The sequence below is a fragment of the Capricornis sumatraensis genome, chromosome 8 (assembly GCF_032405125.1).
Source record: "Capricornis sumatraensis isolate serow.1 chromosome 8, serow.2, whole genome shotgun sequence".
NCBI lineage: Eukaryota > Metazoa > Chordata > Mammalia > Artiodactyla > Bovidae > Capricornis > Capricornis sumatraensis.
Window position 1 is genome coordinate 4,665,840 of NC_091076.1, and position 70,390 is coordinate 4,736,229.

At 58.5% G+C, this 70,390-nt stretch overlaps 1 protein-coding gene across 2 annotated transcripts; it reads right to left on the bottom strand.

Moving 5' to 3' along the window:
- Positions 1-22,149: 22,149 nt before the first annotated feature.
- Positions 22,150-52,609, bottom strand: TPCN2 (two pore segment channel 2). Of its 2 annotated transcripts, XM_068976766.1 has the most exons (25): positions 52,489-52,609; positions 48,223-48,287; positions 47,404-47,480; positions 46,855-47,032; positions 45,581-45,697; positions 41,720-41,826; positions 40,599-40,671; positions 38,670-38,769; positions 37,678-37,743; positions 37,340-37,404; positions 36,715-36,815; positions 36,068-36,149; positions 35,814-35,900; positions 31,439-31,558; positions 31,293-31,352; positions 30,418-30,546; positions 29,625-29,674; positions 28,364-28,463; positions 26,514-26,585; positions 25,342-25,415; positions 24,777-24,858; positions 24,606-24,688; positions 24,178-24,259; positions 23,755-23,849; positions 22,150-22,937 (listed from the first exon to the last, which is right to left on the bottom strand). In XM_068976766.1, the coding sequence occupies exons 1-25, from the start codon at positions 52,598-52,600 to the stop codon at positions 22,859-22,861; spliced, it is 2,256 nt and encodes a 751-aa protein (XP_068832867.1). In that variant the 5' UTR covers positions 52,601-52,609; the 3' UTR covers positions 22,150-22,858. The 2 variants fall into 2 exon arrangements, with proteins under 2 accessions (XP_068832867.1, XP_068832868.1); XM_068976767.1 differs by lacking the exon at positions 22,150-22,937 and having other exon boundaries at positions 23,754-23,849; positions 24,123-24,259.
- Between the last annotated feature and the right edge of the window lie 17,781 nt (positions 52,610-70,390).

The following is a 70,390-nucleotide window of genomic DNA, read 5'->3' on the forward strand; positions in this document are numbered from 1 at the left end:
AGAGCCAGATATCCTGGCGTGTGAAGTCAAGTGGACCTTAGGAAGCATCACTACGAACAAAGCTAGTGGAGCTGATGGAATTCCAGCTGAGCTATTTCAAATCCTAAAAGATGATGCTGTGAAAGTGTTCCACTCAATATGCCAGCAAATTTGGAAAACTCAGCAGTGGCCACAGGACTGGAAAAAGTCAGTTTTCATTCCAATCCCAAAGAAAGCTCATCTCACATGCTAGCAAGGTAATGCTCAAAATCCTTCAAGGTAGGCATCAGCAATATGTGAACTGAGAAATTCCAGATGTACAAGCTGGATTTAGAAAAGGCAGAGGAACCAGAAATCAAATTGCCAATATCCATTGGATCATAGAGATAGCAAGGGAATTCCAGAAAAACATCTACTTCTGCTTCATGAACTACATTTGCTTTTGACAGTGTGGATCACAATAAACTGTAGAAACTTCTTAAAGAGATAGGAATAACAGACCACCTTACCTGCTTCCTGAGGAACCTGTATGCAGGACAAGAAGCAACAGTTTCAGAGCGACAGGCTGGGTCAAAATTGGGAAAACGGTACATCAAGGCTGTATATTGTCACCCTGCTAATTTAACTTATATGCAGAGTACACCATGCAAAATGCTGGACTGGATGAAGCACAAGCTGGAATCAAGATTGCCAAGAGAAATAGCAATAACCTCAGATATGCAGATGACACCACCCTTATGGTAGAAAGCGAAGAGAAACTAAAGAGCCTCTTGATGTGGGTGAAAGCAGACAATGAAAAAGCTGGCTTAAAACTCAACATTCAGAAAACTAAGATCATGGTATCTGGTCCCATCATTTCATGGCAAATAGATGGGAAAAAAATGGAAACAGTGGCAGATTTTATTTTCTTGGGCTCCAAAATCACTACAGGTGGTGACTGCAGCCATGAAATTAAAAGACACTTGCTCCTGGGAAGAAAAGCTATGACCAACCTAGACAGAAAAAAAGCAGAGCCATTACTTTACCAATAAAGGTCCATCTAGTCAAAGCTGTGGCTTTTCCAGTAGTCATGTATGGATATGAAAGTTGGACCACAAAGCAGGCTGAGTGCCAAAGAATTTATGCTTTCAAATTACGGTGTTGGAAAAGACTGTTGGGAGTCCCTTGGAGAGCAAGGAGGTCAAGCCAGTCAATCCTAAAGGAAATCAACCCTTAATATTCATTGGAAGGACTGATGTTGAAGTTCCAATATTTTGGCCATGTGATGCAAAGAGCTGACTCATTGGAATAGACCCTGATGCTGGGAAAGATTGAAGGCAGGAGGAGAAGGGGACGACAGAGAACGAGATGGTTGGATGGCATCACTGACTCAATGGACATAAATTTGAGCAAACTCCAGGAGTTGGTGACGGACAGGGAAGCCTGATGTCCTGCAGTCCCATGGGGTCGAAAAGAGTTGGACACGACTTAGCAGCTGAACAACAAGAACAAATAGTGATCAGTATGTGAGTCCCTGTGGATCCATGGGTGATCGAGAGCCGCTTGGGGATGGGGACAGAGCTCCTAGGTAGGTGCAGAGCTGGGAGGGCAGCAGGGCGCCCCTCTCTCAGAAGTGAGATGAAGCTGCAGCCTGAAAAGTGGGCTAGAGGGAACGTGTCAGGCACGTCCTGGTGCGGCAGCGACAAGGAACACCATCCGGGGCTCAAAACAGCAGAAAACCAATGCTCTCCCAGCCTGGAGGCCGGAGCCTGAGATCAGGGTGTAGACGGGTCTGGCTCCCTCCAAAGGCTCTGGAGGGGCATCCTTCCTGCCTCTCCTAGCTTCTGGGGGCTCCGGGCCCCCTGGGCTGTGGCCTCGTCTGTCCAGCTTCGGCCGCGTCTTCTCAGGACCTCCTCAATCTACGCTCTCTCCTCGTCTGTCTCTTATAAGGATGCCTGTGATCCCCTGACTTGGCTACCTCTGCAGAGACCCCTTATAGACCCAAATAGTGTCACATTCACAGGTGCATGGGTCGGGGCAGAGGGAGCATGACCAGGTGTGACTGTCCCGCAGCGCTGAGGAGTGGGGGCCGCAGGAAGCCCACCCCACGGATGCGACCTGAAGTAGAGGAGACAAAGCTCCCCAGAGGAGCATCCAGGCAGGGGCCACGCCGGACGTGTTCACCGCAGGTCCCAGGTGGGCACGGCGCTGACGTATCATCGTTCAGTCGCTGAGTCGCGTCCGACTCTTTGTGACCCCATGGGCTGCGGCACACCAGGCTTCCCGGTCCTCCACTATCTCCCAGGATTTGCTCAAACTCATGTCCACTGAGTCAGTGATGCTAGCGAACCATTTCATCCTCTGTCGCCCTCTTCTCCTGCTGCCCTCAATCTTTCCCAGCATCAGGGTCTTTTCAAATGAGTCAGCTCTTCGCATCAGGTAGCCAGAGTATTGGAGCTTCAGCTTCAGCATCAGTCCTTCCAATGAATATTCAGGACTGATTTCCTTTAGGATTGACTGGTTGGATCTCCTTGCTATCCGAGGGACTCTAAAGAGTCTTATCCAACGCCACAGTTCAAAAGTATCAATTCTTCGATGCTCAGCCTTCTTTATGGTCCAACTCTCATATCTGTACATGACTCCTGGAAAAACCATGGCTTTGACTAGACAGACCTTTGTTGGCAAAATAATGTCTCTGTGGTGCTGACGTGGGGCTGAGCACACCCCAGGCCTAGCGCACATTTGCAGCGTCAATGGCAGAGCCTTCCTTGAAGTCCCAGCACAAACACAGTGTCTCAGGCCCTGGGGCACATGCTGTGGGGGGGCCCGAGGACCCTCCCTGAATGAGCTCTGGGCATAGCGGGGCAGGGTCTTCCCAAGCAGCGTGGCCTGGGATGTCTTCTCCCTCCCTCACTGGGTCTCGGCTTCCCCAACTCCAGGGGTCCGAGACAGAGGCCCCCAAAGCCCATTCCTGCTGCAAGTCCTCCAATTTCAAGGACATGTGGGGCTCGCTTTGCCTAGACACCCACTCGCTAGAGACGTCACCCACCGGCTCATGGAACAGAGAGCTCGTGCTCTGGGCGTGAGCCCCCAGGCGTTCCAGGGGCCCTGCCCAGCCCCAGCCCACCCCCGTGCCCCTGAACCCGTCCACAGGGTCCTGGTCCTGCTGCTGCCTGAAGGCTGTGATCCTTGAAAGCCCCATCACCACGGGCCCCTGTCCCCTCTGCCTTTCTGAGGCCGGGCTCCCCGTGGCCAGACACTGTCTCTGTCACCGTGGGCAAGGGCTGGCTGGGGAGCTGGCCTCCGAGGAGCCCCAGGTTGGACAGCGGTGAGAAGGAGGCCTGAGTCCCCGGGCGGGGGTGGGGCAGGAGGCCGGAGCAGGCTCCGAGAATCGCCCGGAGGCGGCTTCCCACAGAAGCTTCCCCGGGCGGCCGGGCCAGTGGGCCCTGGGGGATCAGCCAGTTCGGTTTGGCTTTAAGGATCCGGATGGACTGGAAACGCGCAGCTCTGCACTGGGCGTTCCAAGCCAGGCCTGGAAACGCTTCAAAGGCCCGGGAGCAGGGTCAGGCAGCTGGGTCACAAGGGAGCGGTCACTCCTGCTGCCCGCCAGCCAGCAGCTCCCGGGCCCTGCCCTCAGAGTGGGGGCCTCCGAGTGCCAGCCAGGCGCGGGCCCCTCTCTCTCCACGTCAGATATTAATCAAACGCATCCTGATCATGATCAATGGAGGCAGCTTGGCAGCGCAGGCCTGGCCGGGCTCCAGGCCCACCTCCAGCCACAGGAAAGCCGAGGATGGCAGAAGTGATCTTTGGCAAGGCCACCACATTGTCCTGGGCTGTGGGAAAGCACTCCCTGCGCAAACGCTTCCTTAAAGCCAGCCACAAGGAAACGTTCGCGATGGCCTTGGTGATGACTGTCCCCTGGGCCGAACGGGACGCAAGTAAATTAAGCCCTCATCCACAGCTCTGATGCCCAGAGCTCACGAGTCACCAAGTGGAGCCCCGCGGCCTCCAGAGCAGGTGGCCAGGCCTTTCTTTCGGTCTATTTTACTCGAGCACATTTCCAAATTGCCACCTCTCAGGGAAGCCCGGCCCCCTCCTACCCCAAGGGCCCTGAAGCCCCCTGAGGGCTCCCTGGCTGGCAGGGCTGGGCAGGGGCTGCAGGCGGGGTGGGGGGGTGAGTCTCGGGGTCACCACGCAGGAATGTGGAGCCTGGCGCACGTCCGAACTCGCCAGATGGTCCTGCGTCCAGGGACCCAAGGCGGGGAGCCAAGGAGGAGCCCTGGGGCGAGGTCCGCCCTCCTGGCCCCCTGCACAAAGCCATTTGTCAAAGGTGCTTCCCAAATGTCTCTGGAAGGGGCTGCCCTCCGAGAGGCTGGCTTGGGCCTGAGCCAGGCGGAGCCGTCGGGGGCTCTTGGCAAAAGCGACAGCCTTCTTGAGATCAAAAGCCCCCCTCTTGCTCATCCCCGTTTCTCTAGGCCAGGTGAGTCCACGGCAGGGCACCAGGGGCCAGGTGAGGCCAGGGATGTCTGACCCCGATGACCACACAGGGGTCCCATGAAACCCCCTGTCACACAGGATCCACAGGGGGGTCCCTGCAAACAAGAGTTCCCCTAGAGCGGCTCCGCTGGGATCATTAGCTCATCCTATCCCTGTTTTCAGATATGGTCATATTCTAAGAGTCGGGGGGACGTGAATGAACCCCGCAGAGCTTCTGGTGGCCACGTGCTGGTCACAAGAGGGCTCAGCCTGGGGGGCTGCAGGAATCAGTACGGTGCCTGATGTTCCAACACCAGCCGCTGTTTGACAGAGCCCCAGGGTGAGGGGCTGGGACGCCAGCAAGAAGGGAGGCTCTGCCAGCCGACGTGGCGTCGACACCAGAAGGAAAGACAATTGTGTGAATGCAAAGGGGTCCTGGGAACCCGACACAACGTGAGCTCTGCTCCACGGAGCCCCGTTTCTGAACGAGGGGGCTGGGTGCAGACAGATGCCTGGGCCTCATCGTGCAGGGGTTACTTCCGCTGGTTATTCCAAGGGTGTGGGCACCACACGGCCCAGCGTTCCCGCAGCCCAACGTCCAAGGAAAGACTCTGTGATGTCGTTGATGCCAGAAACTCTGCCTTTCCCCCTCCCCTCATCTCCTGAGCCAGCCGTCCAGGACAGCCCATCTCCTGAGGTGCTGAGTGTTACCATAGTCGCCCAGGTTCAAGCTGTTGGCACTCACCACTCGTAATGCGGACAAAACCCACGTTGGACCAAGACATTCAGGGATCCGGGGGGACAAGTGCCAGGCATCGGTGACGGGGCTCCTGCTGCTGGTCTCTGCTCTGCCATCCCTGCAGGCTGGCCAAGAGGGTACGGCTGTAACCCCATCTGGCAGGTAAGACGGGGTTTGCGCGGCCACCCATGGCAGGACTGGGCCCCTCAACCATTCCCAAGGATGCCGTTCCTGGTCTGATGTGATTTCTTCTCCATCTTCTCTGTTTCCTTCAGAGGGTCAAGCCCGACGTCGATGGGGGAGGAAAACAGCAGACCCACTATACAGACCAAGACACTGAGGCCAAGCAGCTCAGAGATGCACCGACCTAATGGCAGGGCCGGCGCTGGACCCACACAGAGCACCGAGCTCCTGCCCTGATTCCGGCAGCCCCCCCAGGCTGTGGCGTCTTGTGACCAGCACGCGGCCACCAGAAGCTCTGCGGTATTCATTCACGTCCCCCGACTCTCAGAATACGGCCGTATCTGGAAACAGGGATAAGATGGGGTCCCTGAGTCTGGTGAGTCCTGAAGCCGACGACTAGCATCCTTACAAGAAAAGAGGACACAGACGGACGGCCACGTGAAGATGAGGCAGTTTCGCGGGATGTGGCTACGAGCCAAGGATTGCGGGGGAAGTTGGGGGAGAAGCTGGAAGAGGCAGGAAGGATCCTCCCCCTGAACATCCAGAGGGAATGTGGCCTTGAGCTAGGACTTCGGGCTCCAGGCTGTGGAGGGATAAACCTCTGTCGTTTAAAGCCGCCCTCTTGTGGCTCTCTATCACAGCCCCCCCCACACACACCGCAGGAAGTTAGTGAAGCACCCCAGCGTCCCGTGTTCCAAGCAGAAGGGCCAGGCAGGTCAGCTCCCACCCTGCACATGACCCTTGACGGGGGACGTGGGTGGGATTTGTTCTGAAAAAAGAGGAGCAGGTGTCAGAACTCGGCACTGAGGAGCATGGGTCCTGGGTGCCCTCTGTTGGGTGGGGGGTGTGACCACCCAGCCCAGGCAGGATCGGGGTCCAGCGGGGTCAGCAGAGGAAGGGCCCTGGTCATCGGCCAGGGCTGCGTGTCTGGTGCTCAGGTCTAGGGTCTCCTCTTAACTGGGAGGTTTGCTGTCCGCTGGGCCCAGTCTCACCTGGTTGGTGGAGGGACTCGAGTCTGGCTATTCTGAGCCTGGAGGTGCCAGGCTACACAGGCGATCCAGAGACCCCTGGGGACCGTCTCTGGCTCCACTCTTGTTCCTGCCCCTGGAGCGAGAGAGGGGGCTCTGCGGGGCAGAGGCCTGGCTCAGCAGTGCCCAGAAGTCACCCAGGGTGCAGCCAGGAACCCCTGCTCCTCCCATCAGAGGCCCGAAGGGGCCCTTCGCCAGCCTGCACCAGCCTCCCGCCCTCCTCGGGGTCCAGCCTGGAGCCCCGCCGTCCCCGGCTGAGGTCCCCCACAGACCGGGGCAGAGCTCCAGTGGCCCGTGGTCCCGAAGTCTCTGCCCTTCGGTTATGCAGCAAAGCTATGTGCCCAGTGGAAAGCAAATCCATCCAGGCCCAAGCACCCCCAAACACATTCCTTGCATCTCAAAACGCTGCCAAAGGCCTCTGATGAGTGAGCCTGCTCCCGGAGCCGGAACACCCTGTCCTCTGAAACCTTCGTAGAGGCCCCAGCATCGGCCAGTCCCCTACCCGCTGCCAGCCCCTCGGGCGTGAAAGGGAATAGGCCTGTTTTCCCCAAGCCCATTGCCCGACGACACCCTCACACTCTTCTGACAGCGACAATGTCCACCTCGCCCTGAGCCAGAATCAGTCTCACTGGGGTGACCTTTAACCCTGGACAATCCCCAAAGTAAGTGGCCAATACTTTGCTTTCTGGAAGCAGCCGGCCAGGCACGCAAAAGAGGGGGGGTGTTAAGGCTGGGGGTGGGGAGGGGTAGTTCTGGAATGTTCTCAGCCCCTGTTTCTTCCTCTATAAGACAGAAATGAGAACACATAAGCACATGGGGGCAAAAAGACACCCCCAGCAAGCGCCAGTCTGCCCTGCTGTGAGCCCAGCCCCCAGGGGTTTATTTCACAGTTTCTCCACAGACATGAGCTTGGACTCTGTCACTGGCCCCCTAACCTCTCCCGGACTTGGGGGGCTGGCCCTGCACGGAGAAGAGGCGGGATGGTCCCCTTGCTTCCTTGTGGCCAGTTGTCCTGGCTGCATCCTGGGTGCCTTCTGGGCACCACTGAGCCGGGCGCCCACCCCGCAGAGCCCCCTCCCCCGCTCCGCAGCAGGTACAAGAGTTGAGCCAGAGACGCTCAGCCCTCCCCGACCGAGGTCTCTGACTCGCCTGTGGCCTGGCACCTCCGGGCCCAGAGTAGTCAGACTGGAATCCCTCTGCCAAGCGGATGTGACCAGACCCAGGGAACAGCTAGCCTCTCCAGTAAGAAGATGAGCAGGCCCCAGGCCCGAGCACCAGGCGCACAGCCCTGGCACACAGCCGGGGGCCCTTCCCCTCCCGGCGCCCCACGACCCAGCCTGACCCTGCCCGAGCACCGGGCGCGCAGCCCTGGCACACAGCCGGGGGCCCTTCCCCTCCCGGCGCCCCCCGACCCTGCCTGACCCTGCCTGGGCTGGGTGGCCGCCCCACCCACGCAACAGAGGGGCACCAGGAAGAACAGCCAGTGCAAAGAGGGAGCTTCATCCTCTCATCTCACCTCACCACCCACCCCCTACCACAGCTCAGGAGCTGGACTGGGCGGACCCAGGTGCGGGGCACAAGGTCAGGCATCCATCCATCCATTCTCTGTCTGTTCCGTCGATAGAGGCTTACTTATGGAGTACCCGCTCTGCGCCGAGCAGTGTTCTGGGGACTCGGCCATGGATACAATAACGTCCTTGCCCTCGTGAAGTTTACATTCCAGTAAGGAAGGCAAGCAACAAACAGACCCCCCCCAAAGATACGCCAGAGGGCGAGAATTGCCACAGAGAGAGTCAGAGTTGGGGGGGGAGGGTGGGGAGCGACAGCGTGTGCAAAGGCCCCGAGACACAATCAAGGCTCCTTGGGGAGGGGCCACACCCAAGGCCAGGGGTCACGGCAGAGCCCACCTGAGGCCCAGGTTCCTGGGGAAATAGGGCCGTGTGAATCGAGCATCCTTGGAAGCGCGAGGTCTCCCCAGCCATGATGGAGGGACCCGCACTGTCCCCGCCCCCAGCACCCAGACTCTCGCTGCAGGCGACGGAGGTGCCCGCCCCAGAGAAACGGGGTTCCAGGTGCCTCCACGGGGGCTGGCAGGTGGGGCCAGCACCAGGTCACTCCAGACCTACCCAGAGGGGTCCCTGCCCCCAGAGCGGCCTGGGCCATGTCCCAGCCCTCCGAGCACAGTCACTCGTCTCCCCACTTTCAGGCCGAGTTCCCCTGGCCTGCAATTCACCACGTGCTTCCTGTGCACCCAGCGCTGGCCCTGACACATCCCTGCCACCTCGCTGGTCCTCAGACGACTTAAAATAGTGACAAGTGAGCCCTAATGTAGCCAGCGTCCGCCCCAGCAAGTTCCCAGCACAGGCCTTGGGGCCAGGAAGGCTCTAGAGGAGACCCTTTGTAGAGAGGGAGAGGGGAGGTTGGGAGCGGGGAGCCTGCTTTGGGCTGAGCAGGGCCTGGGGCTGGAGTTGGGCTGAGGTGGGCAGGGGTGGTCCAGGCCTGGCCTCCAGGGGCCCCTGTTGCTGGGGCTCTGCTTCCCTCTGCTGGCCAGCTCTGGTACTGCGTGTGTGCCTGGCCACCTCTCCAGGTGTGTCCTACCTGGCCCTCTACCTGGCCCTGCCCCAAACACCCAGGGCCTCACCTGCATGCAAATCACCCGTGGGGCCCCCAGCTCCCTGCCAGAAGGGGCACCAGGAGGAACCTGCATCTCTTGGCACCGGAGCTAGCTCAGCCTTCCGGTGGACGGACAAGGTGCCCACTCCAGGCCCACCTCACACACCAGGAAGCTGAGACCAGAGGAGGGAAGGGGCCTGGGCACAGAGCGGCCTCCGGCAGGGCTGGAGTCAAGCCCCAGCCTGTGTGACCTCCAATCCAGACTGTCTCCTGGGCTTTACTGTGGATCAGCAAACCTCCCCCTCAATCAGTGGGCCCCCTGGGAGGCCCCCCAGGCCCCCGTGGCTTCAGGGACCACACCAGGATGGCTGGTCACCCACGGAGGGCTGGAACGCTCACCTGCACCGTGCAACAGCCTGCCTGACCCATGGACCCGTGCCTTTGGGCCCAGGGCAGGCTGTTCAGGTTGCTCTCAGTACCTGGAAGCCCTGCAAGTCACCCACCCTGTGCATCTTCTCCCCGCTGGCATCCGTACCCAGGCTCCCCGCAGGCCACCACTTAGAGCAGGGGTCCCAACCCCTGGGATCTAATACCTGACGATCTGAGGGCTGTGTGTGTATATGCGTTTGTTGCTCAGTTGTGCCCAAGTCTTTGTGACCCCCATGGATTGTAGCCCACCAGGCTCCTCTGTCCATGGAATTCCCCAGGCAAGAATAATGGAGTGGGGTGCCATTTGGAGCTGAGGTACTCATAATAGAAATAAAATGGACCAAAATGCAATGCGCCTGAATCCTCCTCAAACCACCCCCATGCCCTAAGTCTGTGGAAAAACTATCTTCCACAAAGCTGGTCCCTGGTGCCAAAAAGGTTGGGATGGCTAACTTAGAAGAGTCTCAGACCCAGGCTGCTTGGGCCTAGAGGTGTCCCAGCAGTGGCTTTGGGTCGCCTCCCTACGGGCAGCAGGGAACAGGGCAGAACCCTACTTGGTGCTTTTGTCTCTTGAGCCCTGGTCCCTGTAGACGGGTCTGGGCTGCCTGGAGCTTGTGATCGGACGTCTCCACGAGCTTCGCGAAAACCAAAATCTGCAGCCACTGTGCGTGCTGTGAGGGGCTGCATGAGTGTCCACAGGCGGCCGTGACAAGGTGCCATGGACGGACTGTTGGCTCGAAACAACAGACTGATTCCCTTCCCGTCTGGAGACCAGAGTCCAGAATCAAGGTGCAGGCAGGGCTGCGCTCCCCGCCGAAGGCTCTAGGGGAGGGTCCTTCCCTCCTGCTCCAGCTTCTGGGGGCTCCAGGCATCCCTGGGCTCAGCGGCAGCACCCCTCAGCCTCCTCTCTGTGTCTCCCATTCTCTCCTCTTGTCAGACACCCCACTCTGTTCAGGATGCACCTTGAATCCAGGGTGACCTCACCTAAAGACCCTTAGCATACTCCCTCCTGCCAAGACCCCATCTCCACATAAGCTCACCATCACAGGCCCCAGGGGTCAGGAGTAGGACTCAAATTTTACGGGATCACCACTGACTCTCCTACAGTGGTGCCGGGGAAGGGAGCACCCCCAGCGGTTCTCAGAGCCAGCAGCAAGAGAAGCTCCCAGAAACTGGTGAGAAACGCAAGTTCCCAGGCTGGTCTCCCCGGGCCTGATGAATCAGAAACTCAGGTGGGGCCCAGTGAGCCATGCTCCATAAGCCCTCCAGGCATCCTAAGGAGCGCTCAAGCTTGGGGACCACCTGAGAGACCCCAGAAGCCTCCCATTCTGCCTCACAGACCCATACACACAAGAGTCTCGCGGGGGGTCCAGTGGCTAAGACTCTGAGCTCCCAGCGCAGGGGGCCCAGGTCTGATCCCAGGTCAGGGAACTAGGTGCCACACACCGCAACTAAGAGTTCACAAGCCACAATTAAAGAGCCTGCGTGCCGAAACAAAGCTGGAAGACCCCACACGACGCGACCAAGACCTGGCTCAGTCAAATAAAATAAATGAATCTTTTTTAAAAACAAAAGTCTCGCTGGGAGTTGCACTTTGTTGAAGACTGTGCGTGCAGCACGTGGGATCGTAATTCACCAGCCAGGGATCTGGTTAGTGTCCTTGTATTGGAGAGTAGAGTCTTACCCACTGGGCCACCAGGGACGTCCCCGTGTTGTTTAGGTTATGGGTTCAGCAGGTGCCCAAGGGCCCTGGCACCACAAGAGCTACAGACCGGAACCCTCTAGTTTGATAGAGCTTTCTGGTTCACTGTGAAGCAGTTTGCACCTACATTTCCAAACCGGGGGCAGAATTAGCGGGGAAGGGTAGGCGTTCAGCCCTTTCTGTGAACAGCCCAAGGACAGCCTCACTGGCCCAAGAATTTCCAGGCTTGCATCTCTGCAGACACACCCGCAGGGGACGCCACAAACGACGTTTCCACCTGCACCCCAGAGCTGGGGCATCCCACGGTCACAGCCCTTTGGACTCAGAAACGATTGACAAAGGAGTCGGGTAAACCAGCTCCCTGGTTCTTACTCTCCCTTATCCTCCTGAAACCAGAAAGTGCCCAGAGGGGGAAGAGTTGGATTCACAGCCCTCCCCCATCTGCCAACACCACTTCCTGTCCCGGGGCTCGGGGTCACTGGAGGGCCGTACCCCATGACCGAGGACCATGCACTGAGGCCAAGGCAGCCTGGAGGCACCCCCAGCCTCCAGTCGGGTTTGGGGGGGCAGGAACACCTGAGGCTTTCCAGGGCCAGGTGTGGGTGAAGGGGGAATGCGCGGGGACCCTGGGGTGAAACTGCTTGAAGATCTGTCCGAAGGGACCAGGGGAGGAAGAGGGTCTCCGGCAGCGAGCATCGTGTCAGAGGACAAGCAGGGCGCCTGTCACAGGAGCCAGTGCCCTCTCCGTGATGCCATGGGGCAGGAGAGAGGAGGGCACACCAGCCCATGCCATCCTGCCCTCGCTCACAAGGTCCTCTGTGCCCGCCCCCGCTGAATGGTGGGACACCCAGGAGGACTTCGGAGCCTGACCTTCAGAGCCAGAGTCTTACCTTCCATCCATTCTAAACAGGGGGCCTGTGACATCTTGGAGAGGCTCAATTGTCCATGGGCCTGGGTGGGCCCCTTAACCCCGCCCGTGTCCAGGACTGGACCCTGTCTTTCTCCTAAGCGAAAAAAGGAGCTCGTGAAAGCTCACGGGGATAGGGAGGTGGCAGATGAAACCTCCAGAGAGGGGAGCCCCTGGCCTCGGTGACCAAGCCCAGGAGCCTGGACTCTGTCCCCAGCAGTGGAGGGGAGGCTCCGAAGAATCCAAGTACAGGTGACGCCCCAGGTAAGACCAGGTGCCCAGCACTGGGGCAGGGGGACTCCAGAGGAAAGGTTCAGCCTTTCCAGGTGGGGCACACCTGAACCCCTCCCTGCCTCAGCCGCCCCTGAACTCAGGGTGACAGAGTGCTCACCAAGTGGCCCATCGACAGCTGAGGACACAAGAGAAGTCAGGGATCCACCGAGACCACAGTCTCTACGCTTGAGCCAAGGGCTGGAAACCCGGAGCCAACAACCCGGGAACCCGTGGCTGCAGCCGTGAGGACAGAGGACTGAGGGGGGCTCCGGGCCAGCCCTGGGCCCACCCTCTGCCTTGCCACCGGTGGGTGGGTATGGGTTGTGCCTCAGTTTCCCCACCTGCAAGGGACAGTGAGCCCCGCCTCCAAGGAGCTCAGAGATGGAGCCACGTGCCTGCAGAGTAAGTCCTGCACCAGAGTTGGCACAAGGGCTTCCTCCAGCCACCCGCCCACCTCCTTTCCCAGCGAAGGAAGCAGGGCGCCAGGAAGCCCAGACCAGCGTCAAGGTCACGGCAGGCGGCCAGCAGGGGCGCACACCCAGGCTGAGATTCTGGCTGCCCCGGGCTCCTCTGAATGGCGGCCAAGACAGGAGAAAGTCACAAGCAACCCAGCCTGTGCCCCAGAGCTCGCCTGCCACCTGCGTGCCACCTCCCGCCTCCTGTGGTGACACGCGGAGCCTGCCGCGGCCGTGCCGACCCTCCCGGTCCTGCAGATTGCATCTGACGCTGCAGCATCGGCTCTCTGCATCCCCCCGTGATGTGCAGGCTTCCCAGGTGGCTCGGACGGTAAAGACCCCGCCTGGCAATGCTGGTAGACACAAGAGACACGCGTTCCATCCCTGGGTCGGGAAGATCCCCTGGAGGAGGGCCTGGTAACCCATTCCAGTATTATTGCTGGGAAAGCCCCATGGACAGAGGAGCTGGGGGTGCTGCAGTCTACAAGGTCGAACAAAGTCAGAACACGACTGAAGCAACTTAGCAGGCACGCTGACAGATGGGGGGATGGAGACAGAGACAAGCCCAGTAAAAGAGGCGACACCTTCACCCCCTGTGTGACCAGGAGCAAGTGACTCAGCCTCTCTGGGCCCTCGGGCCACCCCCGCCAGGGGTGCCACAGCCAAGGCCGCCTGAGGATTAAACAAGACAGCACACTGCTGCGTCAAGCGCTCAGAAAAGCACCTGCAGTGAGCAACCCCCAAAACGGCGGCTCTCCTTATTCCTAATGATCATGATCGCTGCTACTGATTCTCGGGAGGGTCCCCTGAGGGACATGCAAGGCTGACACCCACTGTGTGCGCTGCTTCCCAGAACTGATGGGAGGCGACTGCACATCGTCACCCCTCGGGCCCCCACCCCAAGCCCTGAAACTCACGGATGACCAGACCAAGGCTGAGGGTGCTGCTGCGGGTAGGGGCTCACTTCCCAGGAGACGGGTCTGGTCTGAGGCTGGGAGTCGGTGGGTACCCGGCAGCTGCCCCACCCAGCCCAGCCCCGCCCAGCACGCCACTCCCCCGCCCCCGGGCTGGTGAGGGGCCTGGCTCAGCAGCAAGAAGCCTGCTGCCTCCTCCGGCAGAAACCTTTTCCCTTTTCCCACGGGCTGCCAGGAGGCTCAGAGCCGGCCTGAGCATCAGCTGCACACCGACACCACAGGCCCTGAGTGCGGAGGAGATAGTGGAAGCATCCCACTGTGGGCAGGGGGAGCCCTGGGGGAGGGCAGCAAGGGGATCCCAGGACTGCGGAGCTGGGGTGTGAGGCTGGAGCCCAGCTCTCCCCACTTCGCGCCCAGGGGCCCTTGGTGGGGGTGGGACCCTAAGAGTCCAGTCAGCTGCCCACGGCCAGTCGTGTGGTCTGCACACGGGCCTGAGCCAAGGATGGGCAGCCTGGACCCTCCCGACCAGGACATGTGTCCGGTTGAGCTGGAATCTCCCTGAACCCTCTGCCCAGAGAGGATGGATTGGGCAATTCTGACCACCAGGAAGAGGTTCTCTCCGTAACGGCCCCCTCCCAAAAGGTTGCTTTTTAAAAATTCACAGAGACCTCCCTGATGCTGGGAAGGATTGAGAGCAGGAGGGGAAGGGGGCGACAGAGGATGAGATGGTTGGAGGGCATCACCGACTCGATGGACATGAGTCTGAGCAGACTCCAGGAAATAGCGAAGGACCGGGAAGCCTGGCATGCTGCCGTCCATGGGGTGGCCAAGAGTCAGATACAACTTAGCAGCTAAACACCAACCAGTAGTTAAGAATCTGCCTTGCAATGCAGGGGACGTGGGTCCAATCCCTGGTCAGGGAACGAAGGTCTCACATGTCTCAAAGCAACTAAGCCCGCACGCTTCAACTAGTGAATCCATGCTCTCCAACAAAAGATCCCGCGTGACACAACAAAGATCCCGCGTGCCTCAACTAAGGCCAGACACAGCCAAATAAACAAATAACTTTTAATTTAAAAAGCAAAAATTGATCAACAACGGCTCTGCGTGCTTGTTGCTAAAAGAAAGCAAACTGGAGACGAGGAGGAAAGTTCCCTATGTGTGGTCACCGAACCAGCAGCGGCATCACCGGTAACTGTTAGAAGTGCAGGTTCCCAGGCCCCCAGATGGCATGTGGGCGGGGCCCAGGACTGGTGCTAACCAGGCCTCCTCCAGGGGATTCGGAGGCCCCAGGAGGTCAGAGCCAGTGGCCGAGACCCCTGCCTGACGCCCAGCCCTCGGCAGGCACCAGGCTTCAGAAGCGGGTGCCGCTCGGCGTGGCTGCGGGTATCCAAGGCTCCTGTCTCCCCACACGTCTTCGTGCCCGCTAACCGCGATGGAAAAGCAAAGTTGGAGGGCGGGCCTGGCAAGTCTGGCTCACCTGGCGACAGGTGTTGCGGGGCCCAGGCACGGATTAGGCAACTGCTGTGGGATCCGGGGCAGCAGCCGGGACCCGCAGGTGTGGGCTGACTGCCCGGGGTGGCCCCGGTTCTGTTTCCCAGGAGAATAACTCAGCCACATGCTGGGGGGTGGGGGGAGGAGCTGGGTGGTGTGGCCTCTACCAGCCACTTTGATGTGGGGGGTGTCGTGCGCCCCACGCCCCCTTCTTTGGTTTTTAAGAACAGCGAAGGCGCCTGCCTTCCCATTTTTTTGTTTTAAGCGAGGAATCGGTCTAACGTTTTGATAAGAACCACCAATTATCAGAAAGGCAGGAAACCAAACCCTGGCCATTTTGGTGAAAGACAAGATTCGGAGCAGACCACATGAAAGGCCCAAACTCGCCTGCCAGGGCTCGGCTCTGAGGTTCCAGCGACAGGTCGGGCCTGCGCTCAGACCCCGTCCAGCTGCCGGGGCTGGGGGGCGGCCTGTGGGCAGGGCCTGCGAGAGGACCTCGGTGGCCGCTGTTGCTCCCACGAGGACCCTGGGCCTGCGGGGCTGGAGGACACTCACAGATGCTGCCCAGGACCCCGGAGGCAGGCAGATCGCCCAGCTGGCCCCCACGCCCTCGCCACCTCCCTCTGCTGTCATCCAGGGGTCACACCTGTCCCGCACCCACAGCCAAGTGACTGCCACGCCCGTCCTCACTCCTGTGGCACTGGGTGCTGCCCGGCTGGCCACACAATTTCCCCACATAAGTAACTGACCTTCTCCTGACCCCACTTCAGTGCAGGTCAGTCACTCAGTCGTAACTGACTCTTTGTGACCCCATGAATCGCAGCACACCAGGCCTCCCTGTCCATCACCAACTCCCGGGACTTGCTCAAACTCATGTCCATAGAATCGGTGATGCCATCCAGCCATCTCATCCTCTGTCGTCCCCTTCTCCTCCTGCCCCCAATCCCTCCCAGCATCAGGGTCTTTTCCAATGAGTCAGCTCTTCCCGTGAGGTAGCCAAAGTATTGGAGTTTCAGCTTTAGCATCAGTCCTTTCAATGAAGACCCAGGACTGATCTCCTTTAGGATGGATTGGTTGGATCTCGCAGTCCAAGGGACTCTCAAGAGTCTTCTCCAACACCACAGTTCAAAAGCATCAATTCTTCAGCGCTCAGCTTTCTTTATAGAAAAAAAGAAAGCTGACCGCACTGCCCTCCGATGTCACCCCCTTCTCTGCTCCCCTGGGCAGCCAATTCCTGGGGGGAGCCACCCACACCCTGCATCTTTCACTCCCCTCCTCTTTCCATCTTTCTTCATTATATTCTAATATGACATGTGGCTCATATATAAAAGAACACTTGGGGCTTCCCGGGTGGGCCAGGGGTTAAGAAGTCGCCTTGCCGTGCAGGAGATGTGGTTGGATCCCTGGTCAAGGAACTATGAATCAGATCCCACATGCCGCAGACCACGAGCTACAATAACAAGATCCTGCATGCAGCAACTAAGACTCAACATGGCCAAATAGATTAAAAAATTTTTAAAGAATGTTTGCAAATGTGTGTGCATTATAAAGGGCTTCTCAGGTGTCTCAGTGGTAAGAATCCGCCTGCCAAAGCAGGACAGTCAAGAGATGTGGATTTGATCTGTGGTCTGGGGAGGTCCCCTGGAGAAGGGAATGGCCATCCACTCCAGTGTCCTTGCCTGGAGAATTCCATGGACAGAGGAGCCTGGCGGGCTGCACGTAAGTTCAATTACATGCCCATTGCATCCAGATGGGCCTTCTCACCTTGCCCCTGTCTCCCCGGAGCCAACCTCCCAGGGCCTCATATTTCACTTTTAAGTCATCCTAATGCCTACATGTACATGCCCACACTATAGTGTTTAACTGCGGTTTTGAATTTTGTAGATAATATGATGCCACGTGGAGTCTTCTCAACACTGTGCTTCTAAGACTTGGTCTTGAGGTTGTTTGTGGCTGGAGCTCACTGGGTTCGGTGCTGTATAATATTCCGTGGTGCGTACAATTCTGCTGGGGGCGTCTGTGTTGTGTACGGCTCTCTGCTGGACTCCCTTTGCCCTTATGGACACTTTACCACCTGTGTCACGTGGACAGGCTATTTCTCTTGAGTGTGTTCCTAGCAAGAGAATGTTGTTGTTGCTGTTGCGGTGTCAGTCATTCAATCATGTCCAACTCTTTGCGACCCCACGGAGTGCAGCCCACCAAGCTCCTCTGTCCACGGGATTCTCCAGGCAAGAACACTAGAGTGGGTTGCCATGGCCCTTTCCAGGGGATCTTCCTGACTCAGGGATCAAACCCAGGTCTCCAGCATCGCAGGCAGATTCTTTACTGTCTGAGCCACCAGGAAGCAGGGGAATAACGGCTGTCATATTCCACTAAAACGAATAAAGTGAAATGGTTTTCCAAAGAGGCGGCATCCATTTAAAGTTCCTCTGAGTCTATATAAAAGTTCTAATCATTCAACTGGCTAGACCTGTTCGATTTTGACCTTGCAGTGACCGTGAAATGATGGCGGTGGTCTCGCTCTGTGCCTCACTAATCATTCGTGACATCACATTCCTGCCACGCCTCGGAGTTTGTTTTCCTGTGAAAAGCCAGTTCAAGCCCCTTTTTTAAAATTAACTTGTCTGTATTTTCCTTGCTATCTTGTAGGGGCTCTTTATGAGCTCTAGAGACAAGTCTTGGATCAGTCATATCTGTTTCACATGCCTTCTTCTGGTTGTGCCCTGCCTAGTTTGTGGTATCTTTTAAAGAAAGATGTTCTTGATAGGACTGTATTCATTTGATCAATATTTCCTTTGCTGTATTGTCTTCTAAATGTTTAAAAGTTTACCCTTTATATCTAATGCCTTAATCCAGGTGGGATGTATTTTGTGTTAAGTGTGAGACCAGGACATAATTTCACTCTTTTTCCACATAGACTGGAATTTCCAGCATTTCCTGGGTAACCTATCCTGTCCCCGTGATTTTCTGCTGTGCACTGAATTTCTATGAATGTGCAAGGCTGTCTGTGGGCTCTGCATTCCATTCCATCTGTCCATCTGTCCATCTGTCCATCTGTCCCGCACCAGCGTCATGCCGTCCTGACTACCACATCTGTGTATACCGAAGTGCGTGCAGGCTAAGTTGCTTCAGGGATGTCCAGCTCTTTATGACCCCATGGACTGTAGCCCACCAGGCTCCTCTGTCCACAAGATTCTCCAGGCAAGAATACTGGAGTCGGATGCCATTTCCTCCTCCAGGGGATCTTCTCAACCCAGGGATCAAACGTTTTCTACATTGGCAGGAGAGTTCCTTACCACTAGCGCCACCCGAGAAGCCCCAAGAGTAACAAACAGAAGTAACTTAGGTATTTTTGCATGTAAGTTTCATGTCATTTTTCGATCCGTTCTTCCATCAATTAGATTCACAGCAAAAGAAAACCAGCACATTCTCTGTTCAAGCCTACAATCACAGATTTTAAAGAAATGGTATAGTTTTCCTATACAGGCCTTGAACATCTCTTGTTCACTTTAAGGACCTTGAAGATTTTACTCTGATTCAAGTAGTACTTTTTATGGTGTCTTTTAAAATAAACTTAGGACAGATTGGTGCTAGTGTTCAGAAAAACAGTGGACTTCAGTATATTAATCTTACGATAAACCATCTTGCTGAATTCTTACCACGTTTGATAATTTTAGATTTTCTAGCTAGACGATCACCTTATTTGTGAATAAAGTTACATTGCTTGTAGTTCTATTTATTTACTTCTTTAACCATCTGGAAAGCTCTTTCCTGGAGGTTTCTGATCCGGGTGTCCACAGAGCACTAGGTGGGGTAAGGAGGACATCTCTGTGGGGGCAGGGTGGCAGTGGTGATGGAGACTAGTTATTTACGGGGAAATTGATCGAGTGAGTGCATAGATTAAGGGAAATGGGAATCGTTCCGAGAAAAATGCTTAATAGCTGTGGAAGGGGAGAAATCGGAGATGCTGGTTGAAATCAGAGGGATTGGTGTAGTTTAGCGGTCAGTACAACAGAGATGGATAGATAAGAGATAGATTAGATAGAGAGACAGACAGACAGATAAAGATAGGCAGACAGACAGATGAGCGCATCGATTCCCTAGCTCTGTCGCCTGAGGGAGTCTGGGTGCAGCAAAACTTCTACGGCAGTGAGCACATCTCAGAACCACACCTTGGTTCCTAAAGCTTTTTCTCACTTAAAGGAACAGGGGTCCTTGGAGAAATGGCTCGTACCAGGGCTGGGAGACGGAAGGTACAAGATAGGCCTGAAACACCTTTTCATGTCAGAAAGGAAAAGAAATGTCCAAAGGACAGTAGGTACATAGCTAACGGACACAGAAGCTAGGGTGAAGGCCTTCCCCTGCCAAAACGGTGATTTGAGCTTGAAATAAAATCCAGTAACAGACTATAACCCACTGAATAAAAGAAACCACGATCCACACAGATGGAAGCAGGGCGGGAGAAGAAAGCTGAGTGAGAAACAGGATATTCACACGGGGTCAAAGCTCCTCCCCTACTCATTCATCACAAGCGGAGAACGAGTTACTTTATACGAGGCAGCCTAGCATCCACCACCCCAACCAAGTAGGAAGGCTGCCATCGGCCGTGGAAAACAAAAACTGCACACCACCCGCCAGAATGCACTCCTGCGGTATTCCTGCACGGACCGCAGAACCTGCAGTGCGTAAGGAAACCTCACAAAAACCCAGTTTGGGAGCCATGCTATTATCACTGGCTGCTCTTCAAAGCTTTTGAGGTCGGGACTTCCCGGTAAGCCAGTGAATAAGGCTCTGCTCGCCCACTGCAGGGGGCCCGGGTTTGATCCCCGGTCAGGGAACCAAGATGCCACATGCCTCAACGAAGACCGGCACAGCCAAATAAATATTTTTAAAGTGTTGACGTCATCTGTCCTGGGAGATTGTAGACATGACCTCAGCACCTCCAGTGGGAAGCTGGGGTCACAGGAAGTTCTTGAGCTAGATGCCCAGGTGTGAACCTGCTCCTGCCAACCCCAGCCCTCCCCTGCAGATCAGGAAACCAGCTCACAGCCGAGGCTCCAGGCAGCTGGTGGTCCCAAGCTGGGTGGGGCGAGAAGTGAGACACACACACCTCCTCCACCAGATGGGGGCTGCACATGCCAGCTGGACAAGACTCCAGCCCCAGATCAGCCTTCACTTCAGCCCTAGCTCTTTTAGCCAAAGGTTCTGAGGCTGGCATCACTTGACACAGGGAAACAATATGCAGAGGTGCCCCAGCCAGCGGTCACAGGCACCAGCACAGTGGGACCAGCGCCAGCTTCAGTCACTCCCTCCCTGGGCAGAGCCAGCCTCTCTGGACAGCTCTGTCCCCGCGCCCAGCGTAGGTTGTCTGGAGTGATCTGCTGAGTGACAGCCTAACTACAGGGGGCTTCTTTGCACACAGGCCATGGAATGGGGAGGTGGTGGACCCTCAGGGCTGGGACCAGCCTGAGGACAGGGCAGCGAGCACACTGCCCACTAGAACTAGGCCTGGGTGGACAGGCTTGCAACCCGGTGAGGCTGGGCCCCCAGCCTTGTGCCATGAGAGGGCCAAAGAGGAATCAGGTCTCCAGGGGTCTGGGGGAAACAATGAGCTAACCCCTGGGGATCACGTGTGTGTGCATGTTAAGTGAGTTTAGTCGTGTCTGACTCTAGCCTGACTCTAGCCTGGCAGGCACCTCTGTCCGTGGGATTTTCCAGGCAAGAATACTGGAGTGGGTTGCCATTCCCTCCTCCAGGGGATCTTCCCAGCCCAGGAATCAAACCCAGCATTGGCAGGTGTGCCACCTGGTTAAGCCAGGGATCACAGAGTCAAGCTGAGTCATTTGAACCTGCATCCACCACTAGATGGCGCTCAGACCTTGAGCTGGGGTGGAAATACAGTGGGCAAACAAGGCAGCCAACCAAGCTGGGTATGACTTCTAAACCACTGTTCCGCAGAGGTCTCCCCACCCCAAAACCAGCCTTTCAAGAAGGCAGACTGCACGAGGAGCAAGCCTGGGAGAGACCTCACTACCCCCAGAGGTCCCCTAAACCTGAGAAGCATCAGATGAATACCCAAAATTTCAGATAAACTCTGGGGTCAGGAACTACAAGGCAGTTAATACACAAAACACTACCAGGAGTTAGAACACCTCAAGCACTGGGGTTTGCAGACATTTTAGAAGTTCCTTTTATTTAGCTGAACTTTCCTCTCATCCCATTTCCCAAACAAGCTGGGGAAGACTGGGATCACTTCCTGCAGTGGAGTCAGCATCCATGCCCTGGTTTCCCCTCTGGGGCTCATGGCAGACATCACTAATAGATCCTAGCACTCCTTCCCACGAAGATTCCAATCCTTCTCAACAGACCTTCTGGGGGCTACCACCAACAAACCACTCGAGGTGGCCCTTAGAAATATCAATCTGGATCTTCGATGGACCAAATGGCAGAGTGGCCTGCCACACACTGCTCGCTTTCCCCTCCTCCCCACCCCAGGCCCCTGTCACACACAAAGTAGGGCCATCCCTGACTTATATGTGTCTTTATGCAAATTAGAAAGAGGGTCCCTCTTATGGGGTAGACAGCCAAAGCCAGGACACATCTTTGTAGCTGGCTACTCTTGTGCAGTGCACAACCTATACGACCATACCTGGGGTAGCAAAAGCCCTAGCAATAGTTTTCTTAAGCTTTGATTACAGAGGCATCCACTTCAAACAGAGTATCTCAAACACACTGCCCACCTTTCTGCTCTGAGATTTGTTCTAGAAATCTTTGATTTTGATAACTAACTATTTGGGCCACTTTTTTTCTTCCTTCACTTTAAATTCCTGCTCTTATGTTTTAAATCCACCAAAAGTGAGTCCCCTGAAACCCTCAATCCCAATAAAAGCAGAACCCCAGGCCCATGGTCTCTCTCTACCTGTGACCTCGCTATATGGGCCCAGGTGCAGTAGGTAATTTCCAGGTCTTGTAGATAATAAATCTTTATTTTTTTTCAGTTTCCTGACAGCTGTTGCTGAAAGGCTTCTTGCAAACACAGTAAGAACTGCGAGGGCTGGTCTGGCCACAGCACTGGTTTCCAACTGGCTGAGCCCTGCCAGCCCCGCTCCACAGAAGCAGTCCCGTTCCAGTAGGCAACAACCTCACGTTTCCTGAGGCCTACTGATAAGGATGACTGGCATTCTCACCCAGAAGGAAACACACTCGATCACACTCACACGAGCCATAAAACAATAAAACAACAGCCCAGCTTCCTGTGTAAAACCAGGATCCCAAGCTTCATGCCCCGGAAAGCTGCCAGTCGGCCAGTGTGGGCCTTGCGCGGGCCCCCGGTCCCTGAAGGCCACCAGCAGCAAAGGCACCACGGAAACGGCAGGGCGTGAGGCAAAGGCCGCTGCGTCTCCTTTCACACGTCAGTAGTCCCTGTGGAGTCACCCGCTGTATTTAGAAAAGGAAGTTCCTCGGAAGCAGCTTATAAAGGAGAGTGGCGCGAACAGCACCCGAGGGGCTGCGGATTGGTCCTGCTCGGCTGCGAATCAGGGCCTGCGCCTGTCCAGCCTCGGTCCGCGCAGAGGGTCTGCCCAAGGGGAAGGCCCCTCCTCTGGGCCGCGGCCGCCTCCTCCCGGGCCTGAGAGCCTCCCGAGGCCGCCTGGCCGCCGGCCGCTGCAGCCGGGAAGGCGTCCGGACGTCACCTGCACAGCTGCAGGTGCGGGTGGCGGCTCAGCTTCTCCACCAGCTCCTCCTCCGTGGGCTCCTCCAGGACGTCCCTGCGGAACGGGGGAGACGATGGACGGGGCGCCCTGGGCGCCTGCAGGGGAGCAGGTGTGCAGGGACGACGGAGAGGCCTCGTCAGGGCTTCTTGGGACCAGGAGCTGCGCGGAACCACCCGCAGGGGGCTCGGGTCCACCTCTGGGATGTTTACGGGGTGTCCCTCAAAGGCCGGGAGAAGCCCACTCTGTGCGGTTGCGACACACACAGACGTTCAGGGAGGGCGGTGCGGCCGTCGCCTCTCTGAGCCACCAAAGGAACAAGCTCCAGGTTACCATGGGAAAGAGGGGCCGAGGTTTCACTTCACCCACCAACAGGGTCACCTGGAGACTAACGGCACCTGAGGAGGCTTCCCTACGTACGCTCATGGTGAGAGGAACTCAGCTCCACGACAGGAGGAGGTCCCACGGGGAGCACCTGCCCACTGCCTCCCTCCCTCTCGGCCCCGCCTCTCGCCCCATGCCCCGCCCCCGCCCCACCCTCCCTCTTGGCCCCGCCTACCGGCCCAGGCCCCGCCCCGCCCCTAAGCCCCCCCGCCCTAAGCCCCGCCTCCCGCCCCACCCCTCTTGTCAACCCCGCTTCTGTCCTACACCCCGTCCTTTCGCCCCACCTCCTGGTCCTGCCCCACCCCCTCTCAGCCCAGACTCTTGCCTCATGCCCCGCCCTCCCTCTTGGCCCACCTCCCGCCCCACGCCCCACCCTCCCTCTCGCCCCGCCTCCTACACCAGGCCCCACCCTCCCTCTCGCCCCGCCTCCTGCCCCAGGCCCCACCCTCCCTCTCGCCCCGCCTCCCGCCCCATGCCCGCCCCCACGCACCTGAACGGGAGCTCCTCGGTCATCTCAGAGGTGTCCTCCAGCTCCTCCGTGAGGGACTGCAGGTGGCTGCGGCGGTCCCACTTGTGAAGGAAGTTCTAGCAGAAGGGACGAAGGGATGGGTGGCGGGTAGGCCCGGGCCCTGCATGAACCCCGCCCGTGCCAGCCTGGCTGAGAAGCTCCCCCTGGATACAGGGACCCGAGGCCCGACAAGACCCCCGGCGGCTACAGGAGCGGTTCCCTGAGGGCCACCCCACAGGTCAAAGGTCAGGAGCCTTCAGGATGAGCTGCCCCGAGGGAGGGCAGAGCCGCACCCCAGAGCCATGGGAACCCACCACAAGCTCTTCGACCAAGTTCTAGGTGAACCCCACCTCATCAAGTTAGAAACTCCAACTGAGAAGAGCCTGGGCCAGGGGTGTCCACTACCTCCAAAATCAGAGCCAGAAATAGGTTGACCCAAATGACCGACGACACCAGCCACCAGAGCACAAAATACACCTCTGACCACCTGTGGAGAATGAGGAGGAGGCCAGGGGCGCCCTTGAGTCCAGCGCAACCCTCTTCTGGACCCGCCGCTCCCTGCTCCACGTCACTGTTTCTGCCCGAACCCCCAGGCTGACCCAGCCTGGCCTTTAGGGGCAGTCGGCCAGGAAGAGCGGGGCTGGAGCTCAGACCTGGCCCAGCGTGGGGGCCGTCTGAGCTCCCGGAGCTCCGGGCTGGGCCCCTTCACCCCAGGTCACAGGCCCTCCCAGGAGCCACCTGCTGCCCCACACGCCCTGCGACCCCAGGAGGTTAGACACAGACGCGCACCCCGCGCAGAGCCGCGGTCGGGGCGGCCAGGCCGAGTCACTCACGGGCCCGCGTAGCGCCGGAAGGCGTCCAGGAACACCTGCCAGTTGTTCACAATCATCACGTCCCACAGAGTGACCAGGGCGGCCTGCAGGGAGCAGACGGGGCTTCCAGGAGGCCGCGGGGAGCAGGGGCCAGCGGGTGAGGTACCGAGGGGCAGGGGGCACAGGACTCACCGCAAAGTCATCGAAGTTGTTGGGCCAGTACTCCAGCTGCTCAAAGCTCCCGCAGGGCACGGAACCGTTAACAGAGGCTAGGCTGCGGGGAGGGGTGGGAGGGCACAGTCCAGTCAGTGTGGGGGCCGCGGTGGGACACACGCCCGCGTGTCCAGCCCCGGCTCAGCCCCTGCTCTGCATAGACCTAGCGGGCCCTTGAGAAAGGGGGACAAAGAGGACGTGCCCCCCAACGGAGGAGGTGCCGAGGGCAGTGAGGCCAGTGCTGTGGACACACGGGCAGATGCGGGTGGGGGAGGGCTGCACAGTTTAGGCCAAGCCCTGGACATCCCTTTTGCAGCAAGCAGCCTGGGTTGCAGGTCCAGAAAGGGGCCCGGGGTCAGGGGTCCTCCTCAGTTCAGATTCTAGAGGGCTGCTAGAGCGGGGGTAGGGGAGAAGAGCAGGGAGACCAAGAAAGGGGACCCAGGAGGTCCCTCCTGGGAAGCTGACCCCACACCACCTCCGAGGCCTCACCCTGGCTCCAGCGTCCCCAGAGGCACTCCCCCTACACCCCCAGGACCCAGCTCACCTGCTGTTTCTAGGAGCCACGACGACACCCCGGAACAGGCTGATGCCGATGATGGCGAAGACGTAGTAAATCACCTGGGGAGGCAGGCGGGCCGTCGGCGTCGCACGCCTTCGGGGGCCCCACACAGCCAGGCAGCGCCTGCTGGGGTCCACGTGCCAGCAGGGGTTTCTCCCCGGGGACACGGGGACTCTGCTCCCAGGCACCCCTCCTGGCCACCAACCTGTCCCAGAGGGAATCCCTGGGGATACACAGGAGCCTAGGAGGAGAGCTGGGGCTGTGAGCCCTCCTCCAGGGCAGGTGCAGCAGAAGGCGGGCCCCACGGAGAACTGGGCAGCAGGGGCCACAGAAGGCATTATGGGAAGAGGGCCAGGAGCGGCTACGTCCCTCTGGGAGAAGCCTACTGCCCTCCCCACGCTCAACAGCAGGCGTCTGATACGCACCCCTGGGCAGCTGTGTGCCACAGTCAGAGAAGGGGCTGCCGGCCGCCCCTGACCCGTCGCTAATGTGTCTGGGGGGCGGAGGACGAGGCGCACCCCCAGGCTAACCCAACCCCTCTCTGGACCTGTTTCCTCCACAAGGCAGACTAGGGCCTGTGGGCAGTGCCTGAAGCAGCTCCCCTGAGCACCCCATGACAGCCCCGGGCACCACGGAGCCCCCTGGTGTCCACAACAGCAGGGTTTCCTCACCCTCTCTCCTTACTGCCAGGCCTCGTGACTAGAGCGTTACCCGGGCCCCCTGCTCAAGGCCTGGCTCCGGGGGGCGCCTGGCCCAGGGTAGGGTACATCGAGATTCTCTCAGCAAAAGCGGCTGATCCTCAAGCAAGGATGGCTGACCACTCTGGGGCCTCTGTGGGTCCCGGGGGGGGTCCCTGGTACCTGTTTTTCATCTTCTCAGTGTGCCCTACGGCCTAGGACACGAGGGATTCGGAAGTGACCAAGAGGCTCTCTGGCCTGGGAAGGCGGTATGGTCGGGCCATGCCTTCCACCAGACCACCCCAGCTCCTCTCTCCAGTGTCCTGCCCTGCCCTGGGTTCCCCAGGCCTCGGTCACCCACTGCCCCCTGAATGCAGGGACCTTCCTTCTGAAGGCCGCCACTTTCCACGGAGCTCTAGCTGCCCACCCAGCGGCCTGGCCTTGTTCCCCCAAGAGGCCAGCACGGGCGGCCAGACTCACCACCAGGATCCCACCGAAGGCCCGCATGTTCTTGATCAGGTCCAGGATGGTGCTGGCCACCAGGGACATCAGCTGAGACGGCAAGAGAGCGGGTGACCTGCCTCACTTGTACACACACCTGCACACATGTACACCCACACACCACCTGTACACACACCTGTACATGCACCCACACGCTTCACCTGTACACACACCTGCACACAAACACCTGTACACAAACACCTGCACACACATGAACATCTGTACACACACTTGCACACCCACAAACACCTGCACACATCCACACATCGCCTGTACACACACCCACACACACCACCTGTACACACATGCACACCCACCTCACCTGCACACACACACACCTCACTTGTACACACACGCACACCTGCCGCATCTGTACATACACCCACGCCAACCCTCACACTCTCACAACTATACACACCTGCCCACCCCCACACACAAACCCCTGTATGTGCAGACACCTCCAAGACTGCTGGTGAAGCCACGATGTGCAGGGCCTTGGCCCACACTGCCCACCAGCCCATGAAAGCTGATCTGGAGGCTCAAGAAAGGCCGACCTGGAGACAGCCAGTCAGCCCTGGGTGATGGGGTTTGAGGTGTGGGGCCTCAGAGACCCAGTCCAGGGACCCTGATTCACGTGAATCTAAGCCTCAGAGGCCAGCTTTCCAAGCAGCCAGTTTCCCCACTTGATAAGTCAGGAGAAACAGCCCCAGACGTTAGCAGGCAGGAACTCTGCTGTACGTGTGCACACACGTGATTATACGCACATGTGTACATGCATGTGTATGTGTGTAGATGACCGTGTATCTGTGTGTGCACGCACACGTGTGTATACATACACTTGTGCTTATTTTGTGCCTGACTGATTATGTGTATGTGTGGTTACACGCATGTGTAATTGTGGTTACATGCAAATGCACCTGTTGGGGTGTGCATGCATGTGTGAGATGATGTGTGTGATTATATGAGGGTGTGATTACGTGTACATGTGTATGATTTTGTGTGTGCTCTGGGTGTGTGTGATCACGTGCCTGTGTGCATTGCACATGTAGGGTCACACAGGTGTGTGTATGGATGGAGGGCTCAAGTCCTCTGCACCCAGGAACCCCTTCAGATGGGAAATACCGCTGGGTGACGATGGGTCACCCCCGGCCAGGCCAGGTGCACAGCTTGGCAGGACGCACACAGGGGAAGGACCTGGACACTCAGAAAGGGGGCAGGCGTCCTCGGGTTCTTTTCTCCTGAGAAGTGCTCGGGAAAGCAGATGGGAGACACCTGCTCTGCCCTGTGCTGGGTTGGGGCTGGGGGAAGTGGACACTCTGGACACTCAGAAAGGGGGCAGGTGTCCTCAGATTCTTTTCTCCCGAGAAGTGCTCGGGAAAGCAGATGGGAGAGACACCCCCGCCCGGACTGTCCCCCCACCCCAAAGTTGGGGCTACTCCTGGCGGGAACATTATGAGAAACTGGGGCTCAGAGACAGTCACAAGCCACTCCACTCCCGCACTGGAGGTCCTTGGAGGGGGCACCACTAGCCACTGGAAGCCCATGCCAAGGCCATTCATAAACTCAGGATGCCTGGGGGCACACTGGCCCCACACAAAGGCCAGGGACCCTGAAGAGCATGTGACCTCCTCCGGGTCCCACTGACATCCCCCTGCTGTCTGGGCTGGACGCCCTTATGATCCCAACCACCTCCAGCATCCCCCAGCCAGGACGCAAGGCTGGGGCGCATGCAGAGGGACCCCAGGTACTTGGGGGACGGTGCTCAGCCCCGGTCCCTGCCCAGCAGGCACGCCCACCCCCAGAGCGAGGCCCGGCAGGCGCCGGCGTACCTTCATGCTGGGGATGATGCGTAGGAAGCGGAAGACGATGAGCACGTTCACCAGCCGCGTCATGTCCCACAGCGACAGCAGGCCCAACATCGCCGGCTTCCTGCAGAGACACGCGGAGACGAGTTAGCCGGCGAGGAGACGCCAAGAGCCGCGCAGTCCAGAGACAGAGACGCAGAGAGAGCCACCAAGGGTGCCAGGAAGTCGCCCCACAGGCGCCACCGACCGGAAGAGCTCCACCGAGACAAGAGGGCAGAGCCTGGGCCCGCAGCCCAGGGCGTTCATGGCTACACCTCCCCGGGCTCAGCCCCCACGTGGTGCAGGGCAATGTGACGGGAGAGCCCTGGGGCTCCAGACACCCAGCTCCGGCCCCAGCAGAGCTGGCAGAGACATGGCCCCAGACCCTTCTCCTATCCTCTAACTCTGTTCCCTGGGTGTCCCTCATGGGCCTTACTGTGCTCTCGTTTCTATTTAAATTTTACCCATTCTCACCCAGGACACACCCCTCACCGCCTCCCACCAGAAGCTCCCTGTGGGTTTTCAGTGCACGTAAGAAACAAAGAGAGCTGGCCCCACAGCCGCCGGGCGGCCTCGAGACTTCACTGCTCCCGCTTCTGTCCCCCTCGACACAGACCCCTGCCGAGACCCCAAGGGGCAGGACTCATCCAGCCCGTCCTCGTCAGATGACTCAGAAGCGCGCCACTAAGACAAAGGCAGCCCAGCCAACGGACCAAGAGGCCCCTGAAGGCGCGAGGTCAGCACGCAAGTTCGCCAGGGCAGCTGGGCTCTGGGCAGCAAGACCCCCAAGGCTGCCACACGCCACGCTGCAAGGCACCCTGGGACCCCTGGCCAAACGTGTGGCCAGAACTGGGGGCAGCGTGAGTTCAGCAAGCCCTGAGCCACCCTGACGTCTACAGGGAAATGAACTGATGCCCAGAGTGGGAAGTGATGGCGGGGGCCTCCCTGCTTCTGGCCCCCGGCACACCTGGGCCCCAGGTCCAATCGCAGGGGCACCTCCAGAGCCTCCCACCCCAGCTCTGGGAACACGATCGTCCTGCAGGCGGCCACAAGGCCTTTAAGGCAGAGTCCCCAAGGGTGGAGAAGGCGTCTGACCCCACAGGCCATGGCGGGGCAGGAGCTGTGGCCACTCGCCTGCGAGTCAGGCCTTCGGCCCTAGAGGGGCCTGCACCAGTGGCTGGAGGCAGGACGCACACCCTTCCCTGGGGCGCTAGCCAGGCCTCCCCAGGTTCTCCGTGACACATACCAGCCCCGGTGTGGGAAGCCGTACACAGCCAGAGTGGAGATCTCCAAAACCTTTAATCACAAAAGAGAAGAAGGCTCGCTACGGCAGGCCCACCAGTGGCTCTAACACGCGGGCCCCAAGGGGATCTGGGGAGAAACCACAGCCGGTCCTGCCCCCTCAGCTGGTCCTGCTGCTGAGGATGCCCTGGCCTCAGGAGTGGGGCTGCACGTGCAGAGGGCAGGGCTGGGACAGGGCCTCGGAGTTCCGGGCTCAGGAGAAACTGCGGTCAAGGATGGACCGGAAGGCCCTCCTCTCAGCTGCCTCCCTGCTGCTGCCGAGGGCCCACGGCTCTGATCCATCAAACGCGAATACGTATTGCACTAATATTGCTGCTGTGATGTGCACACCAGAAGCAACCCCTCACTCCCCCAGGATCCAGGGAAACACTTCCCAAGACCCCCAGTGCTTGAGACCTTGCCCGTCCCTCCGCACACCGGGGCCCCACTGTCCTTGGCGGGGCTGGGCTGGCTGGCAGGGTCTGCAGGTTCCTTGCAGGCGTCCCTGGGGTGTCAGGAGAGGCAGCCTGCCCTCACTCTGCCCCAGCCCCAACGACCCACAGAGGCAGCGGAAATGAGCCTCCTGTAGCCCCCCGCCAGGCAGCCGAACCTGGGGGAGCCGGCCCCTTTGTCACCGGAGGCGGGAGGCCCAGGCCCTACGGCCCCCTGGGGTCCAGGGGCAGCTGAGAGACCCTGTGCACAGGCTGAGTGCACACCGCCCACCCGAGAGGCTGCGCCTCAGCCGTCTCAGACTTTACCAGCAGGACGATGGTGAGGAGCCCGTCAAACACGTTGCTGGAGTAGGACAGGTAGCCCTGCAGGCCCAGAGAGAACGCCTTGAGCAGCATCTCCAGCAGGTAGTACAGAATGAAGGTGCAGTTGAGAATCTGAGGGAGAAGCGCACCCAGCGTTCCGTGCCGGCGCCGCCCGTGGGTCCCGCCCGGCTCCCCGACCTCCCCAACGTCCCCACCCACAGTGGGGCCGATGAGATCCATGCGCCTCTGCCCACAGGGCCCCGTGGGTCCCGCCCAGCTCCCCGACCTCCCCAACGTCCCCACCCACAGTGGGGCCGATGAGATCCATGCGCCTCTGCCCACAGGGCCCCGTGGGTCCCGCCCAGCTCCCCGACCTCCCCAACGTCCCCCACCCACAGTGGGGCCGATGAGATCCATGCGCCTCTCCCCACAAGGTCCCGTGGGTCCCGCCCTGCTGCACATGGTGAAACCTGTGGCGCACAGACACCCCCTCCCTTGCTGGAGCCACGTGACCCTCCCCTCCCACTTCCGTGGTGCTCCTCACACCCTTCTGGGAGGCTCTTCCCAGAGCCCCCTACCCCCAGACACGGGCATCTCAGCACTGCCTTCTTGCTCCACATCCTCTCCTCGGGGGACCTGTACCCCAGGCACAGCTTCAACCACAGCTGGCACACCTGTACCCCCCAATCCAGGCTCCCCCGGCCATCAGACAGGCCCTCGAACCCCACGCCCTACGTCTCCCTACTCCACAGACTCTGCTGTGAAGCACCAGGATGGCCCTGCCTCCCACGGACCGGGGCCCAAGGTGGGGAGGCTGTGTGCTCTGCCCCCTCACACCCCATCACCCTGGATGACAGCCCCACGGCTGCAGAGCTCACCCCTAGCACGAAGTCATCACGGTCCTTGGGCAGCACATGCGCGTCCAACACCAGGAACACCTGTGGAGCCAAAGCGGTCGGCGGCTCAGCCCGGGGGCCGCTGAGAGAGCCAGCGGGCAGCGACGCCAGGGCAAACCCGCACTCACGCAGATGGTCACGAGGTTTCCGAGGGCCATGAGGTTGCCCAGGTAGTCAAAGTAGTAGTGGCCGAAGAGGAACTGGGTGGTCCGCAAAAACGGAGACCGGTACTCGGGCCGCGGCGGGTGCTGGGGGGACACGCACACTCAGAAACATGATAGAGCCGGCCTCGGCCACAGGGGACCGAGACGCCCAACCCCCTTCTCCTGGGACTCAGTCTTCCCACCTTGCCTGCCACCCAGACTTTCCAGCCTCAGGAAAGCCTCTCAAACAGCGTCAGTTTTATGCACAAAGATGATCGCCACAGTCGTCTAACACCAAGAGACAGGGAAATAAACCAGAAGGGCACTGATGCTGCAAGCGGCCCGAGACGGACAAGCACGCAGTCGTCTCAAACGTATGCCAAGTGTCACGTGAAAATGTACGTATAAATTATTTGCTAATTACTATGAAAACTGAGCACAGAATGGAGATAACTCACACACCATCACCAGGCTGGAGTAGAGCCTGATCAGAGGAGGGCAGCTGGGCAACAAATACACCATGAAGATGCCTGTGAGACTATGCACTGCCATGCCACCCTGCTCCCCCTCCCAGAGACCCACACCAACCTGCCCCCCCGCCCAGAGAGGCCCCTGCCTGTGCACCAGGACAGAGGCGCAGAGCAGTCACTGCAGCACGAGATGGGCCATACCACGGGGCAGCCACTCACTGGCCATGACCACTTGACTCAAATTTAAATTTGATAAAACTGAACACTTGGCTCCTCTGTCACAATAACCACGCCTCAAGTTGGGGAAGGACACCTGTGGAGCTCTGACCCAGCCCCACACTCAGACACACAGTTCCCTGGTGACCTGCAGCACAGCCTGACCCCGTAAGAATGTCCTCCATGTGGGTACTGGTGCCCAGAGGCCGCCAGCCGGCCCCAGTGCCCAGTTCCCTCTGCACTCCACACGCTCTGCTCATGGCCAGCACCTGCTGCACCCTAGACGGTGGCATCCTGCTTGCCTAGTGACCGCAGAACAGCTCCAGCCCAGGTAAACCAGCAAACATCTCTGTCCCCCTGGGCTCTGGACCACAACTTCTCCAAAGGCGTCCAGACCCTGGCCTTAGGGAAGGGGTCCCCTCCCAGGTCTGTTCTTCCCCAGGCATCTTCCTCCACCCTCGGGGACCACAGAGCTTCCCCATATGTTACAGTGACTCTCATCACAGTTAATACTTCTCGATGTTAAATTTCTACGTGACTCCTGTCTCCTGCCTGAACCCAGACTGATACATTGGCCAAAAGAGACTCCAGCATTATCCGTTATGTTAAACTATTACAAGAAGAATGAATTCACTCATCACATCATTATTAGGAAAACAACAGACCCTGAAACGATTTCTGTGAAATGACTTCTCGGAAGGTGGACAGTTAGGTGGGTTTTTCTATTTCTTTCTACTATCTATAATGAATGCCTACGATGTTTTTAACCTCAAAAGCAACAAAAACAGGGACGTCCCTGGTGGTCCAGGTGTTAGGACTCTGGGCTTCTACTGCAGGGGTCACGGGTTCAATCCCTGGTCAGGGAACTAAGATCCCACATGCCGTGTGACGCAGCCAACAAAAGTAAGAGAGAAACAGGCTTTCAGAAGCTGGCATGGTGCCTTCTCTGCAGCCAATTGGCACGGACTGACAAGCGCTGGACCAAGGCCTGGGTGATGGCAGAAGGTGACCGTACGTGGGAGGACTCTCATGAAGGATCCTGATGTCCTGCTATCAGCCACCTAGAGAATGCCTCTCTTCAGAAGTGATTCCAAAATCACAGCCTGTCAGGGCACCTGGGACAAGCACTCACGTGCTAACAATCCTTGAAGCACCTGCCTGCCCGCTGAGGGGGAAGGAGGATGTCATAAAACAACAACAAGGACATCACAGCTCCCCAAACTTCTAGGACCCAAACTCCCGCCTCAAATCATAGTTCTGCACTTTAGATCTAGGGCGTATGGGAAGAGAGCATCTCATTAACCACAGCAGGAAAGGCGTGGCCAGCGGAGGGTGTGGTCAGAGAGGGGTGTGGCCAAAGGGGTGTGGTCCGTGGAGGGGCATGGCGGAGCGGAGGGTGTGGTGAGAGGAGGGGTGTGACCAGTTGAGGGTGTGGTCCATGGAGGGGCGTGACCAGATGAGGGGCGTGGCCTGCATGTGCGACCAGTTATCAGCCACCACCACAACCACGAACCTCCTTTTGATATCAGATCCTGACTGAAGACAAGGGGAGAGTTGGTCTTGGACGACCTGGACCCAGCAGCATCCTACAGGCCAGCTGGCAAGTGCCCAGGGAGGGTCTGGCTGGCCCAGCGAACCTTGAGAAAGGAGCCCACCTTCCCAACATTTTCTCACCCAGGTCAGGCTGCACCCAGAAAAGGGCTGGATCACAGCAAATCAAAACAACAAACAGCTGCCAAGAGCTGCCTCCTGGGCCCAGCAAACCTCCTGCCCCAGGACCATCATCTAGAAAGGTGTTTCCGGATTTACTATCCTTTGAAAACCATCGTCATGGTTTCTATAAAACCTGCATGTACTTACTATCTCCTTCAAGTCACCTGGACACAGACAGTATCATGTATGTTAACATACCAAGTGCCCGCCTGTCTGTCCCCATAACCATCTCCTGTCCCCCATGGGTCCTGCAGTGAGGATGCTGCTGACCACCCAAGGGCCAAGGTTACAGCACCCATAGCTCCAGGCCGAACAGGACTTGCCTCTGGGGGACCTGGAAAGGCCTCGTATTCTCAGGGAAAACCACCTCTGACTGGAGCCTGATGCCACAGAGGTTAACCACAGACCTGGAGAAGACACTTGTGGGCTAAGGTGCATCCCCCAAAGTTTATATTTTGAAAGCCTAATCCCAGGACCTCAAATGCGACTGCAGTTGGAAACTGGGTCTTTCAAGAGCCAACTAAGTTAAAATGAGGTCCCTGGGGTGGGCCCTAATCCCGTAGGACTGCTGACCTTAAAAGAAGGGGAGATGAGGGCACAGACACACAACAGAGGGAAACCCACACGAATACAGAGAGAGCAGACGGCGTCCACACGCCGGCCCCACCCACGCCTGAGCCTTCGACTCCAGCCTCCGTCCACACAGGCCTGGCCCACGCCTGGGCCTCTGACTCCAGCCTCCATCCACACACCAGTCCTGCCCACGCCTGGGCCTCCGACTCCAGCCTCCGTCCACACGCCAGCCCCGCCCACGCCTGGGCCTCTGACTCCAGCCTCCAACCACACACCAGTCCTGCCCACGCCTGGGCCTCCTACTCCAGCTTCCGTCCACACACAGGCCCGGCCCACGCCTGGGCCTCCGACTCCAGCCTCCGTCCACAAGCCGGCCCCCCCCACGCCTGGGCCTCCGACTCCAGCCTCTGTCCACACACGTCCACACACCAGCCCTGCCCACGCCTGGGCCTCCGACTCCAGCCTCCGTCCACACACCGGCCCAGCCCACGCCTGGGCCTCTAACTCCAGCCTCCGTCCACACGCCAGCCCCGCCCACGCCTGGGCCTCCGACTCCAGCCTCCGTCCACACGCCGGCCCCGCCCACCCCTGGGCCTCCGACTCCAGCCTCTGTCCACAAGCTGGCCCCGCCCACGCCTGGGCCTCCGACTCCAGCCTCCATCCACACACCAGCCCTGCCCACGCCTGGGCCTCCGACTCCAGCCTCCAGACCTGGAGACAGTAAGCCCTGGTATTTAAGTACCTGCAGGCTGTGATACTCGCTACAACAGCTGAGCTGACTGGCTCAATGGTGACACTGAGCTGCGAGGGATTCGATCAACAGGAGACGCCCAGCTCGGCCCTGTCAAGGCCAGGTGGCTGGAGCGGCTGGAGCGGCAGCCCCCTCCACGGCCCCACAGTCTGCTTGGGAACAGCTCAGCTGTCTCCCTGCACCTCCTCCCCTGCCACCTCCTAGACACCTGCCACATAAAATGCAGGCAGTCCGGGGTCTTGTGGACACAGTGTTAAGCTGGATACTGAAGCCCACCTGCTAACCTTAAAAATCAGTGTCAAGGACAACAGACAAAGGTTTCGGACAAACTCAGGCACCTCCCGGGTTAGGACATGTGAGAGGAGAAGAGAAGTCTATCATGAAGAATGGAGAAAACCGGGACGTTCCTCTGGGTCAGGACTACGGTCCCTGTGGCCTGGGAATTTCATGAGATCACAAAATCTCCCCAGTTTCCAAGAGCCACACCAGCTCTGCTCCCACAAACACCCTAGGGGCCAGACACCCTGGGAAGATGAGTCCCGGGGCCGGTCGCTAAAAGTGACCCAGGCGATTAACGCCAAGAGACACGGAGGACTTCCCCGCTAACCCCAGGTGCCCCTGGCCTGGCCATAGTTACCTCTTTAACCACCCTCTTTTCAAACTCGTCGAAGAGTTTCTGAAACTCGTCAGTTGATAGCAGGCCGCCGCCGCGGGAATGCAGCTTCTGCAAAGCAGGAACGCACGGGTGTGCTGGGCAGCCAGGCCACGGGCAGGAAGGGAGCCGCCCCAGGCCCACCAGGACCGGGCCAGCCGGGCTGGTCTGAAATAACACCCACATGGCCTAGGGAGCCCAGAGGCACAGGTTGGGGCGGGGGGAAGGGGGACCAGTACCTCTGTGATGGCCTGTTTGTGGTCACTGTCCAGCTGGACTTTCTGGAGCACTTGCAAGAAATCCTCAGGCTTCACCCCAAGTCTGTGGGGAAAATGCCCTCAGTGAGCCCAGCCAACTCAGCACCCTCAGGCGCCCTGACCGCTGCCCCGACCAACCCGGGCAGTGACAAGTTCTCCAGGAAGGAGCGCTTGATGGTCCTCCTGTCTCCAAAATCCCGAGACCCTGTGGTCCTGCCTTAGAGAGGAGCGGCTGAGGATGCTAGAGCGCGCGACCCACAGGCCCTGGGACCAGTGAGTGGTGGGGACCGGAGCTGCTCTGTGACACTGCCTCCAAGCTGTCACGGAGTAGGGGGCAGAGTGGACGTGCATCCCAGGCCTTTCTTGTCCTGGACCCCAAGTCACAGCTCGGGTGTGGGAAGGGCGCCAGGGGGACAGGCCAGAATGTGTGGCCCCCGCCAGACCGGGATCTCAAGCAGGTCATGAGGACATGAGTTAACTCGGACACCAGGACCATGGAACCCACCCAGGGACGCTTGACTCCAAAGGAGCCTTTCTATCCACTGCCAGCAGGGATCTCGGGAAACGCCCCTCCATGAACACCCCTCCCAGAGAAGCCTCCGGAGAGGGGTGGGAGCCCCCGCTCTCACCGCTCGGGGTGGGTTTCTCCCTCCGCTGTCACGGACGAGAGGACCTTGTAGGCAGCCCGGGTCCCCAGGCGTCTCCGCAACAGTGAGGTCTGGAGAGACATCTGAAGAGGGAATGGGGCTGAGGGGCTTGGCCCAGCCCTGTCCCTGGCCACCCTGCCCCTCGCCCCAGACAGCCCCGGCTCACTCGCAGCCCAGGGAGCAGCCCCTCGCCCTGTGGGCATCGGGGGGCAGTCACAGAGGACAAGGGCCAGGCCCTGCCGGCAGCCACCGCTGTGAAGTTCACTAAGGTGCACATCCCTTCTCAGTGGACGTGGGGCCCCGGCCCACCTACAAGGGGGGCGGGGGGGTGGTCACTGCCCCGGGGGTTTTAGTCTTCTTGCTTTCCCCCCAGAGGCGGTGGGGCAGGGAAGGGGCCAGGGGTGGCTGTGGGGCCAGCACCCCCGGGGAGCAGAGAGGGAGGTCACCCACGGCAGAGAGGCGGGGGTCCTGCCGAGGCCACCACAGGCCCCGCCCTCCCACCCACGCCCACACCCACAGAGCCCCGGGCCACCCTGCCGGCCAGCTCCCTGCCAGGCCTCCAGGGGCAGCTCCAGGCACAGCCGGGCAGGGGGGCAGCTCCGCTCACCATCAGGTAGCCCCGGAACTGGTTGTAGATGATGGCCGTCATCAGGTTCATCAGAAACAAGCTCCCTTGGGAGAGGAAAGGCCATGGTCAGCGGGACCACATGGCCAGCGAGGACCGTGCGGGCAGGAGTGGCCGCCAGCCCGCCAGCAGCAGGCTGGCTGAGGGAGCAGGGCAGGGACCCGAGGCCCTCGTGTATAGATGGGGGCGCCACGTGGCCTGCCCAGCAGGCACTGAGGCACTGGCGATCGCACAGAGTCACGTGGAGGGGAGGTCGCAGGGCTGAGGAACACACCTAGACCCTTGCCCCAGGTGACCCCTGCAGACCCGCCCCGACTCACCAATCAGGGTGAAGGCTATGAAGAAGATGGCGTAGGCTCGGTTCCTGGAATACACAGGGATCATCACTGAAAGAAATCAGAGAAAATAAAACACTCATAAGCCCAACGTCCAGCTGACCCCTTTCATCGTCTTAAACCACTGTCTTTTCAACAGAAAGGAGGGCCCTGTGTTGGTGGACCTGGAAGGCCGTCTTGCCCAAATTCTGCCCCTCGCACCTCTGCCTGCACACCTGTGGGGGCGGGGAACTCGCTACCTTCGGGGGATGCTCATCCTGTACACATCCCTGTGAGCACTCCCTGCAGACAAAGCCCAGCCCTCCCTCAGTGACTGGAGGACTCACAGGACACGTGGGGGCAGTGCTCAGGGTCCCGGGCACAGCTCTCACCCGGTATGGAAGCCAGTGGCTGACCTCTTGGGAGGGTCTCTATGGTGGGTGACCACCCCAGCCCAAGACGAAAGGCCCCAGCCAGGCTGCCCAGGCCACAGCTGAGCCCAAGGACCGCAACACCCTCACCTCCTGGCCACACACCCGGCCTAAGCAGACCAAGGCCCTATCAACAACCCTGACACAGTCAATGTCACAGCCACCAGAGACCCCGGGGCCTCACACATGGTGGGGCTGAGCCTCAAAGAGGAGGAGGCCACCAGGGGCCCGCTGAGCCCAGGGGCCCGCTGAGCCCAGGTCGGTCCATCACCACAAAGAAGTGTGTCCACCTCGAGCTTCTCAGGACTCAGAAAATGAGCAGAAGAGGAAAAGGAACAGAAAAAGAAGACCAGAAAGAAAAAGGAAGAAGAGGGTGGAGAGCAGGAGAGAGAAGGATACTCGAAAAAGGGGAAAGAGAAAACCAGCAAAGAGGAGGCGGGGGCTCCACCTTTAATCCCCAGCTCTCAACAAAGAGGCTTCGGGGGCCCCCACGCCCAGTGCCAGGCTCAGCTCTAGCTCCGTGCCCCCGCCCACCCCCCAGTGCCGCCCCATTCCCGGCCCCCGCACCGTCGGGATTGTTGGCGGTGGTCAGCAGCACCAGGAGGGTAGTCAGCGCCTCAGGCAGGTTGAAGAAGTAGGTCAGCCGCTCCCGGTCCTGCCCGGCGTCCTGCAAAAGCAGACACAGCAGCACTGAGGAGTCACCGGGCCTCGGGCCGCAAAGCTCAGGCCCCAAACCCAACAAGCGCGGACCTCCCGCTACGGCTGCGCAGCCTCAGAGCCCATCTCTCCATCTCCTCCCTGTGGGCTCCGAGCTCCAGGCCGGGCAGACCACACTCAGGACCTCTGGGCCTGAGAGGCAGTGTCCAGGGATGCCCCACACGGACACCGGCCACTGGGCAGGCCTGCTCGGAGCCACAGTGAACAGCTCTCACCAGCCTGGCAGGCAGCATCACAGCCTGGGCCAAGAGGGCCCAGCGGGGGCCGGCCCACCCGCTCCCAGCCGGAGTCCACGGGCCGTGTGTGTGCCCTGGACACTGTGGGCGGGAGGCGCTCACCCAGGCACAGAAAACCACCTCATCACTCAGGGAGCCTCGCAAGGCCACTGTCCTAGCTGCCACCCGAGGGCCAGCCCTCCACAGACACCTCGGGACTCTCCGTGTTCCCAGGTCAGAGGCCCACCCCTCCCCCACTCCCGGGGAGGCACCCTTGCCCACCCCACCCGTCCTGCGCTCCATAAACAGCGGTGACACTGGGCAGACACGTGGGTCCTGAGACACTTACTGGTCCCACCTCCCAGCCGAGCTGCCCCTGCCACCCAGACTCACACACACACACAGACACCCCATGTGTGCACACACAGTGACACACACATAGACACCCCCATGCGTATACACACAGAGAAACACACAGCACACACAGTTACATACACACAGACACCCCCATGCATGCACACAGAGACAGAAACACACAGCACACAGTTACATACACACAGACACACACACAGACACCCCCACGCATGCACACCCAGAGAAACACACACAGTACAGTTACACACACACACACAGAACACACACACAGACACCCCCATGCGTGTACACACAGAGAAACACACAGCACACACACAGTTACATACACACAGACACCCCCATGCATGCACACAGAGATAGAAACACACAGCACACAGTTACACACAAACAGACACACACAGACACCCCCATGCATCTACACACAGAGATAGAAACACACAGTTACATAGACACACACACACAGACACACACAGACACCCCCATGCATCTACACACAGAGACAGAAACACACAGTTACACAGACACACACACACAGACACAGAGATAAAAACACACACACAGCACACACACAGTAACACACACACACACACACACAGACACCCCCATGCATGCACACACAGATAAAAACACACATACACAGTATACACACAGTTACACAGACACACACACAGACACCCCCTTGTGTGTACACACACAGAAACACACACAGCACACACAGAGTCACATAGACATACACACAGACACCCCCATGCATGTACACACAGAGATAGAAACATACACACACAGAGTTACATAGACACACAGACACCCCCGTGCATGCACACGCAGAGATAAAACATACACACACACAGGGCACACAGTTACACAGACACACACACACATACCCCCACGCGTGTACACACAAAGATAGCAACACACACACAGCACGCACACAGAGTTATACAAACGACACCTCCACGCAGCAAGAAGCTGCCGGGGGCTGGGAGGCAGTGAGGGGCTGAGAGAGGAGGGGTCCAGGCAGGAAGGGGTCCCCTCTGGAGAAACAGGCAGGGGCTGAGAGGGGCTCCCTGATGGCCAGTCTGAGAGGCCTCCATCTAAGAGGGGTGCAGAGAGGGAGGGTCAGTGAACAGCCAACTGTGGGTTGCCTGGCAGGGTGCTGCCTGGCGGAGCAGAGCAGAGAGCGCAGTACCTTCTCGCCAGTGAAGAGCAGCATCCCAAACACGGTGAAGAGACACAGGTGCACGGCCAGCAGCAGCCCGACGCTGGGGGCGGAGGGAGCGGCACTCAGCGCCGGGCGGACGCGGTCCCGGCTCCGCTGACCCGGCCCAGCGGGGAGCTCCCTGCCCCGACCCAGCCACCTGCTCAGCTGCTCAGTGCACTCTGGCAGAAGTGCAACCCTAGCAAACCTGTCCCAGGACAGATAGCTCCAAGGACCCCCGGGACTTGCAGAGGAGAAAGGCCACTGCCATCAACCTGGGCCAGCAGTGAGGGGTCAGCCACGTGAGTCATGGGGGTGGCGGTGCAGGGAGAGGGTGGGGGGCCAGGGACGGAGGGAAGTGAGCAGCCACAGCCAAGGCAGGAGGCGCGTGCAGCATGGAGCAGGGGGCAGGGGTCAAGCAAGGCCGTTACGAGGGCTGCCTTAGGTGCGAGACAGGGACCCCCAAGTGCCTCCTGCCCATAAGCCCCCCTGGCCAGAGGAAGGGAGCCCCAGGCCCCCAGCAGGGAGCAGAAATCCCCACCCCGCCCTGCCAGCCCACTTGACTCAGCGCCCACCTGACCCCAGCGCCCATCTGACCCCAGCGCCCATCTGACCCCGGCGCCCACCTGACCCAGCTCCCATCTGATACCAGTGCCCACCTGGCCCCATGCCCACCTGACCCAGCACCCACCTGACCCCAGCGCCCACCTGACCCAGCACCCACCTGACCCCAGCGCCCACCTGACCCCATGCCCACCTGAGCCCGTACCCACCTGTCCCAGGGCCCACCTGACCCCATGCCCACCTGTCCCAGGGCCCACCTGGCCCCCATGCCCACCTGACCCAGCTCCCATCTGTCCCCAGTGCCCACCTGACCCCACGCCCACCTGACCCCATGCCCACCTGACCCCACGGCCCACCTGGCCCAGCACCCACCTGGCCCCATGCCCACCTGACCCCACGCCCACCTGGCCCAGCACCCACCTGACCCCACGCCTAACTGACCCAGGGCCCACCTGGCCCAGCACCCACCTGGCCCCATGCCCATCTGACCCCACGCCCACCTGGCCCAGCACCCACCTGACCCCATGCCTAACTGACCCAGCGCCCACCTGGCCATCTCCGGCAGCGAGCGCCTGATGCACTTGAGCGTCTTCTTCATCATGGAGGAATTCTGCATCAGGAAGAAGGGGCGCAGCAGCCGGCGCACTCGCAGGGGCTGCAAGAGACCCGCACCCGGGACCCTGAGCACAGCCCCCAGGATGGGCCCAGAGGCCCGACGCTCTGTAAGGACGGCCACGGCCCCGGCTGTCCCCAGGCTGCCCACTCGGCCGACCTTGACTTCGACGTCCCTCCGAGCCCAGGTCGGAACCCAGGGCCCTCAGGCCCCCCGACGAGCCAGCACCGGGCCAGGGGGTGACCAGCCTGTCTCCCCAGCCCCCCTACCCAGCTCTCACAGAGGATGGGCGCCCTTGGATCTGTCTGGGAAGCCGCTGTCCTGCCCTCCAGGGGCTGTCCCAGGCCTCCTCAATCTGCGGCCCCCAGGCCCTCATATGCTCTGGGTCACAGCCTCCCACACAGACCAGACTGGCAGAAAGTGAGCAGGAACCCCACACCTCCACGCTCACACACATACTCACACACCTCCACGCTCACACACACCCCCACACCTCCACGCTCACACACACACACACACCTCCACGCTCACACACACACACACACCTCCACGCTCACACACACACACCCTATACCTCCACGCTCACGCTCATGCACACGCACACCTGCACCTCCACGCTCACACACACACACGCACACCCGCACCTCCACGCTCACACACACGCACACCTGCACTTCCACGCTCACACACACAAACACCCACACCTCCATGCTCACGCACACCTCCATGCTCACACAAGTGCACACACATACCCTATACCTCCACGCTCACACACACACACACACCCTGTACCTCCACGCTCACACACACACGCACACCCGCACCTCCACGCTCACACATACACGCACACCCGCACCTCCACGCTCACACACACACACACACCCGCACTTCCACGCTCACACACACACAAACACCTGCATCTCCATGCTCATGCACACCTCCATGCTCACACACGTGCACACACATACCCTATACCTCCACGCTCACACACACACCTGCACCTCCACACTCACACACACGCACACCACTCCCACCCCTCCATGTGCTTACACACACCTGCACCTCCACGCTCAAACACACACACACCTCCATGCTCACACACACACCCACACCTCCACGCTCACGCTCATGCACACACACACCCTATACCTCCACGCTCATGCTCATGCACACGCACACCTGCACCTCCACGCTCACACACACACGCACACCCGCACCTCCACGCTCACACACACACGCACACCTGCACTTCCACGCTCACACACACAAACACCCGCACCTCCACGCTCACACACACCTCCATGCTCACACAAGTGCACACACATACCCTATACCTCCACGCTCACACACACACACCCTGTACCTCCACGCTCACACACACACGCACACCCGCACTTCCACGCTCACACACACACAAACACCTGCATCTCCATGCTCATGCACACCTCCATGCTCACACACGTGCGCACACATACACTATACCTCCACGCTCACACACACACACCCTATACCTCCACGCTCACACACACACACACCTGCACCTCCACACTCACACACGCACACACCACCTCCACCCCTCCACGTGCTTACACACACCTGCACCTCCACGCTCACACACACACACACCCCAACACACACCCCTTCCTCTCCCCCTCCTGTCACACCCGAGGGCCCTCCTCCCTGTGCTCAGGACCCTGGCCCCTCAGACGCCCCCCAGAGCTCTTACCCCGTCCCCAAGTGCACACACACACCACGTGCTTCAATACCTTCCACTCACAACAAAAAAACCACACTCCCCTTCGCTCATCTGTTCCTTGTCCCTGTTCCAGCCAACCCACCCTCCTGCCCGAGGGCACTGGACCGGCCCGCGGTGACTGCCAAGCCTCTGAGCCCAAGATCACCTCCTGTGTTCCAGCCTGGCAGACAGGCACCTCCCCCTGCCTGACACCTGGGTCACCCACTCTGTGCCCGACCACGTGCTGGATCCCCAGCCCCTCCTCCCCTCTCGCTGGCCTCACAGCCCAGGGAACTGGTCTGTCCTCGCAGTATTAAGGGCCCCTCCACATTCAATCTACAACCCAAGCTGTCAACTCCAGACATGTCCTAGTGGGCACCTTCTTGTCTCACACACACAAGGCTGATGGCCTCCCCTCCCTGCCCAAGCCCTCCACGGCTGCCTGGAAGCCCAGGGCACCCTCCCCTCACCTCCAGCTGGCAGCCCCACTGGGCACCCTCACCCCCACCTCTGCTCAGCTGGTCGCCTGTCCCCTGCAGCTTGGGGGGATGGGGATAGGGGTCACGCCCGGGGCCAACAGTACAGACCTCCCCACCCTGGCCACTGGCACAGCCCAGCACCGGCCCCATTGTGGCCCCCAGGGGGGACTCGCCAGCCCCACCCCAAGCAAGGCAGTCAGCTGTCCTCAGCAGACAGGCAGGTGGGCGGGCATGGACTCTCCCAGGACCACCCCCGAGGACGGTGTCTCTGCACCACAGCTGTCCGTGAAGAGGACTCGGGGCTGGTAGGCAGGGCGCAGAGCTCCAGTTACCACGGCGGGCTTGGGAAGCTGCCGCCCAGAGAACAGGGAGGTCTGTGTGGGCTCCCCCGAGGGACATCCAGGACAAACAACTGTCACAGAATTCCAGGAATAAAGAGGCAGGACTGCCATGGACTTGAGCCCCTCCGGAGTGAAGGTCCTTGTGGACAGAGACCCAGGGATGTGGGGCAGGGGCAGGGAGACTGCGAGTGTGAGTTTGGGTCCCCAGCCTCTCAGCGCACAAGCCACGCGGTCCTCCCTGCTGGTTCCACGGATAGTGTCTGTGCACAGTAAGGGCCCTCATGCCTCTCTCCTCCCTAATTTCACAGACGACCCTCACCCAGAATGTTCGGGGATACTTGATGGACACCGTTACCACCACTCAGAAATGGAGCCGGCGGTGGCTGGGCTGGCCTCTGCCCCGTCTGGGGAGGGGGCGAGCCTTCTCTTTGGTGGGGAGGGGGCAGCAGCTCCTCAGGGAGGAGGGTGCTCATGCAGGGACGTGGAGGAGGCAAGTGGGTGGGGGCGGCTGCAGGGGGCACCACCCCCCGCCCCCGCAGCCCTGCTGTGAGCTGGGAACCCACCCCTAACACCCCTGACACCTGCATCGGCTGCCCCACTGGGTGAGAGGGCACCAGGAGGGGCAGGGGTGCCCCTCGGCCTCTGTCCACGTGCCATTCCCGCTGGCAGCACCCGGGGTGTCCCCCGTCCCCGGCCTCCAGCACCCCCAGATCTAAGTCACCGCCGCGCCTCTTGGAAGCACCAGCACCCCCCAGAGGGCTGGAGCCTCTCCCCTGAGCTCCACAGCCCCAGGGCAGGGGCTTTCCCCTCTCGCTATCTTACTCAAGCCCTGTCTGAGCCCATACAGTAAATTCTTTCTAAAGCACCTCGCGGGGCTTCTGTGTCCCCGACTGGCCCTCAGGGCTACAGACACCCCCAAACCCACGTCTGCAAGCTCGGATCTGCTGAATCACAGGGCGGTGCCTCTGGGTGTTCTGGGCAAGCAGCGCACCTGGGGGCAGGATTGCAGATGGCAGGCAGGCTGGACCCTGGAACTCACCCCCAGGGCCTCACGCCTTCCCTGGGCCTGAAGGTGGGGACAAGGCTCGGGCCTGTGGGTGACTGACATGGGCTGGATGGCGCAGAGCTGGGCCAGAGGGACGCTGGGCCCCAGGGCTCTCCCCCGTAACCCACACCGTTCATCTGCGCCCTCACCCCCTCTAGAGCTCCCCACTCCCCCTTGGGGCTGCCCCACCACCCACCTCCTGGCAGACGAGACTCAGCGACACGATCCAGTCCAGGAGAGACACAACCAGCACCACGAGGTAGGCCAGCAGCCAGGGGTTCCTCCGGAACTGGGCCCACCCAATCAGGTAGCTCTGCAAGACAGACGGCGGCTGAGCGGGGGCAGCCGGTGCGAGGCCTGCACCGTGTGGACGCGGGGGTCGCTGGGCAGCCTTGGGGAGCCGCGTGGTCCCCGCGTGACTCAGAGCAGGAAGCTAGGCGCCGGGTGGGCGGGAGGCCACATGCCTCGCCCAGCCTCCTCGTGACCACAGGCGTGGCACTGACCCGCTCCACCCAGTCCTCACAGCCGTCCTGCCTGTCCAGTCAGCACTGAGGCTTATGCGTGGGGACAGTTCCATAAACACCAGGAATCAATGCAGTGGCCCAGGGGCCAGCCTTGGGAATGTGGGTTTGTCATCTGGGTGGCTGCCGCCTAACTTTCTATCACTGACCCCCCCAGAGGTCACCACTTGCAGATAAAACCCACCCTCTCTCCCACCTTCCAAGACTTCCCCAATGGACCCGCCACTCAAAAAAGGCCAATGAAAACTCACCAGTTTCAGCTGCAAGTTAAAACCCCCAGACCTCCTAACCACATTATAGGCTAAAAAAGGAGAAATAAGACACTGCCCGGGGCTCTTGGTCACACACGCACTGAGGCTCACCCATGCCCCTTGGGGTCAGACCACAGAGGCTGAACTGCCCCCTAAAGGGACCGCAGGCAGGGTGCAGCTGGCTCAGCCCTGGACATGCCCATGAGGGCTGGCGCAGTGGCGTCACTGCTGTTCATCAGAAGTGACGGGAGGCGTGGCCAGCAGCGGGGTCTCACTGCTGCCTGTGGCTCTGACGCCCTGACACAGCCCAGCTCGCGCCCCGCCCCGGCTTCTGGAAAGATCCGGGTCACGGAAGCCAGGCTGGCACACTGGCTGGGCATCTGCCCCGCCCCCCACGCTGGCCCCTCCCCTCTGGGCCGGGGCAGTGAGGGCTGTGAAAAGCCCCCCTCCAGGGCCCGCTGTTCAGCAGGGGTCTCTCCCCAGGGTGGCACTGTGGACCCTCAACCGCGCCCTTCCCGGGTCCCGTGAGGCTGCGCAGCCCTCATGGCTCGGCCGACCCCCATCAATGGTCTGGGAGGGGGAGGGCCGTCCAAGAGGCAGGTGGGGACGGTGCAGCTGGCTGGCTCCAGGAGGGGGAAGGGTGAACCCGGGAAGCTGCGGCAGGGCGGGAGGGCAAGGTGGGCGAGGTGGCCCCTCACCTTCACGGAGACGTCGGCCGCGAAGACCAGCAGGCAGAGCGCCTCGACGCCCTCGGTCAGGCCGCACGGCGGCTCCCAGGGGGCCAGGCGGTAGCGCACGTCCGAGGTGCGCGTGAGCGAGGAAGGGGTCTCAACGAAGGCCAAAGCCAGGATCAAGAAAATGGAGAAGCTCAGAATCCTGGAAAAGGAACCGAAACTGGTCAGAAGGCACGAACCAGCCACACTCAGGGGCCCAGAGAGCAGACCAGCCGGCGGGATGCCTGGAAAGCAGCAGGGCAGACGCCACGGGTCCGAAGGCCGGGGCCCACTTCCTGCTCTGGGGCCACCCGTGTGTGGTCAGACCACACACACCGAGTCCAAACTCAGGTGCCACGGCTGGCCGGAAGATTCTGGAAAGGAGCCCTCACCAGAGGGGGCCCTTTCTGCCTCTGCTCCGGTAAGGAGGGGAGACAGCAGCTCCTTGTCCACCCCAGGGAGGGGAGCCTGCCTGCCCCCCGAAACCCCCCCAGGCCCGGCCACAGGAGCCCCGTGGGGCGCGTGCCCGCTCACCACTGGCTGCTGCCGGAGTAGTACCGCCTGTAGAGCCACAGAGACCGGGCGTCCATGCGGTGGTTGATGGAGCGATACTGGAAGTGGAGGCCACACGGGGTGGTGAGGGTCCCCTCGGGGCCGCACCGCAGAGCCAGCCCGTGCAGGGCAGCCCCTCACCCCACGACACGTCCCAGCGGGGACACGACCCGGGGATCACAGAGTCCGCTCCACAGAGACTGGGGGCTCGTGGCCACCCAGCAGGGTCGCACCCTCCCAAGCTACAAGGTTTCCCGGCAGAGGGAGAACACCCGAGGGCCGGACCCCGGGGCCAGCCAGTGGACGGACCCCGGCCTGCTGGATGCACAGCTGTGCACACAGCTAGGTCTGCCCGTGAGGCTCTCCTCACTTCTGTGCAAGACCGACCCCACCCCACCTCAGCTGGTCATCCTCCAGGATGCCCCCAGCCTCATCCCTCACAGAGGGTACTGCCGGCTTCCACAGTCTGTCTCCCTGATTAACCCGGGGTGTCGTCTGCAGGTGAAGGAAGGTCATGCCACCTCTGGGTATCTTTCAAAGAACCCAGAGCAGTACAGCACAGGAAGGCCGGGGCAGATGGTGAATTGGCGAAATGAGTGGCCAGGGACCCAGAAGGGCACCTGGCGCACATCTCCTAAGGAGGGCTGGAGGGGACCAAGCCTTAAATCCCGGTCAGCACGGGGGCAACAACCGTACGGCCCAGCAACCGCAGCCTGTCCCCAGGACGGCAGGGGCGAAGGGGCCAGTGGGGCAGCGCCCGCCCAGCCCCACGAGCCCCAGGGCAAGCACAGGCCCACCCACCTGGATGGCGTCTTCGATGAGGACCACAGCCTGGTCCAAGCACAGATCCCGCCTGGCTGCGGCGCCTGCGGGCAGAGCGGACATGGCAGGTGAGGAGTGGGATCGGGAGACGATCGCCCAGCCCAGGACTCCTGGGGAAAGCAAGGCGAGGACCCGGCTGCGACCTTCCGGAGGCTCTGGAATGAGATGCCTGCGCCCTGCGGGGTGGTCAGGGTCTGAACGACAGGCTCCGGGCCCAGGACAGGAGCGGCCCCCACGGTGCCCATCGCCCCCTGTCCAACGGGGAGTGTTAACAGCCGCCCAGCTGGGCCCCCAAGGCGAGTGCAGGAGCCCCAGGGCCGGCGTGGCGCACAGAGCACGGACTGTGTTGGTCGCCCTCCCCACCCCGTCCCGCCGCAGGCCTCCGGGCGGCCTTTGTCAGGACACCGCGGCCCAGCTGCCTCAATTGTGAGATGGGGCGGTGCTCCCAGCCAGCCCTCTGCCAAACAAGGGCACGGGCCTCACAGTGACACACCGCGTCTAGAAGCCCGAGGTGCTGCGTGGCCTCCACTGGATACGGAGACCTAAGAAGGGCCTTCTGGGGTCATCGTGTCCCCCTAACTCCCCCCCACCCCAGCTCGTGTCACGGGCCCACAGGGCCAGGGGGCCACAGCCGAGTCACCCCAAGGGCAGGAGCCGAGGAAGCCTTCACCAACCAGACAGGGGCCCTCGGAGGCCAGGGAAGATCGACTACGAGGGGCCTTCGGGCAGGATGAGTCGGGTGGCTCCAACCTCAGCCCGGCACCCCAGGCCCCCCATCAGGGAGCTCTGGGCTGCGCACCTGGTCGGTCCCCTTGGCCGGGTATGCTGCCTGCTGCCTGGTGAGCACGGGACCACTCCCTGACACAGGGGTGTGAGAAAGGCGTGAGGAGCTGCAGCCCAGGGCGACGGGGAAGCCCCCGGGAGAGGCCGCGGGGGGCGGGCAGGGTGCAGCCCAGGTACCCAGGACAGCAGAGCCGGCATGCAGCCCCCAGCGGTTCGCGGGGCTTTGAGACGAGCTGAACTGATCAGTCACCATTCCTGTTGACCCTGGAGGTCAGCAGCTGCCAAAACCACCCTTCACGGGTACCGGGAGGAGACAGAGAGGCAGAGATGTGCCCGGGAAAGGGGACGCTGGACGCCTGGGCAGAGCTCCAGACCACTGCCGACTCCTGTCTGCCGTCCCCAGGGAGGCTGTGCCACTGTCCTCCGGGACGGTGCAGCGGGGTCCAGGGACCAATGGGGGACATGGGGGACCATGGACAGAGACAGGGGACGGGACTGTGCCATCACCTTGCTGTGTCACCGAGAACAAGCACCATGTCCGTCAGCACCTCACGGTCCCCCCACAGACAACCTCCACGCTCAACCCCAGGGGCCCAGGAGTTCCCCCGGGGCAGGCTCTGAGGATGGCAACTGCTGCTTCCCCGGAAAGCCTCCCGGGCACGCTGCGATCTGAGGGCGCTCGGTTTTGCTCCCTGCTGCGTCCACTGAGCCCAGGCCGCCGCAGGGCCTGGCACACAGTGGCTGGGGACGCCTGTCGACCCACAGCCAAGGGGTACCCGGGGAGGCAGCACGGTCTGAGGGCCCCCATATCATGAAAACCCAGGTGAGAGATGGAGCTCGGCCTGAGGGGACCCAAGGAGACAAGCTGCCTGCATAAGACGGGCGGCCAGAGGCCCCAGAGCTTGCTCCAGGACCCAGACTGGGGGCCGCTGAAGGGGCTCGCTCAACTACGGCCACCCGGCCCCCCAAGCGCGACCCCCCAGGGCCCTCCCGCCCTGTCCCCCTCTGCAGCAGCCTTCCACATGCACCTCATAGCTTCCCCTGGGTCCCCCCCACCCCAGGAGAGAGTCCACACTCCACCCGCCTCCTCCCCTGCCACTTCCTCCAGCCTGTGCCCTCCTCGCCACTCACCCCGAACTTGGCTCCACCAAGGCCAAGCTCTCCAAAGCCTCCACGCCCTTGCCCAGGCCCCGTCAGCCCTGCCAGGAGCACCATCCTGCAGCTTGGCGGCCTAGGAACTCATTGCCCCAGGGTGGGGTGCGGGGGGCGGGCAACCACCTGTCCATACCCCCGTCTCCCCACTGGGCACACCAGGGTAGGATGTCAGAGCACAGGGGACAAGAGGGTTCAGAAACTGTGCCCCACGTCAGCCCTGCGCTGGTCCCCCTGCCCCAGGCCTCCCCTTCCCAACATCCCAGAATAAATCCCCTCCCCGCTGGCTCCAGCTCCCCTCACCCCCTGGCTGGGCCTGTATGACCCTGGGCGAGTCCCCTCACCTCGCTGTGCCTCAGTTCCTGCAGGCCCTACACAACAGGAATGCCGTGCAGGCTGAAAGGGTTACTGCAGCTAGTGTGCTACACACAGTGAGCCCTTCATCAGCACTTACTATCAGTATTCTTCTCACAGCCCCTTCCATAGCATAGCAATCCCTTGTCCTCTGACTTTTCCATAACCAGTAGGAGGGTCATTCCCTGACCAGGAAGGGGAAGAGAAAACGACTATCCCCACGCTGAAGTCGTGGTCCGTGAGGACGGGCTGCATCGGGACCTGGCCACAGGGGCCCACTGGGGGGCGAGGGGCACCCAGCAGCAGCCTTCCCCCACCTTTGCTCCTAGGACAGCCGGGCTGTAGGCCAGACAGACCCTGAGCTCAGGGTTCTATCCAGCAGCCCTGCATGGGAGCTGGGGGTAACCTCAGTGAGGGTCCCCAGAGCCTGGCTGAAGAGCCTGGCCACGGGAATCCAGAACACAGGGTGTCTTGTCTGTGTTCACAGAAGCCCTCACCAAGGCCACAGGGTCGGGACAAAGAGCCCTCCCCAGAGTCCCCCCCGCACCAGCCACACTGCCTGCCCCAGTTCTTGTCTCTGCAGTGAGGGTCTCATCTGCCTGGCCGTGCATTCTCCCGGGGCTGGACCTGCAATGATCACAGTTCTCTGCTCAGAACAGCTATCGGCACCAGTGAACACCAGCTCTGCCACCTGGCCGGGCACCTAGACTCTCCCTGAATCCTCACCAGGGCCCCCTTCAGGACACCCCTAGTGACCACCTCTGTTTTACCAAGACTCAGAAAGGTTGGCATCATCGATTCAATGGACGTGAGTTTGAGCCAACTCCAGGAAGATGGTGAAGGACAGGGAAGCCTGGCGTGCTGCAGTCCATGGGGTCGGAAAGAGCCAGACACGACTGAGAGACTGAACAACCACAGAAAGGTTAGACCTGCCAAGGTCACACAGCCGGGCAGTGGCAGCACCAGAAAGGCACCTGGATCTCCAGACACAAAGTCTGCTCCCCTGAACACCACCATATCCTATGTCCCTTTTCCGGAGCCCTGGGAGGCCTGGCACAGGCTGGATGGAGAACTGTCCTGGGACAGGCTCTAAGATGGGCAGGTGGGCATGTTTCCTATCTCCGGTCAGGCACCCACCCCAACAGTCGGGCACACGGCACAGACCCCTGCAAGCAGGAGCCCAGGAGGCCCCTTAAGGAGCACCCCGTGCGGGGCAGCAGAAGCCCCAGGGCTGTGAGCTTGCACCAGTTGTGGACATTCTCGGGGTCTCAGCTTCCCCCTCCATAAAAGGAGGCTGAGGCCCTTCCCTCCCAAATCCAGCACCCAGTGCCCCTGAGATCTGACAGGGACAGAAGGCCTCCACCCTCCCAGGCCTCCCCAGGAATAAGCAGTCTTTCTGCGGATAAACAGGAAGGGTAGGCCAGAGCTGCAGAGGGCAAAGGCAGGAAGCCGCCCCGGTTTGGGAAGCCTCACAGTTCACTCCCAGCTGGATTTCACCTCGGCCACTTCCTGGCTGTGTGACCTTGGGTAGGGGAACGCCCCTCTCTGTGCCTCACTTTCCCCGATAAGAACTGGAGAAAATGGAAGTACGTCCTCCTAGGAGTCACCAAGGCGATCCACGGAAAGTACGAGGCCCCGAGCCCACGGAGGGGACTGGGGGGTGGGGCGGGGGGGCGGGGCTGGCTGCTCCCGGGCTGAGCGAGGCCTCTCTGTCCAGCCGGTCGGTGGAGCAGGGAGAGACCACCACTCCCCCCAGCGACCCCGCGCCCCCAGCTCCATGCCCAGGCCGGGATCGAGGTCCGCAGGGCGCAGCCGCCCAGCCCTCCGCAAGGCCCGATCGGACCCCGGCCCGGGGAGGCGGGGCGCGCCCGCAGCGACAGCAGGGGCGCGACTCTGGCCGCCGGGACCCCGACGCGCCACCCCCGCGCCCCGGCCCCTCCCCAGGCCGCGGCTCACCGGGGCTCTCTTGGACGCTGCTGCAAGCGGGTACGCCCCTTGGGCAGTCGCGGCCGCTGCCGCCGCGGGCCCGGCTCAGAAGGGGTTCCGATTCTTCCCGGGTGTCCGCCATAGGATCTCCGCCTGCCACCCGGACCGCGCAGAGGCGCTAAACTCGGGCTCCACTGCGCAGGCGCAGTGCCCCCGCCCCGGGTTCGGGCGGAGGCGGGGACAGCACTGTGATGAAGGGGCGCCCCTTCCCACCAGCCAGTAAGGATGGAGAGCTTGCTCGTGGAGGCGGGACTTACCCGACCACACGCCCCCTGGTGGGCGGGGCTCAACTTCCTGGTGGGAGGGGCTATAAAGGCCCAGAGGCAGGGAAAAGCGCGTTTTTAACGGGTGGTCCAGCCAGCTCAGTCCGCCCCACATGGGCACAGGTTAGGAATGCTCATTCTTGGGCCGGCTCGACCCGCCTTCATTGGAAGGACTGATGCTGAAGCTGAAACTGCAATACTTTGACCACCTGATGCCAAGAACTGACTCACTGGAAAAAACCCTGATGCTGGGAAAGATCGAAGGTGGGAGGAGAAGGGAAGGACAGAGGATGAGATGGTTGGATGGCATCACTGACTCAACAGACATAAGTTTGAGTAGGCTCTGGGAGTTGGTGATGGGCAGGGAAGCCTGGCGTGCTGCAGTCCATGGGGTTGCAAAGAGCCAGACACAACTGAATGGTACCTGATTAGCATCCTTAATTACATCAGCAAAATCTCTTTTGCCATCTAACCCACCACAACCACAAGCATAATGGAGAGGGAGAGGTCATGGGACCCAAAATTCTGCCTCCCACAGAGTTCTGAAAGATCAATAAGAAAAAGATTAAATTCCCCATAGGTGGTGGTGTTCAGTCATTAAGTCATGTCTGATGCTTTGTGACCCCGTGAACTGCAGCACACCAGGCTTCCCTGTCCTTCATTATCTAGAGTTTGCTCAAATTCCTGTGCATTGAAGTTGGTGATGCCATCCAACCATCTCATCTTCTGTCCCCCACTTTTCCTGCCTTCGATCTTTCCCAGCATCATGGTCATGGGAAAGGGGCAAAGGATAAGAACAAGAAGCTCACCAAAGAAGAAATATGAATAATGAATGCTTGAAGCAAAGCTCCACCTCATTAAAATAAAGATACACAGATTGCAATAACAATGAAATCAGTGAGCCCATCACTTGGCAAATATTTAAAAGATGATACAGCTCTGGAGGGCAAGACTGCGGTTATCCCAGGATGGTAGAGAAAAATCACAGGATGTGTTTGTGGGTTTGGTTTGGGTTTTGTTGTTTTTTTCTTTAATCAGTTTGTATCTTCAAACCTGGGAAAAAGTAAGATATTTTTATTCTGAAAAAGCAAATAATAGATGCACACAGGTCTGAGCTTCCCTCTTGGCTCAGACAGTAAAGAATTTGCCTATAGAGCAGGAAACCCGGGTTTGTTCCCTGGGTCAGGAAGATCCCCCGGAGAAGGAAATGGTAACCCACTCCAGTGTTCTTGCCTGGAGAATCCCATGGACAGAGAAGTCTGGTAGGCTACAGTCCATGGAGTTACAAAGAGTCGAACACAACTAAGCAACTAACACTTTGCAAAGATGGCCCATCCCCCAAGGACTCGTCTTTATTGCAATTAAAGAATTCCTTTGGTGTTTATACAAACTCACGAGGCCACAATGGAATGCAGTGCTGAGTAAGCATTTACGTGGACTTTTTGGTTCAAGAAAGGCTGGTCTGGATGCTGAACACAGGTTAACAGAAGGGGCTCTAGCAAAAGGGAAAATAGGAACAAGGCTTCGGAGATGCCAGTGTATGTCCTTGGTACAACCAAACTGTCCCTGGGGCGCAGACAGATGGCCTCTGGGCCATGGCCATTAATAGCTTTCAGTTAGTCGCTCAGCCTTATGCTTCGGGGTGACTGTGGGGAGAGTAAAGCCTAGGAGGGTCCTCTGGGTAGGCTGCTGGCAGTGCCATGTGTGGACCTCCTGGGAGGGGCAGGGCCAAGGCAGCAGTGCTGGCCTGGGAGTGAAACCAGAGAGACACCAGCCTGCTCTTGATGTGACTGCTTCAGGCAAGTCATGGCCCTTCTGGGTGCCTCAGTTTCCTCTTCTGTGAAATAGGATCAAAACAAAACCAAGACAGCTGTGAACCTTTGCATTGGCCCTCAGGAGTCCCTGGGCACTCACAGCTCCCCGCCTCCCCACCCGTCAAAGGCAATGTAACCTTGGCTGAAGTCCAGCCCTTGGGTGAGCTGCCTCCTGCAAGTCTAGCCACTCTGTGAGGTTGACCAGGAGCCGTCACTCAGCCAGTCCTGCCCAGCACGTGTACTGAGCACCTACTGTGCCGCAGACATCAGGCTAGGTGCTAGGGTGCAGCAGTGAACGAAACAGCTGCCGGGGACGCTGACACTGTGACTGCTGCTCCTGCTGCTGGACTATCTGAGGGCATGCCACACACCCTCTCTGCCTGGCTGCCCGTCTATAAAGTGGGGAGAGACTTACAGCAGCCTCACGTGGCTGTTAGATTTCCCTGGTGGCTCAGACAGTAAAGAATTCGCCTCCAGTGCAGGAGACCGGAATTCAATCCCTGTGTCAGGAAGATCCCCTGGAGAAGAAAATGGCAACCCACTCCAGTATTAGTGCCTGGAGAATCCCATGGACAGAGGAGCCTGGCGGCACACAGGCGTTGGGATCACAAAGAGTTGGACACAACTGAGCAACTATCATACACACGTGACTGTTGAGAAGGTTCAAGCAAGGTAACGCATGTCAGGCGCCGGACAAAGTGGGGCGCTCAGTGACCAGGGCCACCCAGCCCTCTGAGCTCCCTGTCTGTCTGTCCAATGGAGGAGGCTGACAGAAAAGGAAAAAAAGGTGCTGTGACGGCATTCCCCAAGCTTGCAGGGAGGGAGGCAGACTCAGCGGGCTCTCTCACACGCCCCGCAAAAGGCCATGGGATGGGGAAACTGAGGCCAGGGGTGACAAACCTCGCCAGGGTCTCCTGCTGTCTGTGGATGAGGTTGTAGGAGGTCACCAGGCTTCTTACCAGCTCTGTCCGTGGGTCCTTCTGGTGCCCCAGACTGGGAAGCAAGCCTGTAGGAGACCCGGGGTGTCAGTTGACACCTCTATTCCCACTCTCCTCTCTCCTTCCTCTTCCTGCCATGGACCTGCTGGCCCTCATCCTCAGCCTGATGCTGAGCAGGGCCCCGTGGGTCTCCTGTGCACAAATATCCCAATTTCATGTGCTGTTTATGGGCTTTCCTGGTGGCTCAGATGAAAAGAATCTGCCTACAATGCAGAAGACACAAGTCTGATCCTTGAATCAAGATTCCCCTGGAGAAGGAAATGGCAACTCACTCCAGTAGTCTTGCCTGGGAAATCCCAAAAGGCTCCTCAGTCCATGGGGTCACAAAGAGTCGGGCACAATTTAATGACTAAATAACAATTAAACAACAATAAGCAATAAATGTCCCAATTTCACATGCTGCTTATGTGTTCCCTAAGACACATTCAATGAAATATGTATAATGGCTATCTACAGCTGCGTAACAAATAACTCCAAAATGTCACATTTTAAAACCACGTCTGTTGTCTCCCAGCTTTTCCAAGACTGGAATCTGAAGGCAGCTTGGCTGGATGCCTCCCTGCATCTCTTGCAGGCTGTGATTAAGGTGCAGCAAAGGCTGCAGACATCTGCAGGGGCCTGGCTCACTCAGTGGCTATAGGCTGAGTTCAGTTCCTCAAGGGCTGGTGGACAAGAGTCTCAGTTCCCTGGCTGATGGCCTCTCCATAGGGTTGCCAATGACAGGGCAGCCGGCTTCATCAGGACAAGAAAGTGAGAAAAGTGAGAGAGGACTCACATGATGGAAATCGCCGTCTTCTAGAACCTAATCTCAGAAGCAACACCCATCACTCCTACTGTGTTCTGTTGGTTAGAACGAGTCACCAGATCCAGCCCACCTGAGTCCAGGAGTGCAGGACCCACTCAGGATGGAATGCAGACCGGAGAGTCAGGCCACCCAAGAGGACAGGCCACATCAAACCAGGCCTGGGGCAGGGCCAAGGGGGGCTGGGCCTGGGCCCAGGTGACCCTCCAAAGCCACAGAGCAGCAGCTTCTCCCCTGCAAACAAGGCCAACCCAGAGGAAGCCACAGGCAGTCACAGAATCCCTGGTTTGCAACACAGACAAGAAAGCGCCTCCTTGTCATAAACTCCGTTTCCTGCCCTGCCCCTAGGCAAGAAAACAGACGTGAGAGTCAACATGGGCCAGGGTCCTCCTGTCTCCAGCCAGCCCCCACACACACATGCCATGAATGAATGAGGACTCCACCCACCCTCCAAAGCTGCCTTTCCAGTGTGGCTCTTGTCGTCTGCGTCCCTTGGAACCTGCAGTGGAAGAAGGCGTCCTCTTGGTGGGGACAGCGACTTTGGGTCAGCCCGGGCATCCTTCATGCCATATCAGGGCCACTGTTAGAGGCTCACACTGTCAACAGAAAACTTTCTCTCCCACAGGTCACACCAAACTTGGTTTGAATGATAGAAATGCCCCCTCGGCATCTGTACGCATGCTTGCAGCCATGTTATTTTGGGCAATGAGTTCCATGTCTCATTCCCACATTGTTTCACAGAGAAATAGTGGAAACTCTGCCCTAATGAAGCTGAAGCTCCAATACTTTGGCAGCCTGATGCGAAGAGCTGACTCACTGGAAAAGACCCTGATGCTGGGAAAGACTGAGGGCAGGAGGAGAAGGGGACGACAGAGGATGAGATGGTTGGATGGCATCACTGACTCAGTGGACATGAGTTTGAGCAAACTCGGGGAGATAGTGAAGGACAGGGAAGCCTGGTATGCTGCAGTCCATGGGTTCACAAAGAATCAGACACAACTCAGAGACTGAACAGCAACAAGAAATGGAGCTGCCCTGGGGAGGCCGCCAGGACACGGAGGAGACCCGAGAGGGGCCCAGACACCCTCCCAGCCTGGGGCTATGACCAGCGGCCTGGGCCTGCTCCTGACACTGCTTGGCCACATCCATTTCCTTCCTGGATGCACCAGGCCAATGCTCACCATGGGGCTGGGTCTCCCCTGTCAGCTGCAGGAGCGGCAAGCAGACACCCGTGGTTTGTGCACGCGTGTGTATGTGTGCTCAGCCACTCGACCGTGTCCCACTCTACGACGCCATGCACTATAGCCCACCAGGCTCCTCTGTCCATGGTTTCTGTGCCCATAAAGCCAATGTAGCTTCATGGTTTAACTCATTCCGTCACTCATTCATCCATGCACCTATTGAGTGCCTTCTGCATTCCTGTTGATTGAATAAGACAAAAGCTGCTCTTCAGAACAGTTTCAAATGATTTCTAAAAGCACACAGAAAGGGCTTCCCTGGTGGTTCAGTGGTTAAGACTCAGAACTTCCAAAGCAAGGGACACGGGTCCAATCCCTGTTCAGGAAACTAAGATTCCATATGCAAGTAAGGCAACACCCAAAACAAAAAAAGCAAGTAGAAAAACATTTAAATCACCCATCCTCAAAGGGAAAATCACTGAGCTCTGAATTCACATCCTTGTCCACAACCACCGTCCTGAGCTCAAGTAGCCCCACCCCCTTGCCAAGCCTCAGTCTCTATTTCCATAAAATGGAGGCCACTCCCATTTGCAGAGACAAAGGACATTCAAAGGGGCCTCAGACCCCGTTCCTGCTCCTCCGCTGCCTCCCTCCTCCACCATCTCTGGGAGAAACGTAACTCAGTGTTTTAAGATCACAGAGAATTCTCAAGGCCCTTGTCATATTTCATTCCTGAAATGACCACCAAGAGTAGCAAAGCAACGATCCTACCTTTGCATTTCGGGAAACTGAGGCTCAGAGAGGCCGCATGCTTTGTCTACAGCCACACAGCGAGTGAGGGGCTCAGTGGACATCGAGCCTGCCTGAGCCTGGGAAGAGAGTATGTCAGCTGAGCATGGGGCCAAAAGCCGGGGCGTTGGTGAGCAAGACATCATGTGTGCCCTGGGGACCAGCCCCTGGGAAAACCGTCTGCTTCCCAGGCTGGGCAGACTGCACTGGCTATTTTGAGTTCTCCCACACGTGACACAAACAGCAGGAATCTGGGGAGACCCGGGTCGTTGGTCGCGTTGGGAACCGAGAGGCTTGGGGTGGCGGCCAAGGGAAGGGTTGTGAGTGATGAGGGTCAGCAGGGCAGGGGCAGGAGGGCAGAGCCCAGAAGCCTTCGCGATGGCGGTGCCTGCTGGAGAGAAGGCCCGTTGGGAGCCTGAATGAGAGTCTGGGAGACAGGGGGCTGTGTCAGGCTGGGAGGAATCAGGCCTTTCCAGGGCAAGCAAGCATACCCAGGTCCCCCTGGGCTGGGAGCCCAAGACAGAGTTTGGGCGGTGGGTTGGAACGACGATGCTTTTGAACTGTGGTGTTAGAGAAGACTCTTGAGAGTCCCTTGGACAGCAAGGAGATCCAACCAGTCTATCCTAAAGGAAATCAATCCTGAACATTCATTGGAAGGACTGATGCTGAAGCTGAAACTCCAATACTTTGGCCACTTGGTGGGAAGAACTGACTCATTGGAAAAGACCCTGATGCTGGGAAAGATTGAGGGTGGGAGGAGAAGGGGACGACAGTGGATGAGATGGTTGGATGGCATCACCGACTCGATGGACATGGGTTTGAGTAGGCTCCGGGAGTTGGTGGGCATGTTGCGTTCTTAGCCGTGCGGTTGTGTCTGACTCTTTTGGATCAGGTGGACTGTAGCCCGCCAGGCTTCTCTGTCCACGGGATTTTCCAGGCAAGAGCATTGGAGTGGGTTGCCATTTCTTCCTCCAGGGGATCTTCCTGACCCAGGGATCAAACCCAGGTCTCCTTTGTCTCCTGCATTGGCGAGCATATTCTTTACCACTGCCCCACCTGGGAAGCCCCCTCAAGGGCATATTATTTAGCCATAAAAAAGAACGAGGTACTGACTCCTGACAATAATTATGCTAAGTGGAAGGATCAGATGCATAAGACCTTGTATTGTAGGATTCCATTCATGTGAGATGTCCAAGAGAGGCAAACCCACAGAGATGAGACAGGCAGGTTGGTGATTGCCAGGGCCTGGGGCAAGGGAGAATGGGGAGTGAATGCTGATGGATAGGAGGTTTCTCTTGTGGGTGATGAGAGCATTCTGAAATTAGAGGGCGATGGTGGTTGCACAGCCTTGTGGACATACTAAAAACCACTGAATTGTATACTTAAAGGGGTGAGTTTTATGGGGTGTGTGTGTGTGTGTGTGTGGTCAGTTGTGTCTGACTCTTTTCAACCCCATGAATTGTACTCTGCCAGGCTCCTCTGTACATGGGATTTTTATGGTGAGAAAATTCATTGAATCTGAATTCTGGGGACTTCCATGGTGGTCCAGTGACTAAGACGCTATGCTCTTAGGGGTTCCATGCCTGGTCAGGGAACTAGATCCCGCAGGCCGCAACTGAGTTTGCATGTCACAGCTAAAAGATCCTGCATGCCACCACGATGACTGAAGATCACACACACCTACACTCAGGCCCGGCTCAACTCAATAAATCAATTAATTAAAACATAACAAAGCAAAACAAACAAACAAAAATCTCGATTCTAAAAAACCTACACAGAGAGACCATCTTTACGTGAGACAGTCTGGGAGGGCCTCTGGGAGGAGGTGACGTTTTAGCTGGGGTCTGAAGGATGAGGAGGAGTTGGCCATGGGTCAGGGCAGGAGAGGGCATGGCATTTAAGCAGGGGTGACAGCGGGCTGAGGACAGTATGCTGGAGGGGAGGGGCCAAGGTAGAGCAAGGGGGCGGCAGCAGTCCCCACAGGGTCTGGCATCTAAGCTAAGGGGTAGCTTCTTCTGAGAGCAACAGGGTGCATCTGGAGGGTCTGAAGCTCAGGAGACAAACATGATGAGATTTATTCTTTTCAAGTGTGGTGGTTGGAAGGGGTGGATTAGAGGGGGAGGGGGCAGACACCTCCCCCGCACTGGAGACCACATGGCCCATAGGAATCCCTTGGGACTGGAGGTGACCCAGTACAAATATGTCTCAACCCCATGCTTTAAAAGGTAAGGGGAGCCGGAGACTGCAGGGCAGGGACGGAGCAGACACTGCAGCCGCCTGGAAGCAGCCCGGACTTTGAACCTGCTGCCAGGCCAGCTGCCCAGGCTCCTCTTGGGGCGTGGGCCCAAGGGACAGAGGCCACCAGGACCAGGGAACCGGTCCCTGGACGGGGAGGGGCCAGGAGGCATCCAGGCTGAGGAGGGCAGGTCCTGCCAGGGATCTAAGCCAGGCCAGCGGACCTGGCAGGTCATAGTCAAGGTCTGTTCTGTGGGTGGTGGGGAAGTCCCCACACAACTCAGGAACATATGAGCTCCTTGGAGAGCTGGCAATGTTCCAGGCAGCCGGAGCTGGGAAGGAAACGTCTCTGCCCTTCAGAGCTGGCTAAGGGAGCCGCACTGGACCCATTCATCCCGCATCAAGCGGCTTCGGGACGTGTGCCTGTCCTCTGGCAGGGCTGCAGGGGAGGACTTCCTGGAGGAGGTGACATTTGAACGGGGCCCTGAAGATGATGGAAGTCCTCCAGGGACCAGCAAGTAGGGGGAACTCAAGAGCACAGAGGTTGGAAAAGGCCTGTATCAACCAGAGAACTGAGCAACTGGGAACCGCCCCAGCTGTCTGGGGCGGAGGTTGGAAAGCTGGGGGGACTCCTCCTAGAGAGTCATCACCCTGGGGTCTCTCTGCCAAGAGGCCCCTCCAGCTGGGCTGACCTGGATGGACCGGCGAGTCCGTAACTGGCCGGATCCCTCTGACTCCTGGCTCGGCTTGTCCACCTGCCTCCGCTCCCCAAGGCCCTTCCCCACGGGTGACCACAGAGGTGAGGGAACCCCGAATTTCAGCTGGGAGGGATTTGGGGCAGTTCAGAGCCAGGAGGGCAAACATTCACCTGGGATGGCTCTAACCATCTCAGGGAGAGGCCCCTTTGCAGACCCCCTGGTAGGGAATCCCACCACAGAGTGAGACCTTCAAGACAGGCCGTCTCATCCTCCCTGTGGTCAGCGAGCCCACCGGCAAGGAAGGGGGAAGGCTGCAGTACCAGCACGGGGCCCAGGGCTCAGGCGGGAGCTGAATCCAGCCCCGCTCGGCCTTCTCAGTCAAGTGCACTGAGGGCTGTGACCGTAGCCCCGCCCACAGCTCTCTCCACTGGGCCTGGCAGCCTGGCAGTGGGGGCCCGGAAAGACCCAGATCCCTGGGGGTCTCGTGCTGTGCTCTGTGGCCCTGCTCGTTTCCTCTGAAGAGCCCACTTCCAGACGCCGTCAACCCAGGCCCTTCAGAACAGATTCCTGCTCCTGCTGTTTTCCGCTCGCTAAATCGCGTCCGATTCTTTGCAACCCCATGGACTGCAGCACGCCTGGCTCCTCTGTCCTTCACCGCCTCCCGGAATTTGCTCAAACTCATGTCCATTGAGTCACTGAGGCTATCCAATTATCTCACCCTCTGGCTCTCCCTTCTCCTTTCGCCGTCAATCTTTCCCAGCATCACGATCTTTTCCAGCGAATCGGCTCTTTGCATCAGGTGGCCAAAGGACTGGAGCTTCAGCTTCAGCGTCAGTCCTTACAGTGAATATTCAAGGCTGATTTCCTTTAGCATTGACTGGTTTGGTCTCCTTGCTGTCCAAGGTCAAGAGTCTTCTCCAGCATCACAGTTTGAAAGCACCAGTTCTTCAGAACCATTTCTATTTCAAGTGGACTCGAAGGCAGTTTGGGGAAGATGGAACAGTGATGCCATCATGTTTTGGCCACCCCCAATTCCCTTATAAAAATGAACAGAGCACCAGGAAGAAGGACTTGAGGCTTGACTGACACGCTGGCATCGCCTGAGAGTAGACAGCGGAAACTCTGCAGCTCCAGGGAGGTGGTCCTGAAGGGAGCGGGGACAGAATGTCAGGCATGCACCTGGTCGCTCCTTTTATTTGCGAGGAGAGAAGGTCAGAGATGCGGGTCCACACTGACTTGTCAGCAGGGCTTAATGGATGCTCAGGGACTCCGAAGGAACAAGATCAGACGGTTGGTCACAGGAGGTCAGGAGAAGAAGCCAGAGGAAGAACCTCTCAGAGTGGGCACAAGGCAGCCGGACAGGTGTCCGTGTCCCATGTAAGTGCTGACCAGAGGCCACCTTCACGGAGGAGGCTCTCTGTCATCAGAGGGACAAGATGCTCTGTCTGACGGCATCAGCCAGCCTGTGTCCCCAGACACCCTGCTTTGCCTGGGCCCAGCAACCCAAGCTTCTCTGCACTGAAGCTGACCAGCACCCCCACCCCATTGCTGTGGGGCCAGCCACCCCATCAGAGGACATCATTCCCCAGGGGACTGCCATCCCCCTGGTAGCAGGTTGATTTGACTGGACCACCTCCATCATGGAAGGGGCAGTGATTCGATCTTCCTGGAATAATCACTTGCTCTGAACAGGAATTTGGCTTCCCTGCCTGCAAGTTTTCTGAGGAAACCTCCATCCGTGCACATCTGGAATCTCCTTGGCCATTATTCTATGCCCACAATGCACACTGCTTCTCATCAAGGAACCCACTTCTCCACAAATGAAGGGTATCATCAGGATTAAGCCCTCTGGCTCCTCTGGCTCACCACGTTCCCCATCGTCCAAGCATCCCTGAATGAAGGGATGGCCCTTTACTGGCTGAGTGATGATGCTTTGCTGTTTCCAGAATACCATTTATGCGCCTAAAGAGGAGATGAAGTAGGGGGTTACTGTACCAGCAGGCATTGACTGGTCCTGGTTCCAAGGGGGAACGCCACAGAGAGCCTACGCCTGGAGTCCAGAAGCTTCTCTGGGGCATCCCTGAGAACTCTCATGTCCTGCAGTACAAACCTAGGAGAAATCGAAATGACCCATGAAGGGCATAGATCCTTCAGGAATGAAGTGTTGGTCACCTCGCCAGACAAAGAACCAGGACGAGCTGAGATGGGGCAAAGGGAATGGGTATAGAGTGGATAGAGGAGAAAGAAGGTCCATCTACCTAGCTGGGATCACAGGACTAATGCTGTCTGCGTTTTCTCCCCAGATCCAGTGGATAGTCCAACGACTACAAAGTGGGTTCAGAGCAGCTCAAGGGACTTCCCTGGTGGTCCAGTGGCTAAGACGCTGCATTCCCAGTACAGGGCGCCCAGGTTCAGTCCCTGGTCGGGGAACTAAATCCCATACGTCAAAACTGAAGGTCTTGTGTACAGCAAGTAAGACCCAGAACACTGAATAATTAAACAAGTTTTTTTAATTTAAAAAAATACACTGGTTCAACCAATATCTAGTATTTCAAGTCACAAGATATAGAAGGGGATTGCAGCTCAGCTGGAAAACACCGCCTAGAAGTGGGATTTTGCATCTCCTTTTTTGGAAGGAGAATTAGTGTGTCTTTGATTGTACAGGGGACAATGGGGTTCTGTTGGGGAGAAAGGTTATTTTCTGTATGCAAAAGTTAAATTAAGGGATCCTCTCACACCTATTAGAATGGCTATCGTGAAAGAAAAGTGTAGAAAATAACTGGTGTTGCTGAGGGTGTGGAATAATTGGAAGCTTTGTGCACTGTTGGTGGGAGTGTAAAACAGGGAGCGAAATGGTTCCCCCTCCCGAAATTAGAAAGATCACGTGATCCAGCCATTGTGATTCTGGGTATTTCCCCAAGAGAATGGAAAGCAAGCTCTCAAACAGGTATTTGCAACCCAAACATGGAAGCATTCCAAGTGTCCACGGACAGATGAATGGATAAACAAAACGTGGTCCATCCATACAGCGGAATGTCGTTCCGCCTTAAACAGGAGGGCAGTTCTGACACATGCTACCACGTGGATGAACCCCAAGCATGCAATGCTAAGTGAAATAAGCCAGTCAAGAAGGGACAAACGCTGCTCAGCTCCTCTCGCATGAGGTCCCTGGAGTCGTCACATTCATGGAGACAGAAAATGAGATGCTGGGGGCCAAGGGCTGGGGAAGGGGACAGGCAGTTCGTGTTTAATGGGGACAGAGTTCCAGTTTTACTAGATAAAGAGTTTTGGAGATGATGGAGGAGATGGCTGCCCAGCACCGTGAATGTACTTAAGGCCACAGAACTGTTTGCTTAAAAATGGGGACTTTCCTGGTGGTCCAGGAAATAAGAATCTACCTGCCAAGGCAGGGGACATGGACAGGTTCGATCCCAGGTCCAGGACGATTCCACGGGCCTCTACTACCGGGCCAAATGCTGCAACTGCTGAAGCCCGCACGCCTAACACTAGGCGGAGACGAGAGAAGCCACCGCAATGAGAAGCCTGCACACCGTGACTGGAGCAAGCCCACTCAAAGCAACAAAGACCCAGAAAAGCCAAAACTTTAAACATTTAATTGAAAAAGCAAATAAAAATGGCAAGTTTTCTGTTAGATGCATTTTACCATCATTTATTTTAAAAGATACTAAAAAAATTTTTTTTAATTTTTAATGACTTAAAATATACACACATACCAATCAGCATAATCTGTTCAGCTGGCTCAGGCCTCGGGGGGGAAATTCCAGATCAAACAGCTGTACGACGAGCTAAACAATTCTGAGTGTTATCTGGAAAACAGCTACTTCTGCCAGAAAGTTTCAGAAACATGGCCTCCCCCAAAGAGGAGACAACAGGGCACTCAGACTGGAGAACAACTCCCCGATTCTGCACTAGACCCATGGAAACTGTGACTAATTCCATGTGCGGATCAAGGCATATTTTTGTCTTGGGTGTCCACACGCACCAATAGCGGGCCCAGCGGAAATGCAGAAAGTGACCCCTACTAAGGGCAACGTCATTCCTCGCCTGCCTCCCTCCTGGCCCCCCCAAGTCAAGAGTGGGTTTACACCAGCACCCCCCACCCCGACCGCCAGCCTGTTCCCTCCCCCTCAAGACACCCTCTCTGGAGCACCTGCAAACATCTTGCTATTGTCACGGTAACCCAAAGATGGAGGCTGGGGGCTGGTGAGCGGAGGACCGGACGGCTCAAAGCCAGGCAGAAGCGAATTCGCAAGAGTCTTTTCCTTCCTGTCTCACTTCCCCATCTCTGTGTAGCGTTTTCTGGGACCACCTCTCACACAAACTACTTGCGGCTCCCCCCAGAAGCTAAGGATAGTTAAAGGGGAGGGCTGGGCTGGGCTGGCCTGAGCTGGGCTGGCCTGGGCTGGGCTGGGCTGGGCTGGGCTGGCCTGGGCTGCCCACCCCGCCCCACTGCGTCCTGCCTAGGTGACGGTGGACCAAGCGCTTCCCCAGCGTCTGCACCCACACCGGTGGGTGAGTGTCCAGGGCCCAGGCCGGTAGTGACTGCGCCTCGCATCCTGTGGTCCCAGCCTCCGAGGTGTCCATGCTCCAGCCCCACCTCATTTCCCTGACGATGTGATGTCTGTTTCCTGATCTAACTCAGAGACAGAGAAACAGAGAGAGAAATGCTGCGGGGGACTGTTGCTGTTCAATCGTTCAGTCATGTCTGACTCTCTGTGATTGCACGGACTACAGCCCGCCAGGCTCCTCAGTCCATGGAATTTCCCAGGCAAGCATACCGAGTGGGTTGCTATTTCCTTCTCTGGGGGATCTTCCCGATCCAGTTATCGAACTCACGTTTCCTGAATTGGCAGGTGGATTCTTTACCACTGCACCAACAGGGAACTTATACAGCAAGGGAATCTATAACTTAAAACAGGAAAAAGAAGCAGATCAAACCGTGGACCTAGTTGGATTCTGATTCACATATACAATCCTGTCAATAAATCAATAAATGCGGACACTGGATATTTGTCGATTTTAAGTAATTATCCTTTACGGCTTTTAGAAATGATCATGGTAGACTTTTAAAATGAAAATGGGGTCTTCTAAAGGTTTCCTTATTTTTCAATCCCGTGCTGAGGCCACAGATCAGATGACGTGATGACTGGGGTTTGCTTTCAGGACACAGGCATGGAGGGAAGGGAGCAGGGGAATAGGTGAGCAGAGGGGCACCAGAGCTGGTGGCAAGAGCGGCCAAGGAGTTTGAGGCAGGCAAGCGTGACGACGCTGAGGGTCCCCACGGGCTAGCCCGCATTAAGGAGTCTGATGAGCGAGCAGAACGCACACTGGGACTGTGCGGAGGCTGCGGTACCAGCAAGGAGTGCGAGTGGGACACAACACAGGCCTGCGCCAGGATAGTGGCCACGCAGAGGGAGAGAAGCAGACACAGGCAGGAAACATCTGGGCAGCAGGAAAGTGAGGGACTGGGCGGAGAGCCTCAAACTAGGAGGGCGGGAGACAGCCAAGGCCCCACTCCCGGGACACCCCATCTCAGGTCCCAGGAGGGGATTCTGCCCTGGGCTTCCGGGGGTCTGGAGGCCCCACCCACCTCCCCAGCCTCATCATACACCCCTCCCCCTTCTGCCCTCCCACCTCCGTTTCCATTCTCCCACCACAGCAAATTCCAGCCTCAGGGCCTTTGCACCTGCTGTTCTTGATCCCAGACTCTTCCTGTGAACTCCAGTGAGTAACTAGCTCCTCTCCTTCCCCTCCTCCGGCCTTGGCTGGAGCAGAAAGAGCTTCCAGCCTAGCCTTGATGCAAAGGCCTTTTCTACCATTCTGCCCTAGCTTCCTATAGCTGTTGTAACCAGTGGGTGGCTGTAACCACAAACTGGGTGCCTTAAGACAACACACATTTCTTCTCTTTTTTTTTTGGCTGCCACAGGGCCTGCGGGATTGAAACCACGTCCACCGCAGTGGGAGCGCCAGGGACGTCTCCACACATTTGTTTTCTTGTAGTTCTAGAGATCAGAAGCCTAAAATCAAAGTGTGGGCAGAGCTGGAGACCCGAGGCGACAATGCATTTCCCTGCCTCTTTCAGCTTCTAGAGGATAATGCATCCTTGCCCCGTGGCCCCTTTTTCACACCCCTCCAGCCTCATTCTTTGCTCATCACATCTCCTGCCTGATCATCTCACGCTGACGCTCCTGCCTCCCTCCTATGAGGACCCTTGAGATTATACAGCGCCCACCCAGATAACCCTGGGTAAGCGCCCCATCTCAGTATGCTTAGCTTCATCATACCTGCAAAGTCTCTTTTGCCACATAAGTTCCTCTAGTCTCAGGATCTGGGGATTAGGACATATGTCGGCACTGTTAGCTAAGTCAAGTCACTTCAGGCGTGTCCAACTCTGTACAACCCCATAGATGGCAGCCCACCAGGCTCCCCCGTCCCTGGGATTCTCCAGGCAAGAACACTGGAGTGGGTTGCCATGTCCTTCTCCAATGCATGAAAGTGAAAAGTAAAAGTGAAGTCACTCAGTCTTGTCTGACTCTTAGTGACCCCATGCACTGCAGCCTACCAGGCTCCTCTGTCCATGGGGTTTTCCAGGCAAGAGTACGGGAGTGGGTGCCATGGCCTTCTCCAGTCGGCACCGTTAGGGGGCCATCATCCAGCCTACATCACAGCTTCTCTTCTCCTACCACATCGTTTTCTATCACCACACCTGTTCATTATCCTACCTGCACTGATTCTGGTTGGAATTCTTAAGTTCACGTGTTTCTGTTTATCATTTGTTCTTCTCTCCCTTCAGATCTGATTTCTCCACAGTTGTTTCCCCAACACCAACATTGCTGGTGTTCAGTAAAGATGTGTTGAACGAAGGTAAGAATGGATGGATGGATGATGTATGCATGTATGGATGGATACATAATGGATAGGTGGATGGATGGCGGATGCGTGTATGGATAAACGGATGACGGATGGATGGCTGATGGATGAGTGATGGATGGATGTCAGATGGGTGATGGGTGGGTGGTTGATGGATGATGGGTGGATGAACAGGTAGGATGATGAATGCATGAATGAAGAAACGTTTGGTCTTCCACATGTGGGACACAGGAGGATGCCGGTTTCTACAGAGATTCCCCACATGCACATTCCATCACAGATGCTCCAGTTGGAGAAGGGGAGAGAGGAGGGAGGAAGTGTCCTCCTCTCTCTTCCCCATCAGGAAAACCAGCTAGATCTTGGAGAGACTTTTTCAATCTCGAGGGTTGAAACCAGAGGGCCTCAGGAACTAACCTGGGAGACCCAGCTCATGCCCACATTTGCTTCATCCCCTAGAGGAGCTTAGCCAAGAGAAGGAGGGGGGCCTGGACCCTAAAGAGCCAGGGTGTCACCACCAAGGGGGATGCACCGCTGATGTATGAATCTACAACATGTGAAAACCTTGAGAACTTTATACCACATGAAAGAATCAAGACACAAAAGACCTGTGTGATTCCATTTCTACAAAATGTCCCGAATGGGTGACTTTACAGAGATTAAATGAGTAGTGACCAGGGCCTCAGGTGTGGGCGGCTGGGGAGACTGCTAATGAGTATGAGGTTCTTCTGTTCTTCTGAACGTTGACAACAACGTTCTGTAATTAGATTCACAGTTCATGACTGTGAATCCAGTGAAATCACCGAATCCTAGACTTTAAAGAGGTGAACTGTCTGGTGACTGCAGCCATGAAGTAAGAGACGCTTGTTCCTTGGAAAGAAAGTTATGACAAACCTAGACAGCAGAGGTGAATTGTTTGGTGCCTACAGCCATCAAATTAAAAGACGCTTGCTCCCTGGAAGGAAAGTTATGACAAACCTAGACAGCATATTAAAAAGCAGAGACATCACTTGGTCAACAAAGGTTCATACAGTCAAAGCTTTGGTTTTTCCAGTAGTCATGTATGGATGTAAGAAGTGGACCATAAAGAAGACCGACTGACGAAGAATTATGCTTTCAAATCGTAGTGCTGGAGAAGACTCGTGAGAGTCCCTTGGCCCGCAAGGAGATCAAACTAGTCAATCCTAAAGGAAATCAACCCTGAATATTCATTGGAAGGACTGATGCTAAAGCCGAAGCTCCAATACTTGGGCCATCTGATGCCAAGAGCTGATTCATTGGAAAAGACCCTGATGCTGGGAAAGACTGAAGGCAAAAGGAGAAGATGGCAGCAGAGGATGAGATGGTTAGATGGCCTCACTGACTCAATGAACATGAATTTGAGCAAACCCTGGGAGATAGTGGAGGACAGAGGAGCCTGGTGTGCTACAGTCCATGGGGTCACAAAGAGTCAGACACAACTGAGCGACTGAACAACGACAACACTGTTTGGTGTGTGAAGTGTGTCTCAAAAGACCTGTTGAGAAAATAGAAGCACCAGCCTATCAGAGCTGGAGTGGAAGGTGGGGACAGGGCGTCTCGAATCCTACCGCCTTCCTCCACGGTACAATTGGGGAAAAGGCTGTTTCTCTTGGTTCATCAGAGGCAGGGCAGGACCAGAACGTGGGCCTCTGGAGCTCCCCTCCCATCTGGACACCTCCGTGCCCAGTGCTGGAGCTGTAAATACAGAGCGCCCCCAGCGTCCTAGTTCGGGCCCTGCCACTGGGTGGCTTCACAGAGATGCTCCCTGGGTCTGAGTTTCCTCATTTCCAGAATCTGGGCACCTCGCACACAGGGGTCTTTATCTGTTCCTTCCTTGGTGGATTCCCAGGTTTTAGAACAGGCCAGGCACATAGTAGCTGCTCAGTAAACGTGTGTTCCTTGAGCATGTCGAAAGGGCTGTGCTGTGAGGATGAAGTCATTCCACCTAGCTCAGAGGACCAGCTGTAACTGTCATCATCGTCACTGCCTTTGTCCCCTGAGCAGATGGGACAAAGGGCAGCAGAAAGGTGAGAACAGGACATGGAGGGAGGGCGAGGATCCTGGGCCAGGAAAGGCCATTCAGAGCAGCCTGGCCTGGGGGCCTCATCCACGCCTCTGCTCTCCCTTCCTCCCCCTGGCCTCACCAGCACCCCCCACCCCGACCCCGTTTACTCGGGCAGCTCGAG

Excerpts from the sequence above, each read along its gene's own strand:
- TPCN2 (XM_068976766.1), bottom strand. The coding sequence starts at position 52,600 with ATGGCGGACACCCGGGAAGAATCGGAACCCCTTCTGAGCCGGGCCCGC. Across the intron at positions 29,675-30,417 it reads TCCTCACCATCGTCCTGCTG|GTTTTGGAGATCTCCACTCT; the intron begins GTAAAGTCTGAG and ends TTGTGATTAAAG. Across the intron at positions 24,260-24,605 it reads TTCCGGCGCTACGCGGGCCC|GTGGTCAGAGGTGTATTTTG; the intron begins GTGAGTGACTCG and ends CATTCTCCACAG.